This window comes from Cyanistes caeruleus, chromosome Z, assembly GCF_971803275.1.
Source record: "Cyanistes caeruleus chromosome Z, bCyaCae1.hap1.1, whole genome shotgun sequence".
Lineage (NCBI taxonomy): Eukaryota > Metazoa > Chordata > Aves > Passeriformes > Paridae > Cyanistes > Cyanistes caeruleus.
In genome coordinates this window covers 14861975-14931414 of record NC_141732.1, presented here as the reverse complement: position 1 = coordinate 14931414, position 69440 = coordinate 14861975, and the positions used below count along the sequence as shown (strand labels likewise).

Genomic DNA, 69440 nt, shown 5'->3' with positions numbered 1-69440 from the left:
GGTATCTGGGATAGGTACTTTGTACCAGGGCTGTGGGCACAGTTAAATATAAAACCTTGCAGATGACAAGAGACCTCATACTGAATGAAAACAGGTAAAAATTTGGTATATCTGATGAAAGGCTCAGTTTGGCTTTAGTGAGCTTTGAATCAAATTCACTTTGAGGTGGCATTTGGTTGAACTATTTTTAAAACCATATTCCTCCCTTTGGAATGAACCAAATAAGTATTTTTTGTTGAGTTTAATCAGTGGGAGTTGTTTGGGTTTTTCTTTTTGGTAATCGAAGGGCTTTGCTTTGAATTTTCTTCTCCCAGCTCTCTTCCAGGTGATTTATGCCTTATTATCTTAACAAGTTTGGTTCTAGGTGAGAAATACCTAAAACTCCTGAGAGATGAAACCAAAGAAAATGGCAACCCTCAGCACAGTGGGTATCAGTTACCCAGAACAAAGGCACAGTGCAGTGAGCTGAGAAACAGCATCACAGCAGTGCTTTGCTCTCCAGTGTTACGGTACATGGCGCAACAAGATCCCAGAGAGCGACCTGCATCTCTGAGCTCAGAGCACACTGTAGAAAATGCTGACGATTTAAGACAAAGGGATGGGTTCTTGTTTGACAATCTGACAACTGGTTTATTGAAGAGCACAGCCTCAAATAGGGACGAGAACCAAGGAATGGGCTAAGGGCACAGGGTTAAATGAGTGGTAAAAGTGACAGATCTGAAGGTCAAGGTCCAACAGGGACAAGGGAAAGTGGTGCAGGGAAGTGCCGAAAGACCAAGAGAACCAAGGCAATAACGGGTGGAACAATGCAGCAGAACAGAGCCAGTGGGGATTAAGGGAAGGAAGAACATTCTAGGAAGGGTACATTAATGGTAAACAGGGGCTGAACAAGGGTGACATCAATCCCCACACACTATCAGAACACCAGAACCCAAAAGGCACCAACATGTGGTTGCAAAGGGCCCATGGAAGGGAGGCCTTTTCTTACTGTATTCTAGAGGGGCATCTCTCCCCTTTTGTCTCTGCCCCTCCAGGGCTGAGGTAGGACCACCCTGGTGGCAGACCCCTGGGCCTCCACACTCCAGTAATCAGCTGGATACTTCTAGAGCACCTTTGGAAATTAGAGTGAGTAAAAACTGCTTGTGGGTTCCATGCCATTCCAAAGGCAAGGCCTTTAGGCCTCCTGGCAGAGCACAGCAGAAAAATGGCACAGGCAAAACCACATTTTGTTCCCAGCTGCTGAAAGCCCTGGAGATGCCAGGGTAGTCACACAGTGGCAGGTGGGCAAATCTCTCCTCTGGCTTCACTGCCGTGGGGTTTGGGTGTCAGGATTTGAGTGTCACTGTGTGTTTACTCCACCAAGTGCCTGCATATACACCTGGTTTCTGTATCTTTAGCAGTGAATGTTCCAGTGCAGTGGGCTTGCTCTTCTCTTTTATATCTTTATACTGTATAAATCCAGGACAACACTCTGTTCTTTCCATTCATACTCATTCTTGCCTTGGAAAATGTCACAGCAAGAAATGGAACAGGCAATGGAAAAAGGAAGAGGGGAAAGCAAGAAAGCAAGCAAGAAAGCAAGCAAGAAAGAAGCTGTATCCAGTTAGTAAATGTTTTTATATGGGGAAATGATTTATCAATTTGTCTCAAAGTTATTTTCCTGTTTGTCCAGTAGTATTTAATTTGACATTTCAAAACTCCAGGAGAGGTCAATAATTTCACTGAGCCTCATAGCTGAAAATTAAGAACATGAATTTGAGGCATGCCTTCTAAACTAGAAGACAATTTTCATGGCACAAGAAGTGACAGAATTTAACTGTGAGACCAAACAATGTGCAGAGGGCTCAGGGCTTGAACTTGCCAGCATGAGAGCTCCAGATAAACCAGCTGAGAACAAACTCCTTTGTGCAAGAAGCAGGTTAATAAATTCTTTATGTCCTTCTGGGACAATTTTCTGAAGTTCACAAGTCACTTTTACAGCAGAGGTGCTGCTTTGCTGACCCTGCAGGGAGGTGTTCTGAGTTACTCAGGTACTTGCACGGTACCCACCCTGCCAATGGGGCATCCCAGGAAAGGCCTCCTGCTCCTGCCTTCCAGTCTTCCACAAGCAGATTGAGTCTTGTTTCACTTTTCTGTGCTGCATGTTTTACTAGAAATTAGAAGTCAGAGAAGTGCACATCACCGTCAGAACAGAGAATGGGAAACTACCATGAATTCTTAATTCCTGTTGGATTTTGTTTTGCAGCTCAGGCTAAAAATGCAGTTTCAGACACCCCAAAGCCTTTTCCCTCTTTTCTCTGAGGGGAGTGGAGCTGAGTTGCCCCATGTCAGACTACAGAAGTTCAAAGCACAGTATTAGCTCCCTGAAATGTGGCCTTAAGAGCTTGGTTTCTTTTATGCTAAAACGAACTTAGTGACTATTTTTGAAACAAACAGTATGGATTTGCTTGGGTGTTGGTTCATTCCAAATAGTTGGAGACTATTCTTCAATGCAGCAGCTGCTGTTTGCACAAGAGGAGTCTTTCTTGATGGGCCATCAGCAGGACCCAAGGCTTTATGTTTTTCTGGGAGTTAATAAACCTCATTCTCATTCCTGTGACTTTGACTGGGAGGTTGTGTTTTGTGTTTCTAGTCAAAACTGTTGACTATAATTTACATTATGTCAGTAGAATTGATTAAGATCATGACAAGAATTTCCAGCAGTGTTTTGTCATAACTGAATTGTGGTGTGTTTTGTTATGCAGAGGCACAAAAAGCCTTTTTATTTTCCTCAGTTGTAGATGCATAATTATTTGTATAAATGTAAAATGGAAATACTTTTTGCTACATTAGATGTGATATTACTTTAAGTTTTCGTCAGAAACTTGGGGACTTAGTCAGATGTAACAAAACTTGGTTTCATTGGCTGAAATAATAATTTAGTACAGGATATGACTTATCTGCTGGAGCTTAGAAACATAAATAGGAGAAATCAGTAAAATATTTATTGGCACAAGTGTATTTTGAAGTGCAAAACAATACTGAAGCACAAAAAACCCTACTGCCATTGAACTACTTTATTCTGAAGGTAAACATATCTTACAGTAGATACAGTAAGTTAATCATAAAATAAGGGTAAAATACAACTGACAAAAATCTATAAAAGTAGCATTCAGCAGTAATTTAGAAATCTTTCAGTATTTTGCTTGTGAGAGTGTTCATCCCTCATACGTTACTGTCATTTGCATAGAGTGCACATGATTCAATTAATATTTCTGTTTTAATAATCAGAAATGGCAGAGCTGACCAACGGGAGTTAGGCTCATTTGTGTATCCATTCTGATTACTTTTGGAGTTGTTTGGTTGATGGTTTGTGGTTTTGGTTTTTTTTTAAAATATTCAGTGTCTTCACATGACATGCACAGTACTCGGTAGGATGCTCCAACACATTAAAAACTCCTAGAATACAACCCCTACAGACACAGTATTCGTTCTTACACCAAGAACCCTTCACAAACACCAGAGCATTTATCTTCCCAGTCACCATAAGCAGAGACCGCTGCTATTTGACAAGAAGTAACAGGAAACTATGTAACCTGGCAGTTTGGGGTGTTAAACGTGAAAAAATCCAACTTCTCATTTTCACTGGCACTGGATATTCTCACCTGTGGCTCCCAGTTCCCTTCACTCTACCCATGACCAGGGTGCAGCAGCGGCTGTCTGCACGAGGGGCACTGACACAGCCGCGTTGCCATCAAAGCTCACGGCCCACGGTGCCGGGCAGAGCAAGGTCGGGCCGCCGCTGGCATCGCCGTGTCCCTTGCGGCGGCCGGGCGGACGGGGCAGGGCAGGCGGAGGAGTTTCCGCGGCTGAAGCCTTTCCCCGCCGGGGAGCCGAGCCGTGCACCTCCCCGGTTGCCTGCCTGCAAGGAAGACTATGACAAAAGAAAAACTATTTCTTTAATTCCTAATAGTCTTCAGTTGTCAATTTTTTTTGGTACCATCTCCACCTGCCCCTGTCCGAGCTCTATCATGAACCATTAATTTTGTTCTGCAGTTTCGCTCTATGCAGTCATGCCTTCTAGCATTGTCGCAGCTTCTGTCTGTCGTTCTGATTGGGAACGGCTTTAAAGAACGACAATGGACTCTCAAGGGAGTCACAACAGGAGAATTCCTAGTTTATTGCTTCAGCTCTGTCTTATAGACAGATACGTGGAAAAGTACAGAAAGGAAACTCTTATTGGTTAACAAAGTACTACATTACCATCATTGGTCAGGGGCACTTTGCCCCCCCTGACTCTCTCCTGCAAGGAGAAATAACAGGCTGCAAAACAACACCTGCAAGGCTGTTTAGTATCTCTGAGAATTGTTTTAATTCCTTCTCATGAATTTCTCAGGCTAGCCTTCAGTCAGGCCTGAGAGCTATGTGGCCTGTAATAACTACAGGCACTCTGGTTCAGATTTAGCATCCATAATTCACCTTTTTCGCTTAGGAAAAAAAAATAAAAATGTACCGTGTTTGTAATTTCCTGTTGGGCCCTGCAGGAAAAGGAACAAACACAGCACAAGATGTTTCTTTTACTAGAAATTGGAATGGATGCTGATTTAGAATTAATTTAGAATTTTGGTTTATGTTTTGGTATTTAGGATTTGTTCTCCTTGCAAGGATTTGATGGTTGAGTCTAATATTTCTAATTCAGTGAATTAGTACACACACTATACAAAACTATATACAATATTGCTAGTCTGTTCGAATTGACAGTCTAACATGTCAATAGAGTAGTTTGAAAGAATACCAAAGTGATAAAAACAATGCACAATGCAATTTATGTGCAATTTATGCTGCATTGATCCCCTCTTCTTATCCCGCTTTTTTTTTTTTTTTTTTTTTTTTTTCAAATACAATTGAGGGATTTTTGAGGGATTTATAAAGTTTTTATGGTTGTTCTTGTTATTGTTCGTCGGGTTTGAACAGTAGTTCATGAATTTCAGGAAGGTTTAGGGAATTTGAAGTTACCATCTCTTCACGGCTGTTTGTCAGTTCTGTAAACACAAAATTTAAAAAGATACAAATGAGTTAGTTTTGGGTCCCGCAGGGACTGCAGGACTTTGGTTTGGCTCAGGCTGCTGGAGGGTTTGTTGAGGTATTTCTTTAGGTTGGTGCAGAAGGACCTGGCAGAGTGGCTTGCCGCTGTCTTTCTCTCCCCCCGCCACCTTTATGGGTGCGGGGGGGCCGCTGCTAGAGTTCAGATCGGGAGCGGAGCACGACAAGCGCTCTCTTTCCCTCCCACGCCCCCCCGCTGGAGCGCGGGGGGAGTGAACTGGGCGAGAGCTAGCGCCTCCCCCACACGCGCGGGGAGAGCGAGGTTCGCCGGGCCCCCCCGCGCTTTCTCGCCGGTGCTTCGGACGCGCGGGGGGGGCGATGCCTGCCACGGGCTTGGCCCCGGCCCCAGATCTGGGCTTGAGTTCGGGTTTTTCGGGGTTCTCGCGGCTGGCGGCGGCGGGCAGGCGCAGGGGGAAGGCGAGGTTGTTGGTTTCCTTCCCCCCGCCGCTCCTCTGCCGGGGGAAGCCGCGTGCCCCGCCGCGTTGATACATGGGGGGTCTGTTTGGGCGGGCCCCTCGGCGGCGGCGGCCCGCCGTGTCCCGGAGCTGCGCTCGGACTCCTCGGCGGCGGCGGCCCGCGCGCCGGTCGCGGGGGAGTTGGGCGCCGACTCTCTCCCCCTCCCCCGCCGCGCTGACGGGCCGCAGCGGGGATGTCTGCGTTTCTGTTCGTAGCACAGAAGGAAGAAGCTCGGACAGCGCGGAGGGGCTGGAGAAAGCAGGTTCTGCGGCGGCCGGCGGTGGCGCTTTTGGCGCCAGCGGAGGCTTTGCGGGTGGCACAGGCGGAGGCAGGCAGTCTCTGCTTGCCTGCAGCTTTCCCATTGGCAAAGCCCACGTGCCCAGCTCCGCGGATGGCGGCCGCTCAAACCTCTCTGGAGAGGGAGATCTCTGGGCTACAGATTGCTCCCGCTCGCCGCTAAAGCCCTCCGAGGGTCTGGGCAGAGCTAAAAGAGCACTATGCAGCTCATCTACGGTTTCACTGTCCTCAGACTGGCTCCGTTTCAGCGCTTTAAAAAGCACTCCCCAGGTGGCTGCTAGGCTACACACGCTGATATCTCCGTTTATGAATTTTGACCGTAAATGGTTCTCTATCGACAGCCAAAGTCTGAGATTAAAGGCATTGTCGATAGTTATATCAAAACCTTGCTCTTTCACCCACTGAAATAAAGCGCGCATGGCATCTTCAGAAACACTGAGTCCCATGCGGGGCAGGGCATCCTGCCATGCAAGGTAGGCAAGCTGTTCATCAGCTGAAGTGCAGTTCCCCATTATGAGGACTTTATCTTGGCGGCTCTGCGAATGCAATTATGCACATGCTAACGGCTCGGACCCGGGAATTTTGAGCTCTGCTTCGCCAAGACGACCGTTCCAAACCCACTCACCGGCAGGCTCCACTATCCCGTTGGTTTCCAGAACCAGCTTCCTCTAGGAAAGCCCGAGAGAATTCCACTTACCCCTCTAGGGGGAAGGGCTGGCTTTTTCCCGCTCGCTGCTTACCCTCAGGGGATTAGCAGATCACGTCGGTTGCCTTCTGACCTCGGGGGTCGGCTGCAGTTTATGTCGGGTTACCGGACCTCAGGGGTCGGTGTACATCACGTCGGGGTCACCAGATGTCGTTCCAATCGGGAACGGCGATAAAGAACGACAATGGACTCTCAAGGGAGTCACAACACGAGTTTCCCTAGTTTATTGCTTCAGCTCTGTCTTATAGACAGATACGTGGAAAAGTACAGAAAGGAAACTCTTATTGGTTAACAAAGTGCTACATCACCATCATTGGTCAGGGGCACTCTGCCCCCCGACTCTCTCCTGCAAGGAGAAACAAGAAGCTGCAAAACAACACCTGCAAGGCTGTTTAGTATCTCTGAGAATTGTTTTAATTCCTTCTCATGAATTTCCCAGGCTAGCTTTCAGTCAGGCCTGAGAGCTATGTGGCCTGTAATAACTACAGGCACTCTGGTTCAGATTTAGCATCCATAATCGAACACCTGTAACATCATCTAAGCCTGCTTCCATCCTGGTGCCACTCACCATCTCAGTGAAGAAGAGAAAGGAGAAGACAAGACAGTGATAATCACAACAGGACCATTTACTCCACAACCAGCTTAGAGTAGGATTGTAGAGTAGGAATGTAGGGTAGGATTGCAAATAAATAAAGTTTCTGAAACCTCAACACATTTGGAAGATTCCCCTCCGTTCGACCCGGTGAGAAAGCTCAACATTTCCTTCTGAGCTGTCAGTAGTCTCTTAAAGGTGCAAAGCTACATTTATGTCTTCTTTGGTGTTCTTTGAAAGTGGGGAAGGCTCTTCTTCAGTCATCCACTCCAGACCACACTGCCTTTGGAATATGGCCCACTGTGGCCCACGGACCAGGTTTTCTCCAGCTGTGGTACTTCCAGTTGAGACAGAAAGAGCAGTGGCATTTTCAGGCAGAACCAAAGGAGGAGTGGGGGCAGCCAAAACACTCTGTGTGTGGATTCAGGCCTTCAGCTGTGACTTGAGAGCATTTGGGTTCCTGCCACTTGGAGTTGTACCCCTGAGTGCAATCTCTGTGGCTGGAGGAGAGTCTTGCTCAAGTGAGAAAGCAGAAAGATCAGTGAGGGTGCTGTGAAAGGTCTCCCGTTTAACTTTTCTCTAAAAACTTCTTTTTCTCTTTCTCTGACTCTGCTGCACTTCTTCTGTATTTTTCGATTTCTTCCTGGATTTCTCAGTCTCCTTTGGGCTGAATTCTTTTGGGACCCTCCCTCATGGGGAGCCCTGCTTATCTCAGTTCTCTGGTTTTGAAGAAAACTCTCGAGCTCGTTAGAATCTTGTTTCTTGTGTCTATTAGAAGGCTATCACAAAACTTGGCAGGTCTCTCCAGACTAGCTGCACAAGCTTAATTCTTTACAATCTGGTACATTTCTTCCTTCTGATGCTGCAACAAGGCCTTGTGGCTCACTTTGTGTCTGAAAGCACAAAATGGCCCTGAACAACGCCATTCTTTTATCTTTATGCCTATTCTTAGCCAATTAACAATAGACACGTATATTATTTTTCTTACTGACCCAATGATCCGTCTGCTGTATGCTGCACTGCGGCATTTCCTAACCAATCACTATTACCCAAAACCCTCTAGAAGAAGAACATGAAGAAGAAAGAAGAAGGACAAGAGACAATACCCTAATCTTCCATCTTGTCTTCTGCTCTCTAAACTAACCTTTTCACCCAGTGACTTAAGAAAACTCTCTAATCTACATACACTTTTAGCTTTTTCTATCTAACTTTAACAGTTGTTTTCATGTATCACCATGAAAATGGATTAAATCTATCATTGAGAGTGTGATAATCTTACTAATTGTATTTTTAGCAATGTGGCTAGTTTACAGCATCTTAAAGGGAGAAATACAGAAGAAAACATCCTGGAACCAGAAAATAATAAAGGCACTGACATGAAATCCACACCCACCATCTTCTGGTTCTCCAGTTCGTGACAACATCCAGGACAACGTTTACATCAATTGAGGATCCAAAGAACGTCAAGTATAAACTCAGAAACAAAGGGCTGCATCAAGTGAAAACATTTGCACTTATAGTGAAGTGAAAATGCTTTCAAAGAGGGGAATGATAGTAAAAGGTTTCAAAATCATAGAAAATTTGGGGACTTAGAAAGAAAGTTAGGCTTGGCAAGCCCTGGGAAAAGTGTTAAAAGTAGGCTCTGGGAAATGTTAGGCCTTGTGCTTGCTAAAGATCATGTGAAACTTGCACCTGTGTAATCAATATATGATAAATGATACAATTGTTATATGTGATTAGATATAATTAGTGTTTAAAGAACATGAGAAAGAATGTTAGGGGGTTGAGAGGGGATCACGAGAAATCCATGCTTGGGTAAAAACAATGCATACAATAGAGCAATATAGGTTTAATAATTAATATGTAAGTTACCTAACAATAGAATATAAAAACATGTTCGACTCAAAACCAAGTCGGGTCAGATTTGGGGATGTGTACCCCTGACACCCAGAGCTCTGTGTGTTCCTGAACGCTAACAGAAACACTATGTATGTATTTTGGATTTTAGAAAAAGCGTAAAGATCTTATATTGATTACAAATAATTCCTGAACAGCCCTTTTTAAACGAGTCCTTAACAAAATCAATTCCATCAATTATCAAGTATTCTTCTAATAGTACTCAAGCAAAGTTGAGAGAAAACTCTTTGGTTCTGGCCAAAGGCTCAGAAGCAGGACAGATCAAAAATCCATTTCAACTAATAATTTGGAAGAAAGAGTATCCTTGTGTAGTCACAGGTTCAAAGCAGAAGTAACTTCCTAGCAAAGAACATGGAAATTTTCAACTGCAGAGACAAGCAGACAGCCCAAAGAGCAGAAGAGCGAGCATGCAGATGTGAAGTGTATCAAGACCACAGTTGACAGCTGGACAGATTTGATCCCACATGCAAGAGCAATGAACTTGGGGTTTCATGTGAAAGAGTGGGAAAATTGATATGGTAAAGCCTCATTTTTTAAAGTATGGTGTGAACTGTATCAAGATTCAGAATCTTGCACAAGAGATAAAGTCCTTGAATATGAAGGTGAATCAAGTATCACCCTTGAGCTGTATCATTTTGTTGATCACTTGCATTGCATCACAGCAATTCCACCTGCATTGCTTCTTTTAGTTAACTCAAAAGAAAGTGTACCTTATCTCAGTGAAAATAGATTTTTGTATATTATTTAATTTTTCTGTGTTGAAACAGAATGAAGACGAGATGATGAATGTTACTCCAAATCATGCTTTATACAAAGAGGCAACATCTTAGTGTAACCCTGTATCAATCTTAGTCATACCTGATTGTGAAGACCTTAACTCATGAAATTTCAGGTAGAGATTTATAACAACTCAGCTTTCAATTCAAGTAGCTTCAGCAGAAACTTTAAAGCAATTAGACAAATTAAGCTACTGGTTAAGTAAGCAACCTAGATCCATTTCTCTAGCTTTGAGTGGTTAGTTAACTGATATTCAAAGCAGGAGACATGACGCTCTGTAAAACAGAGCAGCAATTGATATTTTGTTATTAGTGCATAAAACATGAGTGAAGGAAAAATAACCCTTCTTGAAAAGGTTGAAAAGGTTTGGGTTGATTTTTTTTTTTTTTTTTTTAAAGAGAGGGGCATGTGTTGGAGTCTGAGATACAGAGTGTTCTAAGATCCAGAAAAACGCTGAATTTCATATAACTTGAAATTCATGAGCATGTTTTCATGGTGATACATGAAAACAACTGTTAAAGTTAGATAGAAAAAGCTAAAAGTGTATGTAGATTAGAGAGTTTTCTTAAGTCACTGGGTGAAAAGGTTAGTTTAGAGAGCAGAAGACAAGATGGAGGATTAGGGTATTGTCTCTTGTCCTTCTTCTTTCTTCTTCATGTTCTTCTTCTAGAGGGTTTTGGGTAATAGTGATTGGTTAGGAAATGCCGCAGTGCAGCATACAGCAGACGGGTCATTGGGTCAGTAAGAAAAATAATATACGTGTCTATTGTTAATTGGCTAAGAATAGGCATAAAGATAAAAGAATGGCGTTGTTCAGGGCCATTTTGTGCTTTCAGACACAAAGTGAGCCACAAGGCCTTGTTGCAGCATCAGAAGGAAGAAATGTACCAGATTGTAAAGAATTAAGCTTGTGCAGCTAGTCTGGAGAGACCTGCCAAGTTTTGTGATAGCCTTCTAATAGACACAAGAAACAAGATTCTAACGAGCTCGAGAGTTTTCTTCAAAACCAGAGAACTGAGATAAGCAGGGCTCCCCATGAGGGAGGATCCCAAAAGAATTCAGCCCAAAGGAGACTGAGAAATCCAGGAAGAAATCGGAAAATACAGAAGAAGTGCAGCAGAGTCAGAGAAAGAGAAAAAGAAGTTTTTAGAGAAAAGTTAAACGGGAGACCTTTCACAGCACCCTCACTGATCTTTCTGCTTTCTCACTTGAGCAAGACTCTCCTCCAGCCACAGAGATTGCACTCAGGGGTACAACTCCAAGTGGCAGGAACCCAAATGCTCTCAAGTCACAGCTGAAGGCCTGAATCCACACACAGAGTGTTTTGGCTGCCCCCACTCCTCCTTTGGTTCTGCCTGAAAATGCCACTGCTCTTTCTGTCTCAACTGGAAGTACCACAGCTGGAGAAAACCTGGTCCGTGGGCCACAGTGGGCCATATTCCAAAGGCAGTGTGGTCTGGAGTGGATGACTGAAGAAGAGCCTTCCCCACTTTCAAAGAACACCAAAGAAGACATAAATGTAGCTTTGCACCTTTAAGAGACTACTGACAGCTCAGAAGGAAATGTTGAGCTTTCTCACCGGGTCGAACGGAGGGGAATCTTCCAAATGTGTTGAGGTTTCAGAAACTTTATTTATTTGCAATCCTACCCTACATTCCTACTCTACAATCCTACTCTAAGCTGGTTGTGGAGTAAATGGTCCTGTTGTGATTATCACTGTCTTGTCTTCTCCTTTCTCTTCTTCACTGAAATGGTGAGTGGCACCAGGATGGAAGCAGGCTTAGATGATGTTACAGGTGTTCGATCACAATATGTCACAAGATCTCCTTAGGTACAGGGTTTCAACATTGTTGGCATGGAGACAATTGAGGAATTTAAAATTGTATATTGCAAAATATTCTCCAAGGAAGAAAGGGGCATTCAAAGCCCCTTTGAATGTTCCCAAATATTGTTCTCCCTCAGTCAATTTCATATCCTTCCCCAAAAGAAGGTTATGCCATTGCTGGCCACAACCTCTACCCTGTCAGCTGAATAAATAAACAGCATGACTAGACTTCAAAGTCCCCATAGGTCTGTGCAGGAGTCAACAGCTGTGTGTCTCTAGAAAGATTGGTTGTGACCGGTCATTTTAGAGCAAACTACAAAACTGGCAGGGAATAGGGACATTTTAACCCAATTTCTCTTTAAAACCTGTTGAAGTACCTTGCTTCCAACACTCCTCTATGTGTTTTACAAAACATTTGCAAAAGATCTGCGTATTCCTTGTCTCATTGATAAAGTGAAGCCATGATCTTCAAGCCGTCCTGGGAGCTGCTTCAGCCGACAGCTTACAGCAGCCCATATGCATTCCTCTGTAAGCCCCCAAAACAAGGTGATTGGGGGATGGGGTTGTCCAAACTTCTACGCCTTCCACCACTTAAGGCAAAGAGCTTCAATTAACAAGATGGGTCAGAAAACAAGCTTATTCTCATCATTAAGGGTTTCCGTTTTTACATTGCTTCTTAAAATGTGGACAGCTTCATAGTAGAGGTACTGGGCTTCCACCCTCTATGGATCAAATCATTTCAGTGGCCAAAGCCAAGTCTTGAAGGAAATAATTGACCAGAAGAAAGCCACTCCAAATATGATAGAAGCGACAATAAGAGGAGTTAACAATAACACAGCTTCTTTATTGTTGAAGTGCAGTACTAAATTCTATAATCTTAGACAAACTAAGCTTAGGTTCTAATCATAACTAATCATCTCCTCAGTGCTAACTTGAATAATCCTAAAACAACTAATCTTCTTTTTGAAATAAAAAAGCCGGAGTTCATAGATTCCCGTGCTCAAGCAGACAACTGCTGCCAGGACTCCACTTGCTGCTTGCAAAATTCAGATCCTCATCGCTGAATGTGGGACAGCTTCTTGTGGAGATACTGGCACCCGGTCTTCATCTCAGAGTATCTGGGGCTACCCTATGAAGGAGAAATCCAAAGAAAATTAGGGACTTGTAAACATTTCTGCAGAGTTTAGAATTTCATGTCCTTTGTTTTAAAATAGCCTTGAGGCAGACTCAGAAGTTTTCAAGCCTGGCAGGTCTGATTTTACTCATGACAAACAGTAAAAATACACTCAGTTGGACTCCAGAGATTTCTTTCTCTGTGAGCCACCACCGTTCTTCTACAATTGTAGCATTTGTAATACAGACCTAAAAACAAACTCCAGACATGTGTGAAACCGTAACAACAAAAAGCCCAAGCCACATCAGCCCCTAAGGAGGGGAAAAATCATTAATGTTTGAAGCCACTGATGGGAGTAAAACCTTCTTCATTCCCTTCTCCCTCAAATCAACGTGAGTGCAGTTTATCAAGCTCATGACACAAATCCAAGATGAAGTGGCAACGAGAATAATAGATAACACTTCTCAACACTGCCACATCAGTGCTTCTGCTCTTCTAGGCCTGGTTCTTTTTGGATGACAAAATCTCCTTCCACATGGGAACAAATCCTTCAAAGCACCCTGAGATTAGTATTTACAAGCAGTAAATTTTTAACAACTTGAATTTCAGTGCCAAGAGAGACAATCACTTGTGCCAATGATGCATCCCAGGCCAGATGCACTTGACCGGTGTGCTGCATGGTTTTGAAAAGAAAACTGCAGATGCCTTTCAACATTTTGGGAGGTCCCAGAGAAACAATAGTCTGGATTACTGGCCTTTGCCCAGTGACATCCCTGACATCCCCTAGCAAGAGCCCCACCACAGGCCTCCCTCAACTGCTCCCCTGCAGGGCCCAATTTGCCCTCAACCTTCCCATGGAGCATCCCCGGCTGTATCCAGTATGAGCCAGGGCCCTGCCGTGCCTGCTCCGAAGGCCGCAGCCGCTGCCCCAGAGGCCAAGGCTGCAGGAGGCCTGACTGCCCTTGCCAACATCACAGCGCTGAGAGAAGATGAGAGCAATTATTTCCAGTGCTTCATACCACACACACACACACACTTCCCCCTCCCCTCATGCACTTCAAATACCATGAGGGGATGCAGCACCACTGCTGCAGCTGACCCTGGGCAACTGCACTGCCGGAAGGAAGGGCCTTTCCAGGCCTAACGTGTCTTGGTGCTCATCTCAGCATTTCCTCCTCACCCTGTCCCACCCCTCTCCTCTTTCTTTCTAGCTCCCTAGCTCACATTTACTGTTAAATAATGTCTGTACTATTGACTCTGGAATATGGTCTTTCTTGCACCTTCATTCAGGCAGGGACTTCTCTTAATAATAAAATCTTTACACCACTGTTATCCACAGTTAAGCTGGGAAAAGCAGCACATTAATACCTTCATTGAAATGCAAAGGACACTACTGCTTCAGTCTCCCCAGTTCTCTTCACGTCTTTTTGGACTTTGTAGTCTTCTGTGCACAAGTGTTGGGATTCTGGAACCCCAATATTTGTCTCTGTCTTAAATCTTATAAATGCAGGGGGAAATGGAGCCAACATTTGGAGACAGCTAGGAGGTGGAGTGGGGCGTCAAAGCCAGCAGCCAGGAAGAAAAGTGCCCACCAGCTCCTGGCTGGATGTAACTGGGCTACTGGTCAATCCTCTGCTTCTTGCTCGTCACAGGACAGGTGAAGCCAGAAGGCCGAGGCTGTTTCTGCATCAATACAAAAGAATTCATTGATCTATGATCAGGATCAGGTTTTGCTCCAATTCTAAAAAAGCAGCATTCGTGAACTGGTAGTGGTTGAAAACACACCTTTCTTAACTAAAAAGAGCTGTCAAATACCGAAGACGTGCAGGTAAATGCCTGCTCTATTGCATTCCTAGTTTCTCATCTTAGGACTTACCAAGTCCCTCTCCAAGTCTACTGCTAAAAGGCTTGGCAAGGTATACGCTCCCTTCAGCACCTCCATCAAAGCCTCCCAAAAATGGGGAGGTTTTGTCTAGCTCCTAATTTCTGCTTGTACACACCAGCAGAAGACTCGGCTTTTGCTGTCACACACCCACATGGTTTACTGAAGAGGCACCTGGCTGTTTTATGGTTTTATGTGTTAAAGACAAGATTACTGCTTCACTACAACATCGCAGGAATACAGGGTGTGATGGTTGTGAATTCTCATCAGGATGAACAAAGACATCGGTCACTTGTCAAGAAATTCTTGTGCTTCTGGTGCAACTGCCTTCACTCCAACTTGCTTGTTAGCTTGTTGGCTAACAAGCCCTTAAATTTGAACAAGAAGGTTTCACAAGTGGTGACTAAGGAGTCCTTAGTTTTCCTCAGTGCCCTTCAATCATCTCTCAGCTCCTCCCTTCTCAAAGAAGGACCTTCTCAAAGGTGCTGGCTCACAAGACACAGCACACGGCCACAAGCTCCCCACTCCCACTGCAAACCTCAGGGCCAAGGATGGAGTGGAACAGGACAGCTGTGCTTTTCCCAGGCAGAATGCAGGGGGAGAGAAATTAAGGCAGAGAAGAGAGAGACAGAACAGAGAGTATTACATATCTGTACATCCTGCTTTGTTCCTGCCGTGTGTAGAGGGCAGTGTTGGAGTAAACAATGAGATGAAAGAAAGAGAGAGGGAAAAGAGAGTGAGAAGGCCCCATCTGCCCCACCCAGGCACAGCCTCTTCTGTGTGGTAGTTTGTTTTTTGACAGTTTTGACATGCATGCAGAGCCAGCCCTATGAGCCCTTCTCCAGGGAGTGAGTTGAGGGTGGGGACTGAGCTCGACTCCATCTGCAGAGCAGAAAGTTGGCTCAGGATGTTGGAAGATGATACAAAATTTAAAAGTTTTTGTATCTTTAGTCAGTCTTGTTAGCCTTTGCTCCAGGGTAATGGGATCTTAAGGTTCTTTTCAAAGGATTATTTCATCGTTCAAGGTGTGATGACATGAACATCTCAACCGACTGGGACTAGCACCTAAGATACACAAAAGATAATGACCATCAATGACCATTAACAACCATCAACTCTAAACATCAGCACTGATATGATTGGAGACACCCTGTCCAAAAAAGACTGATAAGAAATAAGAGTGAGGACCAAATTAGCTAAGAAACCCATAACCAATAAGAAAACAAACACTAAGAACTCCCTAACTTGGAACCAATGAACACTGAACCCTGAATTTCAGTGGATTTTGACTGAATAAATATCTGAAAATTCTAGTAAAGGGTCATGTGCCATGGAATTATTTTCTCTGCACACCCAGGCTATATGAGGATGAAATTATTTCTCTTGCACATCCTGGCCAGAATAAAGTAATGACTTGATTCTCTAATGCTAAAAATGTTGTTGAGGGGTTTGTTTCTTCCCACAGCTTCGATGACAAAGACAGTGCTGCTCCATCCCTGCAGGAGCCTCTCCTCCTGATCACAACCTTCCAGTCACAGCAGTTGGAATGTCTGAGGCAAAACATGCTCAGGCTTGCTCCTGCACATTCACATCACAGGTTTTACACCACCAGCAAGTGTGCTAAAATATAACACACAGTACAGAATGTTAAAAATGCACTAAATACCTGAGCACGTCTTGTTGGAGCGCCTGTCTCAGAAGGTCCAGGAGATGTTGTGTGGATGGTGCTGGCGGCATTCTGGGATGGAGCTGTTTTTCTGTATGGGGAGGCCAACATTTCAGGTTGCAAGGACTAAATATCAATTGTCATAGTTCTTTCTGTCGGGATTTTGAGAGGGATGCGACCACAGGGAGATGTCTTAAAACATGATTTATTATTCTTCTACAGTCTCATGAAGTTGTGAGAGTGTCTTCATCATATTCACCTGATGTTCTTGGTCAACAGTCACAAGACCACAAGTTACAAGGTTTTTTAAAGGTTAATTAGCCAATAAACTTCTGCCACAAAAGAATGTTTCTACTTCTACACCAATAATTCATTATTTTGTTTTGTAAGTCTTTGCTGCAGTGTGGACTTTCTTAACCAATCATGTAATGACACACAAAACTACTTGTTATGTCTTAAACTTATTACCTTTATAACTACTCCTGTATCTTAACTTTAAAACCATAAAACTTTCGACTACCTAGCTTAATGTCTTTTCTGTCTAAACTACAAGCCCACATTCTTACTTATGGTTTTGAATCTGGAAGCATTCTCCAAGGTCTTAAATCAAACCCTGTGCTAATGTCTATGTCTGAGCTTGCATTTCCAAGATTTTGAGAACTTTCTGTGCTTGGAATTCCCACACTTTCCTTACAGATAAAACAGATGTTCAGTGTCAGAACTCAAGGAAACAGCATGAGGATGAGTTGAGGGAGCTTTAGGCTGGATATCAGGAAAATGTTCTTGCCCCAGAGGGTGCTTGAGCACTGGAACAGGCTCCCCAGGCCAGTGGTCACTGCACCAAGAACTCAAGAAACTTTTGGACAACACTCTTTGGGCATATGGTGTGATTCTTGTGGTGTCCTGTGCAGGGCCAGGATTTGGATTCCATGTCCCTAATGGGCCCCTGCTACCTCAGCATATTCTAAGAATCTAGGCTTAATTGCCCTGGGCTTTTTCTGAAAAGGCTCTTCTCCTTCCCCTAAAGACTGAACTTACCTAGAAAGAATTAACTTCAAATTCTTTCTATCGATTTTACTGTAGCCAGGCCAATCGATCTGAAGGGTCTGAAATAGATGTTCCTTCAGACTGAAGGAATTATCCTTTGGATTCAGGTTGGCTACCTACAGGCAGACATTTTAAAAAACACAGGCTCATTATGGCTGCTATATGCAAACTACAGAAATACAATTGGTCCTGAACAGCTGTTTGTCAGCACCCAACTTGAACTAAACAACGTCCTTTGGTACAGAGATCAATTATCCCTCTATCATGAGAGTGTTAAGCCATATTAAAATTGCACCAAACAGAAACAACCAAGTAACTGTATTCATATCAACCAAGTGTTCCTTTGAAATCAACACTTAGTGCTACAGTGTGTAAGGAGAGGTGGTCAGGTCCACAGTCCCTCTTCATGAGTCAGAGCCAGGATTTGTTCCAGCAAAATCCTGCCATGAGGAGGCCGTGCACATGCCTCGCTGTATTCCTTTGAAAATAAATGAGGTTCATATCTTCCTCAAAGCAAAAGCTACTTAAAAAGGTAAAATGAGGTAGTAAAACCTCTAGACCACTGACACCAAAAGTGCTGGCTTAGATTTCATCACCTGACACTGGTTCAGAGTTGCATAGAAAAGCCCATGGGGAAAGTCTCTACCAATTTGACCTGAATAGCTCATCCACACAGCACCACCATCTGTCACAACTTAGACTTTTCTCCTTGAAAACGTGATAAACGTTGATAATTTGGGTCTCTGTTGATGGCTGTTTTTCCACAGCTTAAAAAAAAAAAAGTAAAAGTAACAAAGATGCCCAGAATTGAGAATTCACTTTTTAGAAGCAGAACTGAGGTTATGTTGGAAGCAAAGCAAGTGTGTGGGTATCAGATCTCAGCAAGCTCCGGCTGCTCATTTTACATTTACACAGAATAAACCCCCACTTGCTCTGATGTCCAGAAAAGCCTGAGCTAGGCATTTCAGGGTGTAGTGCTGCTCACACAGTACCTTGAGGCAGTTCACACTTCCTACAGGAAATTGCCTGCAAGGAAATCATTAAACATTGCAATGGAAACGAGAATATGTTTTCACCCTTGCCCTTCTAAGGAGCTGATCTTCTAAATTTTGTAATCAACTTGAAATCTAAATGGACTACTTCAGATGGGATGGCAGAACATGGCTCTCATGAAATTGTGAATTTGTGTCTTCAGGGTGATAAAACCCTGCCACTGCTCTGGGAAAACACAGCAACAAAATTCACAGGTTCGTGGAAGGAGTTCTTCAAAGTCAGTGTGGGATCAGCTGAAACTGTATCCATGTTGAATCCGACTCCCTTGACTAGGTTCCAAAACACTTTTTTCATAGCTAAAGAGGAACTGTTCCTTCTTGATATATTAATGCTTGCATAATTAAGCAACCAGCTATGTGGATGGGGAGTATTTAAAAAGGAAGGAAGGAGCTATTGCATCTTTCAATGGGTGTGCATCTTACGAATGGCTGTGATAAAATAAGTACCAGTGGAACTTAACTCAAAGGAGTATTGGAAAAGTCTCTAATTTAAACGGGTGAAGAGGTTAGGAAAATGATGAACAGCAGAACAGCATGATGGAAGAACTGCTGGCACAAGCTCCATGCTCTCACCTGCTGAAGGATCTTTCCAAGGGAATCCTTGTCCTTTTGCCTGACTCCATCCCTCTGCAGGCGAGCAAGTAACTCTGGCTCCTTATAAGTCCTCAGAGCAAGTAAATGGATCACCCTGTCCCTGTAGGGTCGGCCGTAAACAGCAGCGCAACCACTCCAGTCAATGTCTGCAAGTCTCACAGGCATCATCCTCCTCTTCTCAGGCACAGGACCTGAAGTGTTTTGCTGGGCTTCTCTGACCTCTGCTTTTTCTCCTAAAGGGATGGAAAAGCAGAAACAAATAGTTCAAATTGGAGGTTTGGAGAAGGCAAGGAAGTTGATTCAAAAGGATGTACCAAGACTGTTGAACCTCTATTTGTCTGGCATGTACAGATCTCTAAGAATCCAGATGGTAAAGCATTAGAAAGAAACGGTCCTTAGAAGCTGGTATAGGACTGATACTGGAGAGGAGGTTTTTATATACATTCCTTGTATGCATGGTACTTTTATATGATTTCCCCAGTTTGTAAGCTCAAGCACTGAGCTATGTCAAGAATGACATGGACAGAGGCATTAAGCCACCCTCGGCAAGCTTGCCAACACCAGAGGCATGGGATGCCATCCAGAAGGATTCTGGAAGCTCGGGAACTGGGGCCCTGGGACCTCATCACATGCAACAAGGCCAAGTGCAAAGTGCTGCATCTTTGGGGTTGGGACATGCCCTGACACCAAGACAGGCTTGGGGATGAGGGTAAAAGCATACAGATATCCAGTAAAAAAATGAAACGGAAACATATCTCAAAGTTATCAACTGGTTTAATACCCTTTGGTTTAATACTTGGACTGGGGGACTCCTTTTCTGCCTGGGTCCTGCGCTCTGCTCGTCTCTTTGGCTTCGCTAATGGCAACCATTTTATTGAAATATGAAGGATGGGATTTTTTCACCTTATCTAATTCTGTTTTCTCACCTTTGAACTTGGGAGTCTTCCCCTGCACCCTGGCAGGCACTGGGATTCCAGAAGGAGTCTGAATTTTATCTTTTTGCTCCTGAGGGGTGGAGGTGAAAATGGAGCTGACACTTGGAGACATGTTGAAAGTGGAACAGGATGTGGAAGGCAGGTCCAAGGAAGAAGGAGAGTGGCCACCAGCTGCTGGCTGGACATCACTGGGCTGCTGGTCAAGCCTCTGCTTCTTGCTCATCACGGGACTGATAAAGTCAGAAGCCAGAGGCCGTTTCTGCAGAGATGATCACAATTAGTTCTGCTCCCATTCTGAAAAAGCACCATTTCCAAGCTGGCAATTGTTGAAAACACACCTTTCTTACCTAAAATGGCCTGTCAAACAAGGAGGTGCTGCAGATAAACAAGTTCTCTATTTGATTCCTACTTTCTCACCTTACTAATCCGCAAGTCCCTCTCCCGGTCTGCAGACAAAAGGCTTTGGGAGAAAGACACTCCCTTCAGCACCTCTATCAAAGGCTCCCCCAAAATGGGGAGCTCAGGTTAGTTTTAGCTCCCTGTTTCTGCTTAGACACACCAGGAAAACACTCAGCTCTTGCTGTCACACACCCACACCATTCACTAAAGCAGCCCCAAGAAGTCGCCAGTGCGCTGCTGACCACAGCGTGTCCAATGCAGAAATGTTAACTACAGAGAGTAGCCCCAGTCTGGCTGCAGGTGTCATTCCTGCTGTTCTCCAGAGGAAGCCCTCCATCACAGCCTCTTCTCCACCGAGCTCACACTGCTCCCATCCAGGTACATCAGCAGCTCTGAGCAGGAGTGCCAGACATGGCTCTGTGCCAGCCTGCTGACAGAAATCCTGTGGGCACAGGGATGGCTCAGAAAAGGATGCTGGTGCCCGCAGCATTTCCTGCTCTGGCTGGAACAGAGCTAGGGAAAAGCAGAGCTGTGTCCTCCCTCCGGTATTTAAAGAGAATTCTTTAAGGTATATAAAGTACACCTTTTATGTAGTGTTTTCTGAGCTTCTTTCAAAAGATTTGCCTTGCCCTCTTGTATTGGTAAGAAAACAGGCCATCTCTTGATCTTAAGCCTGAAAAGTCAGAGGTATTCTCTGATGATTCAGAGTTCCCTCCTCACACATGGGATAGCCTGAATCAAAATGGGGGCCTAAATGCTGCCTAGGGCAGAAAAACAGGATACCTACAAATGCATCACTACTGTAATTTGTCCTTACTCTAGACTTCCCTAAGATTTCTATTCAAGCAGTAGCACTGGGATGTCCGTGCATTGCGGCACTCGGCCAACACCAGGTAACCGTAGACTTAAGGCCTGCTAGTCAAGGTGAGGAGAAATGGATCGTGGGAGTTATGATATTGATGTTGTAGTTCCATATTAAGCAATGTTTCTAATTCTTGTTTCTGATTGGTCATTATTGTTTTAGATAAAAGGTTATGTTCGGAGTTCCTGTTGATTCTTGTATTATATATATAGTTATGTTTCCCCCATTTTGGAGTTCCTTTTGAGTAGACCCCATACCACATGTGCCTTCAACCGTTGTTATTTTAGCCATTAAAATTCTTTTGTTTTCAGGCAACCCAGTTGACCCGTTCTTCTACTTACCACACTACTCCCGGCTGGCCCGGTCCTGAGGTCACAGAAACCGAACGGCAGCAGTGCATGTTTTAGGAACTAGAGCTGCCAGATTTTCAAGAACCCTGCCCAGACACAGCCAGGTACCAAAGACATGTATGTACACATACCGTCCTTAGCTTCTATGCCTTCTAACTTCCTATGCCCCATCAGAAACAAGACATGGGTGCAAGCTTGCTGCAGGCTTTAACGTTTTAACGCTTTAACGTTTAATGAAACACCAGTGGAACTAAAAGGAGAACTGGAAAAGTTCCTGAATAATAATAATAGGTGCCAAAGAAGATGAAGAGTCAATCCATAGGACAGGAAAGAAACCCTGGTGCTCAAAGTTGGGCCACCACCTCTATCATGTAGGATTTGCTGGGAGCACCCTTCCCAGGAAGGCATTTCCCACAGATCTCAGCAGAAGCCAAGTACCATTGAGAGGCCACCAACTCCATTCTAATGAAATACTGCATAGGACAGATGAGGTTACCAAATTGGTCTCCTCAGATATTTGTCCCAAGGTATTTTAAGGGCAACAACAAACTATTTCACCCAGTTGAGAGTTTCACCCTGTGAAGTTACTCCATGAAGCAGTTCAACAATGCAAGGAAAAGCGAGAGGATGAAATAAGGCGTAAGAAGCAACAGCATTACAGAGTTTATTATTGCTAGCTATTCTAGCAAAACAACACCCAAAATGCCCCAAAAGTTTAGAAGGTGTCTTTTCTTTCCTCACGCGGGCTTGCAGGTGGGGAGAAACTGGGTAAAGTTTCTAATTGAAACCCTAAAATAAGACAGCTAAGACTCAGCATTCCCAGCACCAACTCCATGATCTCACCTCCTGAAGGATCTTTTCAAGGGATCCTTTGTCCTTTCCCACAACTCCCTCTCTCTGTAAGTGGGCAAGTAGCTCTGGCTTTTTGTAACTCTTCAAAGCCAGCAAAGGAATCACTCTGTCTCTGATGGGTCGTTGAGAAACAGTACTGAAAAGTCTCCCAAAGAACTTTGCAGGGTTCGTGGGCATTGTTCTCTTCCTCTCAGGCACAAAATCTGGAGTGCTGTGTGGGGCTCTCCTGAGCTCTGGTATTTTAACTGGAGTAAAAGAAAAACAGAAAAAGAATTGTGAAATGAGGGCTTGGGAGAAGGCAAGGAAAGGATGTACCAAGGCTGTTGAACCTCTATTTGTTCAGCATGTACAGATGAATCAAGATGATTACAAGAATCCAGATAATAAAAGCATGAAAAAGAAACAGTCCTTAAAAGCTGGTAAAGGAAGGATACTGAAGGGCGGGTTCTTATGAAAAATTCTTTATGTGCATAGTGTTTTTGTATGATTTCCCCAGTTTGTAAGCTCAAGCACTGAGCTATGTCAAGAATGACATGGACAGAGGCATTAAGCGCACCCTCGGCAAGCTTGCCAACACCAGAGGCATGGGATGCCATCCAGAGCGACCAGGACAAGCTTGGGAACTGGGGTGGCCCTGGGACCTCATCACATGCAACAAGGCCAAGTGAAAAGTGCCACATCTTTGGGGCTGGGACATGCCCTGGCACCAGGGCAGGCTCGGGGATGAAGGTGGGGAGGATTTGGGGGTGCTGGTGGATGACACGCTGGGCATGAGCTGGCAGTGTGTGCTGGCAGCCCAGAAAGGCAACTGTGTCCTGGGCTGCAGCAGGCAAAGTGTGGCCAGCAGGTTGAGGGAGGGGATATGACACAGCAGGCACTGTTTTGAAACCAGGAACTCGTGCTTGGTAGCTGATGGAGACTTCATGAGTATTGGTAATTGGAAATCCCGGAGCTTTGTCTCTTCCATCAGACACACAGACACTGACCTTTCTTTACACGTTCCTTCAATCTTTCAATGTAGGTCAAATTTTTAATGCCTTTCTCCTCTTCCTGTTCCTTGGACCAGGCCTCTCTAATATTCGCCTGCAAACCTAACCACACAAACATCACAGTTAAATTATTTACAACCCTGTAAACTTGCCTGTTGTTGAGTGAAGGCACTACTAATGTTTTGAGAAGTTCAGTCCAACGTAGATACAGAAACTTCCCACAGCATTCAAGCAAAACACCTCCTAAAACCATAGCCCCGAATGACTTCTAAAAAAAATTACCTGAAACCATAGCCAAGCATTAGGTAAGAGTTCTTCACCCAGAGGGTGCTCAGGTACTAGGACAGGCTCCCCACAAGACTGTTCATGGCACCAAGTCCACCAGAGCTCAGGAAGCATTTGGACAAGGTCCACAGGCACATGGTGGGATACTTGGGGACAGAGCTGGACTTGAATATCCATGTGGATCCCTTCCAACTCAGCATATTCTCTGATTCTGTGACAAATCCCAGTCCCTAACTGATACTGCATGGAGCATGCTGCAAAGGCACCCAGCAACCAGACCTGTCTCACGTGAGTTTCTCGGTGCCAGCCCAAATCAAAAGCGGCCCCAAGTTCCACAACTGTCTCACTACTGCCAAATATTAATATTAGTAGCTAAATATTAAATATTCCCTTAGGATCTATGGAAACCACCACCAAGAATCACACAAACCATCATTCTCATGTGAAACAGAATGTCGCCAATGAGAAATTCTGAAGTTTAATTTTTGTCTCTCCAAAAAGCTGTGATGATGCTGCCGTAAAATGCTCTACCCTAAGCTAAGGCAGGGCAAGAGCCACCCTTTCAGTGGCAGGGATGTCCCTGCAGGCAGGTGACTGCAGCCAACGCCAGGTGAGAGCTCATTTTTCTCAGGACACCTGGCTCAGCTCACTGCTGCAGGCAGCACCACTGCGTGCCTGGAATGGCAATGTCCACCTTGTGTCTGCCTGGAGCCAGGCTCCTTGGGGAAACAGCACTCACAACAGATTAAGAACAAATGACACCACCTAAGCACGTTGTGATTTGTGGGAAATTACAAAACTCATGGGGAAGACGACATCATTACTTTCCTTTCACTTGCCTTGAAAAGAACCCAACACGGTCTTGTGGCAACAGACACTTAATAATGACCAAGACAAAAAATTAAATCAAGCAAAGTTTTGCATATTGGCCTGATGAAATTCTCTATGCAACTTCCTCAAAGTCATTTTCTTTCAATTCCCAGTCAAGGTGGATGGTTTAGCACAGTGCCTAGGTACTCCAAAACCAAAACATTAGCTACCGAGGCAGTGAATTTAAGTGCGTGCAGTGGTCCAAACCTTGACTTCAATGCTCAAAATTCCAACCAGTCAAGCAGTGTCGCCCTGAAAACTAAAGCCTTCTGATAATGTTTTCATAGTTCCAGTTACTTTCCCATGAAAGTTCTATAAACATAAGTTGTTTATCACATTCCTTCTAAGAAACGTCTTTTGATGGATGTTTCACATGGCCAGTGTGCTTGGGAAGGTAGTAACTTAATTATCCAATCCCTGGTCATTGTCGAGAATCTATAAATGCTAGAGTCAGAAAATAAAGGTTAGTTCTTTCCTGTTCTAACACTGAAAAGTGTTTGTGTCAATCATTTCTGTGTCCTTTAGCGACAAAGCAGTATGGGAAGAAGGGAGAACTGGCAGGCTTTCTCAGGGGAAAAATGGCTGAATGCAGTGACAAGAGATTGCAAGGCTGACCTGAGGACAAACCACCTACAGCTGAGATCTCTGAACACACCCCAGTCCCACAAATATGCTGCAGAAATGAATTACCAAGTTTCAAATCTTACAGACATTAAGCAAAATATGAAAAGCAACCATACCTCCAAGTGGGTTATACAATTTGACAACCTGTGCACTTCCACTGTGTGACGCCTCGCTGGCATTTGGCTAAAAGGAAAAAGAAATTTTTTGTGAAAACTTTAGCCTACACTCCATTACTGCTGATTAACCAGGCCCTTAATTTTAAACAGGAGCTGTATTTGAAAAGGTTTGCTCTCACATCACTACAAAGGGCTGCTTTGACACAATTCTCCCTCTGAAAGCAGCCAGCTACAACACTGCCCTGAGAGAGCGACCGTCACTTAGTCTCAAATGCAGACAAGCGTTCCAGTAGTAAGCCATCCTTTCCCAATTGCTGGAATTTACAGCCACAGGCTTCCCTTGAAATCAAGTGCCTGAGTGCAACTGAACTGGCCAGCACTCAGCTAGCAAACCTGGCAAGAGTGGTTCACAAAAAGATCGCAGAGTTGGGGCAGAACCTGACACTGGGATTTATTTGGTACTAATGAAGAGCATCCTGGAGTCAGCTCCAAGAACAACTTCAACTGCAAAATATGAATTTTGGTTGGTAACAGTCATCAAAACCTTTCCCTTTTCCTCAGCGCCCCATGCAATTATTTGTATGATGGGAAATGGAAACAGTTTATCCTAGGTTAGTCAGATGTAGCAATATTTGGTAACTCATCACTTGGTACAGAATGTGCTTGTGGTGGTTTTAGAGCATTAGCTAAAAAAATCACTAGAAAACTCACTCATTTCTTGCTGTGAGATATGGATTAGAAGAAGAGCAAAACAGGCTTAAAACTTAAAAGGAATAAAGAAAGTTTATTAACAAAACTACAAGAGTAAGAAACCAGAATAAAGCCTCCAGAAACCCTTTCGTTCTCCACTACTCAACCGTTCTCCTTGTTCACATGACAACATAAAGACAAAAAAAGAAACCAAAAACCTGGTGGTTAAAACAGTCCCAACTTTGCTATAGTCTTTTCATCAGTCTTTGTAGAGAAAAAGAAGTTCTCTTCTGCCTAATTATGGAGTTTTTCACAAGAAAACCATTTTCTCATGGCTTTCTATTTCTCTGATGCCAGCTGCCCAGAAACCCTGCCATCACTCCTTTCCTCCCATTTCACACCACTCTGAGGTGTGCTCTTGGGTCATGATTCAAGTGGTGTCATTTTAAGGATGAGTTCTTCAAAGGCAAAAGTGCTCTTCATCTGTCTCTGTGATCATCTCTGGAAACAGAAGTTTTCTCTTTGCCTCTTAAGGGCCGCAAATCTTCAACAGCTATCACTTCTCTTTCTCTGTTCCAGCATCTCATAGGATACACAAATACAAATCACACTTCACCATTTGCTCAGATCTACACTTTGAAATACTCCATTCCCCCCAAAATACTCTATCATGAATTAAAGGAGGTTTGTTTTCAGAACACTATTGACCATCTCCATAGTTTTAGCAAAAGAGTATTTCAGCTTATTAAAGCATCTCCTTATTTCTCTCCCCCCTATGAAGCTTAATTCTTTTCTTTACTGTCTTTGATAGTTTATGTTGTGTCGTTACATGTTGATCACTCTCTCTCTTCCCCTCTCTCTGGCAAAAAAAGGATTAATCTGCAAGCCTCATCTGGGTAGTGAAAGGGTTAAAGTCTTGCCCAGGCCTTGGGGATGGTCCCGGCATCTCTGCCAGAGCAGTGGCTGGAGCTGTCTGCGATGGAAGATTTTTCATGGCTGCTCTGGAGAGTGTGGCCACTATCTCATCATGCTGCAAGTCAGTGGCTCTCTCTCTCCCTACTCGGCAGTCTCTGGTGAAACCCAGCAGCAGCAGAAACTGCAGCCGAGCCAGGGACCGGCCTGGCCCAGCAGGCCCGCTGTACAAGGCCCAGCGAGCCCTCCGGGAAGGGGCTCTTGACACTTCACAGTCTCCATCCTCCCCGGGACCCACAGAGCTCCGGCCAGCCCTGCTTCCCACCCACCACAGCCTTGTCCGGCCTGGGGTTGGGGGGGCAGGCTGAACCGGAGCCTTGTTACCTCTTCAAAAGCCAGAAACCAAAGAGAGCAAGAAATTCCCGGGCTTAGGTCTTAAGGTGGTGTTCACAGGTTGATCTCACTTTTCAACGGTCAAAACTACTGTCAATTCTCAGAAATGGCCAGTTATTGGCCAGGAGAAAAACTCCCATCAGCCTCCAGCAGTTTTAACTTCCTTAGGCGTTTCTCTCGGTTTTTTAAATGCCAATCCATCACGGTGCTGCCTTCCACTGAAGACTAAAAATCACTAAAATATCTATCGGCATAATAATATTTTTTAACAAAAACAATCTACTGCCATCCAACTGCTTCATTCTGAAAGCAAAATTGACTGACAGTGAAGCTAAAAAGCTGTTCACCTGAAATTTGCCTGAACTTTTCATGAAATAGGAGTATCGCTTGCAAAGGTCTGTGAAAGCAATATTCAGGAGTCTTTTAGAAATCCTTCTATATTTTGCTTGTGAGGCTGTTCCTTCTTCATCCATGTTGCTGTCATTTGCACAAAGTGCTGCCTCAACACAATTCCATTAATATTTCTGTTTCAATCATCAGTACTGGCAGAGCTTAGGACAGGGATTGGGCATGAAGGGGAACAGGGAGTCACCTGAACTTCACATCCTCTTACATCAGCTTAACAAAGGAGTATGCTCTAAGATATTTAGCAGAACCCCCAAGACAAGGAACAAACTAAGAAAGCCAAAGCAGCAACTGTGCTGAATCAGCTCCGGTGGGGCAAAAGGGAATTCCAGCAGGGCAGACCATGGCCACCCACTCAAGAAACCTCTCACTAAGAAGAGAGAGACAGAACATGCAGACTAATTAGCATGAGGAGTGACAGGATCGTTATGTGCATTTTAGAGAAGCATGGAAACCAATCATGTAAGGTACCAAAACATAAGCTTGGATTACTTATGCAGCTTTTCATTGCTTGTTTAGCCCACATTTTTTTCCTGACTAATTATTTTAATTAACTTTGTAAGTAATTGTTCAATTATAAGCAGTATATTAATCATAAGCACTGTATCAGTCTTAAGCATTGCAATTTTCTGCTTTAGAGAGTAGTGCTAAGAGTCTTTTGGCAGTCTGTTGTCAGAGCTGGATTCTTACATCACCAAAAAATTTTTCCTAAACTAACCCTCATAACCTTCACTGAACAAAACCTGAGGCGTAAAAGGCTGGACACCTGGAATGTACACTTCATAGTCCTCCAAGAACATGTTGGAGTAAACAGAAGACAAACACTAATAAAGACATTTCAGCTTCAAAGCTCAAAACAACTTGTCTGGGAAAAAGATAGTAGACAGAATGAAAAATATGGACTAATTAAAATAAGAAAGGAGACATCAATGTCCAATACAAGATAGAAGACTAATTAATGAGGAGAACGATATAAAACCAATGAACAGCAATTTCTTTGTTTGCTAAAAATGTATCAGTAAGTGGAAAAGCTTTGAAAGTGGCATGCATGTGGCTGAAGTTCTTCACTATGCAACAGAGCCGGGAATAAAGTAATGCCTACTCCTAATACTAAAAAAATTACTGTTCAAGGGCTTCAGTTATTCCTTACATTTTCAATGGCGCTGGTAAAAACACGGAACAATGAGAAGTCCATGCATTTTGACCAAAAGCCATGCCCAGAGCACAAATTTCCTGAGTGTCACAGCATGGGGAACGTCCAACTTACACCGGTGCCTCTTCCGTGTCATCTCTGAGAGCCACTTCCATCAGACAACCTTTGACTTCCACTGGCACCTCCTCTGTGTCATCCCTGTGAGTCGCCTCCACCGGGGCAGCTGCCTCCAAGGGGTCCCTGGAGCACCAGAGGGGCCCCAGCCCTGCACGGCAGGACCCGCAGGGCCAGCAGCACCTGACACCAAAACCATGGCTAAGGCCCACACAGTGTCAACCCACAGAGCCCAACAGCCACCCCTCACCTGCTGGTCCTGGGACCTCTGGGTCACCCTGAGGGGCATTGCAGTGGTGCTGGGGGCCCTGCGGGACGCAGTGTGGATTGGAGCCCTGCGGAACACGGTGGATCGTGCCCAGGCTCGCAGCTCGGCCATCCGGCTCTGCCTTGGCTGCTCCCGCTCCCACACAGCCACTGCTTCCGTTGCAAAATCTAGAGAATGTAAAATTGTTGTTAGGAAAAGGTGTTCTTTGCTGTTTGCCCTTTGTGGCTTTCAAGGCTCATCAATGAGAAGGGAGATTATTTCCATGGAACAGAAAGTAGCCAGCAAGCTCTACGTGATGGCCAGGTGTCGGAAAGAAAAATTACTTCTTGACTGAGTTGCCTTTTTAAGGTGTAGGGCTTGACAGGCTTCAGTGACCTCTGACCTAGGGGAGGTTAGCAAGGCTTGGAAAGAAGGATGTACCACAGATGGTGGACAGAAAGAATACAGAATTTATGGGCACAAGGACATTTGGCAGAACCCCCAAGACAAGGAACAAACTAAGAAAGCCAAAGCAGCAACTGTGCTGAATCAGCTCTGGCGGGGCAAAAGGGAATTCCAGCAGGGCAGACCACGGCCACCCACTCAAGAAACCTCTCACTAAGAAGAGAGAGACAGAACATGCAGACTAATTAGCATGAGAAGTGACAGGATCATTATCTAACAGTAGAGAGAATACTCATTTTGAGGAGAACTAAGTAACTTGCAGTCAATGAACACTAATTCCTTTATCTGATAAAATGTATAAATACTAAAATGTTCTGATTCTTGTGGTGCTGGTTTGTCAATTTACCACTGCGCCCCCCTTTCTGAACAGAACTGTAAAGAATTACCTCCACTCAGTGCGTGGATTGGCCTCTTGAACAACTTGTGCTAGAACCAGCCAATCTGGGGCAACACTCCCTAGCACTCTGACACCTCCGCTCTCGCTGCAGCCGCGGAAGGGTCTGAGCGGGCCTGCTGTGTGCTGGTGACAACGGCCACGTGTCCTTGGAAACGGGGAGTTCCATGCTCCAGGCTGGGCGGGATGTCACTGAGGAGTGGGACGTGACACGCTTGGGGCAGAGGGAATTTTAAATGGGCAAATGTGGGGAATGCCCTGCCCTGTCCCATGACTGAGTCAGCTCATTTCCAAGTGCAGAAAGGGGCTCTCCAGCCATCCCAGTTGCTGCAGCTGTGCAACCCAGGGCTAAGAGTATTTCTGCACAAAAGTACTGTACTTGGCTGTCTCTGAGGTGAAGGAGCAGCTTAACACCTCTAACCAAGGCAGCAAGGGGCAGCCCTCCCAGCACTGGTCAGTCCTGCCGTGGGCCGGTCAGTCTGTGAGGCTCTGAGCATGTACACGGTCACTCAAATATCACCTCTTTGGCAAAACCCCGCAGACCTTTCCTCATTCCAGCCTCCTAAAAGGAAGCAAGCCAGCAGCATGCCCAGGCCCCCATGTGCTCTGCAGGAGGAGCTGACACTGGAAGCGCCAGCACAGATCCTGAACATAATTACAGGCTGATATTTGCGCTGACTGCAGGTGGCCATTGAAGTTACTGACACGTGTGGAAACATACTTTATACTCTGTTTATACTTTCATTTTCCCCATGATTTAAACCTGGCACCAAAATAACTTGTCCAGTCATTACAGGGAGAACGAATAAAAGCTTGTCATTGAAAATGTGTCGAATAGTACTTTCCAAAGCTCATTTCCCATTTCTCTCTTCCCATTTCTCATTTCTCTTTTCTTCAAGACTCTATCCATATCTGCCAGTGTCTGGTCTCCTGGCTTCCACACTCACAAGGTCAGCGTCCTTCTGGGAACGGAAAGGAAGAAAGCAAGTTGTCAAACACCAGAGCCCAGATCTAGAAAAGAACTGTGTCCTTTTTTTTGGGAGTGACTGGATGATGTTGATTGTGGATCCCCAGTTATGGACGATTGGAAAAGCCTTTGTATGAACCATCAAAGGAATCCAAGGAGGTGTGTTGAGTTTGGCGGGAGAAAAGCAGCACTCAGTATGAATGATCAGCAAGTCTCATTTATTGGTAACTCTAAAACCACTTATATAGCATCAATAATTAGGCTCATACGTAGTGCAAAAGCAAGCTCATTCTTGGATATTTCATTTAAGGTCAACTCCACCTAATTCCACATTCCTGTGATCGCTCATCTATGCTGAATTCACATTCTTCTGATCACAGCATCCTGTTCTCAGTTAACAGTTATCACTAAGGTCTTCCTAACTTTGCAACATCTCACACTGACTGTACTCTATTGTCTAATTCTTTCCCAGCTAACTGCTGCATGGGAACGTGACCTTTGCTAGCTAGCCATTCCTCTATAGAGGTGTTACACTGGACTCCCAAATACCCAACAGCCTTTTCATATCTTGAATTTGATGACACCCGCCCTGGGGTTACCAGAATTGACTGAACCCTTTGCACTGTTCATACATGCCATCACCTTGCACAGTAGCTCCATATTTGGAGCTCAAAGACTGGTGTCGTGGTTTTAAACCAATAACTAAGAAAATTATTTACTTCTTGCTGTGAGATATGGATTAGAACAAGAGCAAAACAGGCATACAACATAAAAGGGAAAAAAAAGAAAGTTTATTGACAAACCACAATAATAAGAACACCAGAATAAACTTCCAGAAAAACCTTTCCATCCCCTATCTACCCACTATTCCCTTGTTCACATGACAACAGAGACAAAAACTCTGGAACTTTGATGGTTAAAACAGTCCCAATTCTTGCTAGTCTTTTCTTTTCATGTTGATCTCTCTCTCTCTCTCTCTGGATAAAAAGATTAATCTGCAAGTCTCATCTGGGTAATGAAAGAGTTAAAATCTTGCCCAGGCTTTTGTAGATGGTTCGGAGATCTCTGCCGAACAGGAGCTGGAGCCGTCTGTGATGGAAAGTTCCTCATGGCTGCTCTGGAGCGTGTAGTCGCTGCTCCAACCCGCTGCAAGACCAGGGCCTCTCTCTTTCTTCACTGGGCAGTTTCTAGTGAATTAGTTACAGCAAAACCTGCAGCCGAGCCAGAGATCGGCTCGGCCCGGCCCAGGCCCGAGGAAAACCTTCCCCAGCCCCCCCATCTCCCGGCCTGGAGACGGGGCAGGCCCGGCCCCATCCCCGCCCGGCCGCATGGCCTGGGCAGGGACGGGAGGCCTGGAGCTCCGGACCCTCCACAGCCAGGAAACAAAGAGAACCCAGAGAGCTCTGCTTTTACATTTTAAGGTAGGGTTCACAAGTTGATCCCACTTTTCAATGGCCTAAACTGCTGTCAATTCCCAGCAATGACCGATAATTGGTCAGGAGAAAAGACTCCAAGCACTTCCCAGCAACTCCAACTCCCTTAAAGGTAAAGTAACTCCATGACAGAAGGATACTGAAACTTCAAAAGAAACGTGCTTCTCTTGTGTGTGGCAGCATGGCTCTTGCCCAGTTTTCTACTGGGGTGCTGGTAGAATTTAATGTCACTTACAAACACCTCAAGGTAAATGATGGATGTTGCATTTCAGTGTTTGGGCCAAAAGTTGGTTTAAAAATTAGCAACAGAAAAGGTTGTAATTTTTAGGAAAGAAAAATTCTTGAAACTGTGGTATATGGTTTTAAATCAAGATTTTTTTTTTTCTAAAAAGTACTTCTTCCCCATTTAAAACTAATTTGTAAAGAACATGTGTCAATGTACAGGGCTGATCACTTTAGGCATCATTGTTCCATATCTTTCCTTTTTCCTACAAGGTACTGTAATTTTTGAATCACAATAATTTTTACCACTTTGAAAATGCAACTTGTGTTTATCCTGCTAGTGAATACTTACCTGTTCCATGTTAAAGAACAGACAGTTCTGAAAGTGAAATATGCTTTATGTAAATGTATCTTTTTTCACTAGTCTCCTGGTATTACATGCAGCAGGGCCAACATTAATACAGTCTATACGGACTTCTTTTTGAGAAGCTCTTAGAAATTATTATTATTTTCAGTATATCTGCAAGAAATTAGTGTGTGTTTCAGCTGAAACTCCTCTGTGTGCTCTAGTACCAGCAAGATCTCCTTGCAGTGTAGAAAGACACAATTTTTGCTTTCTGATTTGCCCCCAGCTATGTCATTGTACTGGAGGGTTAGGTGTCTGGATAGGTATCCTTCCTTTGGTTCCTTCTGACCTATAGCGTTTTCCCCATTAACTAGTTGCAGGGAAACCTGACTGCTCATACTTACTGGGTGTTTGAGAAGACAAAGAGTTTGGCTGGGCGCAGGGGGGAAGGGGCCCAGGTAAAAAGGGAGGGGCAGGGGCAGCTGGGGGCTGGTTGGTTTCTTCAGCTGCACAGCAGGACACACTGGAGGGGCTGTTGTTGCTTGGGGAAAGGAATTTGCCATAACCCAGATGGAGATGCTGCTTCTTCTTCTTTTCCTGTGGGCCTCGCAGCCCCTGTCCTGCCGGGATGTGCAGCAGTGCCAGCCATCGACTCGGAGCTGCTGATACACCTCAGCCACCGGCCTGGCATCTCTGCTCATTCCTGCTCTTGCAGCTGGGTGTTCCCCAGAGCCCTGCTGGGGTACTGGCATCAACTGCCTGCAAGGGCTTTGTGAAGCAAAGTCTCTCTTCCATCCTTTCCCTTCTCAGCTGAGAGGGCTGTCACGAGGTCCCTGGTTCTGTTCGGTTGGTAATGCTGTAGTCAGCGTTGTTTGTTTGCCTTGTTGTACATACCGGTCAAGAGCTGTTCTTCCTATCCCCAGGTCTTTACCTGAGAGCCCCTTAATTTCAAAATTCAGAATTCTAATAATTCGGAGGGAGGGAGGTCTACATTTTTCATTCCAAGAGAGACTCCAGCCCTCCCTCACAAACACCCGTCTTAAAATTACAAATGGCTACACCTGCGCTGCCAATACATTACACCATAGAAGTCTCAGTTAAGGGTCAAAAAAGGCATTTATTAGATTATTAGAACAATGTTATGTACAAATATACAAATATGTAAGAATATACAAGTACCAACTTAAATTATGTTAAGAAAACATAATTTATTTCCAGCCTCTACAACAACTCACTATACATAAAAATCAATTAGCTGTTTAACAATTTTTTATGTATTACTATAAACCTACGGCCCATGTAGAAATACAAAAATATACTTTCCCTCTCTAAATGACAGTATACAAATAGTGATCATCACAGCTGACAGAACTATACAACTCTACCACTCCATACATGTGTAAATGGAACTAAATACACAGCTATACACAAATTCATATAAACGCGTATAACTGTAACAATATACAGATGTACATATAGATTTAGTATTACATACAATATATATAAACAGATATATAAAACATATCAAGATAACATAACAGATATATAAAAAATATCAAGTTAAATATCCACACAACTGCATCAATAGAAATGTACAGCTATACATCTGAATACATATATAAATAGAATTCCATAGAAATGTTAATATACAAATATAAATGTCAATATACAAATATAAAAATACACATATCTACCTATGCAAATACCAATATACCTATTTAAAGAGCCAAATAACTATAATTGTATCAATTGAAATATACACAACTGTATCTCCTATGTATAAGGGGACAGAATTTAACACAACTCTAACAACATATGTGTATACTTCTATACACATATGAAATTACAAACAGGTATGTGTATATATCCATACATATGTACAAAGAATACATCCATAACTAGAGCAACATATATATAAAAATATTCCTATACAAACAGGAATATACATATATACATATATAAATATCCACATAATTATCCCTCTTTATGTATAAGTCCATTCTTCTTTAAACAAAGGGAACTCAGCCTCCCCCCATCTACAAAGCCTCTCCCTCGGTCTCTTCCTCCCGTGCAGACCAGCTCTCCTGGACAGGGACAGCAGATGGGACATCTGGGAGGCAAAGGGAATACTGAGTCAGTATTAAGACCTTTCCCTTGGCAGCACCTGCCCTTCCAGCAGGGAAGGGAAAACCTCAGAGCCTCCCCAGCAGGGCTGAAAGAACAAGCAGGCCAAGCAGGCCAGCGTGTGGCGAGTGCAGGGGCGGCGGGACTGTCCTGCATCCCCCGGCAGGCCGGCACAGCTCCCGGGCCCTGCCGGCACAGCTGCCTTGCCCAAGGACAGCCCCTGTGCCGGCCGGGGCAGCAGCGCTGAGCAGCCCCAGCACGGGCAGGGGCCGCTCCTGCCCAGCCGGGCAGCGCCCACGGCCAAAGCCCACGCCACCCTCAGCCCTGCCCGGCCTCACTGGCCCTGTGGCCTTACCCAGGCTCTTGGGGTGGCAGCAGCAGTTCCCTGTTCACTGCTCTCGCTCCTGGCCTTCAGCTTCTCCCTGCTGGCTCCTGGCAGTGTCTGGCTGGCCTCAAGGTCTTCAGGACAGCTGTGGCAAAAGCAGAGGCTCTGGAATTGGTTCCGAGGCCTGGCAGAGCTGCAGTCCCGGACCCCTCTGTGCTCCCTGCTGGCTCCTCCATCCCCTCAGCCCCGCCGTCCTCTTGGCAAACCCCCAGCTCCCCCTTCAGTTTCTTCAGCCTCTCACAGGCCTCTCATCCCACTCAGTCCCTTCTGACCTGTTCTGTCCCCTCAGAGCTGGCACCCCCTCAGCCCGTGCCACTTCCTGTCACCTCAGTGCCACCATTGCCCTCTGCTCCCCCACAGCCCTCAGTGCCCCCAGCAGCTCAAGGTCACCGTCCCTTCAGCGTCACCGCCTCCTCAGCCCCCTCAGTCTCACCGTCCCTCAGCAGCTCCTCAGGGGACAGTGCCTGGGGCCACCGGCAGCTCCCACCGCTCCAGGGACAGCCGGGGCTGGAACTGCTGCTCCACCTGGCCCGGCCCCAGCTCGGACCCAGCACAGGAACAGGGGACAGAGGGGGCACAGGGGGAAAATCAAGAGGTGAAAAAGGCAGCCGAGGGGGGAAAGAGGTTAAAATGCAGCCTAAGGCTACACAAACATAAACCTAGCCCTCTGAACATCTATATTTCTCTTCAAATATAGCTATATGCATTTAAAAATAGAACTTCCTATATATGTATATTAATTTTACTCTAGACATATATAAATTTAAATCAGAAAATATATAAATGTAATTCCATATAAAAAATATAACTATATATATCTACACTTAACTATACAGACCTCTAAATAGAGATCTCATATATAGTTATAACCTATATTATATATAAATATATAAATAATTCAATCTATAGAAATAGAACATTAGAATCTATAAACATAACTATAAGAATTACTTAATAGAACTACAGAAATCTATACATGTAGAACAGAGGGATTCTACCTGCCTGATGGTCACAGGCCCTCCCTCTGTCTCTTCCTGCCGTGCAGGACAGCCCTCCGGGAGACATCCCTCAGATGGCATCTGGGAAGCAAAGGGAACACTGAGTCAATACTGGCTCCTGTGGCTGGGGCCCTGTTTGCCTTGGGCAGCAATTGTCCTGTCAGGGACTGGAGAAGATGGTCTGAAAGGCAGACTCTCCCTTGGGAATTTGAAGCCTGCTCTTTAAAGAACAGGGATCCTTCCAAGTTTCCAAAACTGTGTGAAGCGTTCAAGTATCTCAATAAAGTCTCGGCACCCACAGTGCAAATGGCACCCACGAGAGCCTGAAACAGAAGACGGTCCCCTCTCCCACAAAGAAGCCCTGACTTGTTTTTTTCCTCCGTGCTGACAGAAAGACCTCAGGCCACGCTGCAGTGGCTGAGGCTGAAGGGTGCTGTGAGCTGAATCATGAACCAGCTCCGTGATGTCAGATCTACAAACTGCCCTCTACAGTGAGCAGTACCTGCTCCAACTTGACCATCAGCTCTGACAGGACAAGCTGGTAGGGAAAGAGCTCCCTACAAGGCCTGCAGGCTGCACCGACTTGGCCAAGGATTGGATCCAAAGGGCTTCCTCTCTCCTCTTAGTCTCACTAATCTGGGGTCACTCAGGCTTTTCCTTGTGTTACCAGATTTGTCATTTTTCAGTTAATTGGCCTCTGATGTTCTCCTCTCTTTGTTTCTCTTGTATCTCAGGACAGATTCCAGCAAACTGGTACTACAGTCAGCGATTTCGACTTCTGCCCTCATTTTGCACTCTTTTTTTCCCCCCTGTTCCTTCAAGAAGTGCTCAGCCCAGCTTCCCCTGTCACCCTGCAGAAAATTGATCCATGGGCTTCAGCACAAAACTGGGACACCCAGCTTGGTGACGCAGCTCCCACAAGGTCAGGTTTATTCTTGGCTCTCTTGTCACAGCACAGGACTCAGTGTCAGAGCCTCTGGAAAAGTGTGGAGGGCAGGGCTCGGGGAACTTGTGCCAGTGCAGGACTTGAACTAAAGGCACCAGGAAGCACGGACCCTGCCGACAAGAACTCAGCTCTTCTGATCTCCCTTCCTGTCAGGGACAGGCTCAAAGCAGCCATGGGCCAATGGGGCTCAAACCAATGTGGGCTCTCTCCTTACCAGGCTCCTCAGGCTCTGGGCAACTGTCATCACAGTTCTTGGTGCCAGATGAATCTTCCTCTGCTGCAGCCTCGTTCATGGGTTCCCTTCCTGAGGACTCAGAGGCAACATGAATATTCCCCTTGAAAGAAAAGCAGAAAGAAAGAAACCCAAAGATCACTCAATATTTTCTTGGACTCACATCAGGGCTACAATAACCCTTCTCCACTCCCAAAGGACGTGGAGCAGAGGCTGGGTAGGAACACTCAGCACACAGTTCACATGATAAATCTTTTCAGTTCAGGATTCCGTGGCCAAGGCTAAACAGAAGCTTTTACAAAATGACCTCTGAGGCAAATAGTGAACACAGAAAACCAGAAGACACCAAATGAGGGGATGTGCCCTCATGCTCTGACCCTGGCTTACCCCACGAGCTGTAAGAAATTAGCCAGCAGAAAGCCAGGGGCTCTCCTTGTTGCCAACACAGCTGTCGGTAAGGGCAGAGCTCACTCCCAGCACTGCCCAGGGCTGTGTGCTGCAAAGTCACACACAAAGCACACATTTCTGGCTGGGAGTCTCACCACCCCACCCAAGCGCTCAGACAATCCATCACAAGCTGGTGCTTTTTGGAGCCACTGAACAGCGTTAAAAAGCTCTCGGTCCAGCCCCTTTTATTCCCATCCAGTGGGGTTACCTGAGCAGAAGGAGACTTCTCAGACAGGGATCTCCTGATCTCCCGAATCATTTTCTCCACAGCAAGGCCAAGATCCAGCGGTGGAGATTCCTCTTCCTTAAGTGCGCTCTCTGCTGAGGCCGTTGATGCTGCTGCACAGGCGGCACTGCCAGGTGGAGCACTGGAGGCTGAATTGCCTGGAGTGGCTGCAAGAATCCAAACACCTTGTGGTCAGGCTCCAGAATGTGGCTTTGGGATGCAGAGCTCTGCTGCTGCCTTGGATGCAACACATTCAAAGGAAAACGAGGCAGAGAATCTTTTCGCCTTCTAGAACCCCCTTCCTAGCAGGCTTAACAATTTCTGTCTCAGAATGACACAGCATTGTGGGAAAATACTTCCAACCGCCAATTTTCAGGATCTTTTGGAAAAGCAAGATTAGAATTCTTTTCCTACCTGGTGGGTTGTAGGCTGGGGGCTGCTGCTCCCTGTGGAGCTGCTGGAAGCTGCAGGGCTGGATCCTGACCACCTCCCGGTCGGCCGGAGGCAGCTGCTCCCCACAGAGCTCCTGGAAGTGGCTGGGGGGCCCCTCCCGGCCGAGAAACCGCGGCCGCTCCCCGTGGAGCCCGAGCAAGTCGCAGGGCGGGATTCGGAGCAGCTCCCGCTCGGCGGGCAGCGGCCGCTCCCCGTAGAGCTCCTGGAAACGGCTCGGCCCCTCGCAGCGGGCCGGCCCCGGCCGGTCCCTGTGCAGCAGGTGGAAGCCGCAGGGCGGGCGCCGGCTGAGCAGCGGCCGCTCCTTGGGGGGCTGCTGGAAGCGGCCGGGCCGGGGCCTGCGCAGCTCCCGCCAGTCCGGCAGCGTCCGCTCCCTGTGCAGCAGGAGGAAGCCACTGGGCAGGGGCCTGGGCGGCAGCGGCGGCCGCTCCTTGGGGAGCGCCTTGAAGCGGCTGCGTCTCTCCCGCCCGTCCGGCAGCGGCCGCGCCCTCGGCAGCTGCCGGGAGCACCTGCTCCTGTCCCCGCCCGCCGCCGGCCGCTGCCTGCTGGCCGCGCTCCGGCGCTCGATGCGGAGCAGGAGCTCGGGGCGGTCGCGGCGAAACCAGGGGTTTGTGTAGTGGAGCCACGCCCCGGCATCACCCGGCGCAGCCGCGCCGGCCCGGCCCGGCACCTTGCGGAAGCCGTAGCGGTAGAGCTGGCGCACGAAGCTGAGGAACCGCGTGGCTCTGAAGGTGTGCGGGGCTGGCCCCTGGTCGCCGCCCGGGCTGAGAAGCTCCCGCTCGAAGAGGGAGCGGTCAATGAGCAGCCCCTGGGCCTGGCTGTCCCAGCGCACGGAGAGGACGCGGGGGCTGTTCACCAGGCGCCACAGCTTGGCGGGGAAGGTTCTGGCATTGAGGCCGGCGGGGAGCGGCAGCTCCGCCATGGCGCCGATCGACGACTGTTTGCCACAACGGCCGCGGCGCAACGGCCTCAGCCGCACTGGCAGCGCGCGGCCTGAAGGGGAGCGCTGCGCTCGGCCCCGCGCGCGCCAGGCCCGGCCCCGGCACGGGCCGGACTCGGCGGGGACGAGCGCGGCAGAGCCGGGGCTGCGGGCACAGCGCGGCGGCTCCGGGGGCTGGCCGGACACGGCCCGGCAGGGGAAGGCCCTGGAGAGGGCTCTGGGAGCACTGGCAAGCTCTAGCCCCACAATGTATCGCGTGCCTGCGTCACTGTTGGTGACAGAGGGAAAGGATGTCTTCATTGCCTTCTGTCTTCGTTGAGGAACGCATGAAAAGGGGATGTTAGAAAACATTCTTTGGCAGCAGACTGGCTGGTTTTTTTCTGGCCATCTCTGCCTGTCTTTGGCAGAAGCAGCACATTTCTAGTTATTTGGAGTCAGCAGCAGCAGGAAGGGGCAGCAATTCTGTCAGCATTGACATCAAAGCTAAAGTGCTGCACCCTGAATGGGTGTTGCTTTATGCAAGGGATTCGTGGCGTGCAGTTGTTGCAATCTCACGCTGGTGTTTTCACAAATTAGGGTTGCATGTTCTTTCCTCAGGAATTACCTCTTCTTTCCTCTGATCTTAGGAGAGTTCAAATCCAAATGCCTCCTGCAGCCAACTCTTGTCAATGTAGACTGCCAAAGGAGATCTTGCAATGAAGAGACACCGCCTAGATCTCCTGTGGAGAGATGCAGGAGGAAGTTTTTTCCCTTTGTTTTGAAGTCTTGTTGGGGAGCTGCTTGTGCTTTGGGGAACACACACCACTAACGTGTATCCTGGCCTTGCAGGTTCATTCCTGTGCTTCCTGACACACCACAGAGACTTGGAGGCAGTTGTGCTGGGGCAGAAATTTCTGTCTGGGAACTTTTTGAAATGCTTCCATTATTCTTTTTTTTTTTCCCCTTCCTCCCCCCCCCGCCCCCCCCCCCCCTTTTTTTTTTTTTTTTCCTGCAGAAATATTGCCATAATCTTTTGCTTCTACAGCATCTTTTTCTTGTCTTTGGGAACTTCCCTCTGCTGCCCTCCCAATCAAGCCAGTTCCCTGTGTTCCTTCCCAAACTGAGGAGTAGCCCATGGCCTCTGCTCTCCAGCTACAACAGAAAGAAGTACAGAGCCTGCTGTTCTGGGAGAGGAGCTTCTCCTTCCTGCCTGCTTTCCCTTTGGGACAGGTTGGTGGGTGTTTATTTGATAAAAGGAGATTTAAACACTGAAGTAGCTGCGTTTCAAACTGCTCCATGCTTGAGCTCTTCTGTGGGTATTCTTGGGCAAAAGGCCTCTCTGTATGAGCTCCCAGTGGGCAGGTTAAGGAAGGAGGTTGATAATTCAGGGTTGTAACTGCTGAAAGCAGTTAGTTTCTAGAGGTGTCCAAAGCTGGGAGTGTCTACTTTTCTTACATGCCTGCAAAAAAGAAGTGGCAAAGGGGGAATTCAGTTTGCAGAGCTAGCGATTATGTGTGTTTTCCAAGAAATGGACTGGCAGAGAGGCAGGTCTTACGCTGTGAAAAACAAGGTTCATTTTCTTGGTAAAATCTAATAAAGGACAATAGGAAACAAAGATAATAAAGCAAAGATTAACAGCCAGGTGCTTGGTGTTCTGCCAAGAGCACACTTGCTATTTTGGGGATACCCTTTATATATCTTTTTTATTGTATCAGCCTGTTGCATTTTTATAAACAATTACATGTATTTAAACTTTAACTACTTTACATGTGCCAAGAACTGTTTAGCATGACTCCTCCTCAGGACCACCTTTTTAGAGCACATGCATTCCCTGGCTGTGATTTTAGTCTGTTCTTATTATCACCTCCAGTTTGGGTTTTGGTCCATACTTTCTTCAGACTGTAGGTGCTGATAGTTGCAGTATCAGTAGCAGGGGCCTTCATCATACATTCATTGGATGTTATCCCAGCCAAGCAGGCAATTCAACTACCACAAGCATAACCATATCAGCTATTTCACTACTGCACCTAAGTTTAGTTAATAGCAGAAAAAATCTGTAGCAAAATTACTTGAACATTATACGGATAATATCCATTTCAATATTTTGCAAAAAGCCAGTATTATAATAGATATTTATAACAGTGCAAAACTGACTGTCTCTGTTTTGGTGGTGAGGAGGGTCAGAGACACAGACACACTAGCTGAAGGAATAGTGTGATTACTATCATGCAGAAGTGCAAAAGAGAATCAGAAAAGGATAAGCTCAGCAATGTACTTCATTATTATTACAGAAGCTTGCTTCTAGTTATTAAGAAAGATACATCATCAGATACCCTAATACTTTATCCTTCATCCAGATCCACACATCAGCTGGATGAAGCTGGCCCAGCCAAGCCCTGCAGAGCTACAGCTGAGAACTGTGAAATTGTGTGGCGCCCCCACCTTTGCTGGCCACAAGGCTTCTGACTGAACTGTGAGAGTAGCCTGGCTTTGACAGTGCTGAACGAGCAATCTGACAGAGCTTCTGATGTGGGACATCTGATTCATTCTCCTCTTGGTTTTATCCCTGAGCCTGGCCAGGACTCAAGGAGGAACCAAGGCCAGGTGTGGCCTTGTCCAGTTTCTTAATGCTGAAAGGTGAAGATGTGTTTCACCAATGAATGGATGCATAGATCATGTTGATAGTACTACTTGGTTAAGGTGCTGATACATAGAATATTTGGTTGGAAGAGTCATCTAGAGAGCAGCTGTGGCTCAGGGCCTGTTGTTCAGGCCTTAGTTCTTCAGTATTTTGTGGTGCAAATCAATGCTGTGCAGAGCTGGAAACAAACAAGTCCCTCTTTAGCACATATCAGACAGCGAACAGGATTAGCTCTGCAAGGCTGGGCTAGGGCCAAGAGCACAAGTCCAGCACCCTGCATTTTCCCACAGGAAGCTGTCCAGACCAAGAAGGCCACTCCTGCCCAGGTGCTGAAGTGCCCAAAGCTGCCTCCCCGCTTGCAGCTCTGCAGAGCCCATGGAGCTTGGGGTCCTGGGCAGCCAGGGCAGCCCAGCTGCCTTGGAGCACAAGGAGTGTCCCAGAGAAGCTGCCGCCCTTTGCTTTGTAAATGTTTCTCAGAGTCTTGCCATTAATCCACAGTATCTCACATGTGTTCCTTTACTCTCGCAAATATAAGACAACTTTTTGAGAAAAGTGACTGACGTAGCTTCTGCTGCTGGTGGTGCTTTTGTCTGCACGTCAGGGCAGGTGATTTGAACCAAGGACGGAGTCCACAATTGACACCTCCATTTTGCCAAGTCGAGAAAACCATTCACAATTGGGCTACTGATGCTGAGCAGGTTTCCTAGTTTTTAGAAAGTTACAACCTTAAAAAGCCAACAGATTTTCCTCCATGAGTGTCGTTCCGATTGGGAACGGCTATAAAGAACGACACAAACTCTCAAAGAGAGTTGAAACTCTCAAGGAAACTCTCAAGGGAGTTTCAACACGAGAATTCTCTGGTTTATTACTTCAGGCCTGCTTTTTATAGACTGGTACGTGGAAGGTACAGAAAGGAAACTCTTATTGGTTAGCAAAGTGCTACATCACCATCACTGGTCAGGGGCACACTACCCCCCTGACCCTCTCCTGCAAGGGAAAACAAGAGGACAGATAAACAGCAGCTGGCAGTTGTTTTCTGTCTCTGAGGATTGTTTTGAAATTCTCCTTTGAATTTCCCAGGCTAGCTTCTCAGGCAGGACTGAGAGGCCATGGGCCTGCAGTTTCTGCAGCTCCCTGCAGCCTGTTCCAAAGCTAGCATCCATACATGAGGATACCAGCAGTAGCATGATGCCAATTCTCTGCACCTTCTTTCTCTATCTTTGGTGCTTTTAAGAGTTCCTCAGTGCCCAGCAGGAATGAAAGCACGTGTGATAATGTAAGTGATTTGAGAGCTGTGTTGTGCCTCGCCGTATCAGTGTCCATGACAAGCTGGACACCCCACCTGTGGGTCTGTTGAGTTAAATCCATCCCAATTCTGTGCAAACAGCAACCCCGAGATGGCGAAAAGAGCAAGGACAGTGTGTGGGTGTGCGTGCACACACCCGCAGGCTGACTGCTGTGTGAGCAGAAGGTTTTGGACAGTGGTACATCTTCAACTCTCCCAGGTTGAGGGAATATATCAAATCTATATGAAATGAAAATATTTATCAAAATATATAAAAATGCATCAAATAATACATATTTATTTATATGTAATTTATCATCTCTAATACAACACTTTACATAGCTTAATATACATACTATAATAAATAGCTTGTATAAAATATATACTTGATCCTTTCCTAAGCCATTGCCTGTAGGTGAAATAGACCATGTCCTAGTGTTAGTACATTTGTGCCTTCTGGTACTACTTATTACAGCATCAACTCCTGTGGGAGTTCCTTTGGGGAACTTCACACAAAGGGCTTCAATCATTTCAGCACTTGTGAGAACTTGCTGCTTCCCAGTTCTCCAGCATCCTTCTGGATTTTGGACCATTTCAGCACCTGTATCCATAGCCCTGCCTTTACGCCCAGCCTGCAGCAGTTACAGTCAATGTTGCCTCCCCCCCGCTCCAGCTTATTTGCAGAAGTGCTGCCAAAGGCAGTAGAGCTGGCTCAGGATGCCTGTTGGGATGATGTTCAGATGGACACTTGGAGTGCTTCCTAAAGAGCTGCTTGTGGGATGAGGATGGATTTTCCCTCCCTGGGTGGCTCCTACTTGGAGCTCCTACAATTAGTGAAGTCCCAGAGTGTATTGGTTTTGCAAGGCCTGGTTTTAGGTAGCAGAGCTAGATCATCATTCTCACAATGGCGGCTCCTGTGAGAAGCTGCTGGAAGCTTCCACTGTGTCCAAAAGAGCCAATGGCTGATGACTGTTGTGGTGCAGTTTTGTTCATTATATTTGATTCAATTACCCTCTGTATTGTTAAGTTGTACCCTCTCCTATGTAAATAGTTTAGTCCCAGTTGTGCCCTCCTACCCAGTTGTGCCAATCCACCCTGATACCTGCCCCTTTTTCCCAAATGTTCCCTGTTCCCAAATGTTCTGTTCCCCTCCCATTAGGTTATCAATCCTCCCTTGTGCCAACCCCCTGCCTGGACTGCCCCCTTTGGAATTCCCCTATTCCTCCAAGCCCCATTGGCCCATGTGACCTGCTCTCCTCCCCTTGCCTTCCCCATTGGTTTATACCTTTTGTAACCCCGCCTTGTGCTCCTCCCCTAAGTCGTCCCTATTTTTATTATTTGTTTATTGTTTGTACACACCCCCTTGCTCCTCCCCCATATATAAGTTGCTGTACCCCTATCTCTTTTGTCTTTAGTCCCTGGAACCTTCAATGGAATAAGCACCTTTTGGAAACCACACAGAAGACCTCTCCCTCATCCTTGCTCCTGCCCTCAACACTTGACAGCCATAGAGCTTAAGCCCTACAGCCGTATCCCGAACTGCACTGCTTTCTGGGAACAGCCCACGCTTGGCCCAGTGCTGGGAGCTGCCTGGGGAAAATATGTTACTGACATGCTGCTGACCAAAACTGGGACAATGAGAGAGACTGGGTATGCCTCTGTGACCACATATTTAAGAAGAAAATTGAAACAAAATCACAGGTTTTGCTTCCAGTCAGAGAAGAGGAGGAGGGGAAAACATGTAATGGAAGCAACATGGAGACACCAAGGTCAGTGGAAAAGGATGGGCAGGAGGTGCTCCAGGCACTGGAGCTGAGGTTCCCCTGCAGGCCATGGTGAAGACCATGGTGAAGCAGCTGTGCCTCTGCAGCCCATGGATCCATGGGGGATGCAGAGATCCGCAGTCAGCCCATGGGGGAGGTGCCCATGCCAGAGCAGGTGGATGCCTGGAGGAGGCTGTGATATGGTGGAAGACCCAGTGGAGAGCAAGGGCCTTTGCTTCCAGGCTGGAGCAGCTTGTCCTTGGAGGACTGCACCCTGTGGAAAAAGTGGTCCATGCCACAGCAGTTCTGGAAGGACTATCTGCCTGTGGGAGGGACTCATGTTTGCAGCAGGTGCTGTAGGACTGCTGCCTGTGAGAGTGGACCCACGCCAGAGAAGTTCATGGGGAACTGTCTCACAGGGGAAGGACTCCTCTCCCAGAGCAGCGGAAGAAGATCTCAGTAATGAACTGATCAAAGCCCCCATACCCTGTCTCCCTGCACTGTGGGTGGGAAGGAGGGAGGGGGTGGGGGGAGAAGGTGTTTTAAAGGCTTATTTTACTGTTTATTATTCTTCTCTGATTCTGTTAGTAATAAATTCATTTGCAACTTAAGTTGAACCGGTTTTGCCATTGAAGTGTTTCTCCTGGTCCTTATCTCACTTTGTTAATTTTTTTTCCCCTCTCCCTTCCTTTGCCCAGCTGTGGCAGGGGACGGTGAGTGAGTGACTCTGGTGGGTTCCTGGCATTGGGCCAGTGTCAAACCACAACACAGACTTTTCTCAGCAGGCCTGTGCAGTGAGTTCTGAGCCAATGTATGGCTCTGCTGCCATCCCAAATCTGCGCTTTCCTTGCCCAGCCCGAGTGGAAGTGGGGCATGTGCTGGGCATGGCTGGAGATTTTCATGGCCAAAATCTTCCAGCATCATTGTGTTTACCTCTGCCCATTGCTTTGGATAACACAAATCTACATTTCTTTCAATTTTTTGCATATTGTAACACTTGTACTACTAATGTATAAGTAGACAAAAATCAAGTTTAAAAATCATATTTATTTTGTATTGCTACACCTGTGCTGCCAACATATAAGCATACAAATAACAATTATATTTTAAGGAACTAATTTATTGTTACAATCATGCTATGTAAATATCAACTTAAATTAAAAAATTAATTTATTGCAATCCTCTACAGCCACTCACTATACACAAATAAGAACTGAGATTTAACAATTTATTACATAGTACTACACAGCTCACCTCAGAAATGAACCACCCCACGTGGGTGGGGGTTCTGGTGAAGAATATACATGTAATGGGCCAGATACTAAAGGAAAGCATTTCCTCAGCTGCTGGGAAACCCTCCCCCTGCCTTGAAGAGGGAGAGTCTGAAGGTGCAGCAGTGGAACCCACAGATGTTACAACCATGGTGTCCAGGTTCCAGCTGAACCACAAGGGCAGTCACAGCCAGCAGTCCTGCCCCTGTAGAATTGAGGAAGACTAAGATGAAATCAGATGAAATCAGAGGATAGGAAAGAAGGGCCATCACAACCTGCAGGGGAGCCAAAGGTTGAGATCATGACAGAGTCCTTGACGTATGAAAGTCTCTGTAATCTTCAAAAAGACATTTTACAACGGGGGCGTGAGGCATATACTATTGCCGCTGAAGATGAATAGATCACATGGATGCAGGTCGAGGTGTGGGGAAAGGAAGAGAGAGTTTATTTTTCCTCCCAGGATTTATAGCTTTCTGACCATGGTCAGGGACTGAATGGTCAGGATAACACTTTCCCACTGCACTGGCCATGAGAGATGTCCATCACAAGACGTGTAACAGAAGGAATGTACACATATCTATGTTTACAGTTACTGTCCTGGGAAAGTAGTTAGAAAACTATGTCAGCAAGCTCAGAAGCTGAGTTTTCAGGGTGACATCTCACCCTTCTTGGTTTAAACAAAAAGAAAAGGAAAAAGAAAAATGAACAAAGAAACTAGTAACATTATAAACAATCGAAAAGAAAAATAATAAGAAAATACAATACTCCATACAATCAGAAGGCTGTAATTTCAGGGTGATATCTCACCCTTTCGTTATTACAAAAAAAGCCAAAAAAATAGAAGTGAAAAACTTCAACACCTGCTCGTGGATGGGCTCTCAGTTTGGTCATGGAGGCAGAATCCATAGCCAAATTGAAAGGTGCCTGGGAAAACTTCTGAAATGCTATGACAGCAGCCTGTAATTCCATCAACTGGGCTGACCCAGCCTCATGACTCTCCAAAACCTGCCACTCAGATCCATCCTTCCAGGTAGCAATGGCCTTTCAAGGGATTGAACCATTCATCATTTCATTGGCCAATGATACCTGTGGAACGCAAATCTGGAGTGGCAATGAAAAGAAACAGCGACATCAATGGAAAGAGTAATGTAATAAACTTGACGAGCAGAAACTGCTCGCAGAACCTGTTGTAGTATGTTTATTCAGTTCTGTTAAAATTGTTAGTATTTCATTTGAAATAGAAATAGAGTTAGGTATGTTCCTGGTTCTCCCCCATTTAATGCTTTGGTTGGTTCCATTTGTCTGTTATGAAAACCCCTCCCAGTTTTCCTGAATGTTCCCCGTCAATCACCTTTACCCTGCCCCATCTCCCCATCCATCATCGTAAACTCCAACTCTCCTTCCAGCTCCTTCTACGTATATCATCACTTCCTTGACACGTTATTGGTTGTTATGTTATGTTCCCACCTTCTTTGTATCCCCATTGGTCCCTGACATTGTAACCCCCTCCCCTTACCCCTCCCTCCATGAGCTGCCATTGGACCCTGGACTGTGCCCGCCCCTGAGATAAAACCCAGTGCACAGAGGTGCTCAGGGCTCTCTTCGGTCCTGAATTCTCCCAGCCCAGACCCTCGTGCTCATCCCCTTTCCTGAATAAACCTGTTCCTGGGAAATACAGCCGAGTGAGTCTCCTCCTTCTTTTTGCCATCACCCACGACGCCTGATTTGGCAGAGCCTGGCAGGATTCAGTGCTCTGAAGGTTCTGCAGTAGGATTGCCTTTCCCCTGCAGTTCCCCACTCCTGGCGACTGCCCGTGCCAGAGTGGCACCACAGAACTATCCCGGAGCTCCGGTGCGGCCAAGAGCAGCGTCAGAACCTCCTCCAGCATCTACTGTGCCTGTGGGGTCAGTGTCAGAGGTGACTTTAAATCAGAGTCCCCCTTTAATAGACCAAACAAGGGAGACAGTTGTGTCGTGGTCAGTCCCATATAGGGACACAACCATGTAAAAGTCCATTAATACCTGGACACCATTCATGCAGTGTCTGCACTGAATGCAAAAAAAAAATAATTGCTCCTCCAGATGCGGCCTGTTTGTCCCAAAAATTATTTTGACCCTCAAATAATTTCAAGGAGGTTGTTTCCTGGAGTCACTTGCAGCCCCATATCATTGGCAAATGCCGGCAAATTTTCACATGCCTTGCGGCAAAATCTCCATTGGTATCTCTGTGTGGGCTCAGCATTAGTGATAGCTGGCACCAGAAAAGCAGATTTTGGTCTGTCATCGGGATGCAAAGGAATTGTAAAAAACAATCTTTCAGATCCACAGTGAGGAGTGGCCAATCAGCAGGAAGCATGGCAGGTGAAGGCATGCTAGCCTGCAACATCCCCATGCTTTCCATCATAGCAGTAACTTTCTGGAGGTCTTGTAACAGCCTGCATTTCCAAGACTTCTTCTTGATACAGAAAACAGGAATGTCCCAGGGACTGGTTGAAGCTCCAGATCTCCGTGATCCAACTGTTCCTTCATCAAGTCACGGAGGGTGACTAGTCTATCATGAGAAAGGACAAAAGAATCTGCTGAACAAAGAGTCTGTCTCAAGTTCTTCCTTGTGTTGAATGTGTCAGCATCGGGTCCAAGGGTCACTCCGGGGCCCATCAGCAAACCTGACAATCGTGATGTCCATGCCAGCGTCAAGAAGCCCGCGGAGCCTAATCTCTGACAGCATCTCACCAAGGATAGACAGGGTGCAGACCATTCAGGACAATCCCTGGCTGTCAGAACAGCAGGCCGTGAACCCAGGGAGGTCCAGGGAACCCGAAGGCACCATCTCCCCGCAGCTGGCTCTCAGCTCTGCGAACACAAGACTCAAAAGGCACAAGGTGAGCAAATCTGGGTCCCACAGGGATAGGAACAGGAGGGGTGAGTGTGGAACCCATGGCAGAAATGCACCCCAGGAAATCTGAATCAACGTCCCCTAGGTGAACAATGATGCCCTGAGCAGTGGTATTCAACCACGCCACCGGAAGAGCACTCATGCCCTCACCCACCGGACCAAAGCATTTGGAAGCACATGGAATGCCTGATATGCTCAGCTGCACAGTCATCTGACAAGAGAACAAAGTCCACAGGCCAGCTGAAGAGGCTCCAGCAGCCTGGGACCCTTTGTCTGTGGAGGCCACCAGCTTCACCCCTGCGGCAGCACCACCGGAGCCAGTGGTAAACAGTGCAGGACCTTGGTCTGCCACGGCCGCAGGAGGCCACGGTGGAGGGCCACCTCCAGCCGCAGGCTTGGGCAATGCCTGGGAACCTGAGGCGGGGTGGGTTGGAGCCAGCTTGACACGGCCCGCCTCCAGCGCTGGCGGGGACCGAGGCGCCGGTAGAGGCACAGCCCGCAGAGCCACAGCACTGTCCCGCTCTGCTGCCAGGGAACAACCTGGGCTTGCAGGAGGGGAAACCCGCAGCATAGGGCTAGCAGAAGATGGCCTGGCGTCCGCACCACTCGCAGCACCCGTCCCCATGCCCCACAAATCCGGCGCAGGGAGGGCAGCACTTGGAATCACCCCTAACAGCGGTTCTTCAGGGGTGAAAGGTCCAAGAAGCGGTGCCAACCGCTCCTCCACTGGAACAGCGTGCGCAGCCGTCAGCATGGAGCCTGGGCCCGTCCTGTCCCCCACCGTGGGGCAGGGCACAGTCCAGCCGCAGCAGGGACATGGGACTGACCCTGAGGTATCCCCCAGGGCCGACGTTGCCCCCCGTTCAGGCAGCCCCTCATTGGTCTGCGCCAGAAGAGCACACGAAGTAGGCGACCCCGCCCCGGGCCTACACCGTCGGGGCACTGGCCAAGGGAGCGCTACACCCCCTGGTTCCGCGGTGCCCCCGACAGCCCGCTGGCAAGGATCCAACCGCGCCTCAGGCTTACACCTCCGGGGCACTGGCCGAGGCAGGGTTATGCCCACCGGTCCCGCGGTGACCCCGTTCAACCTGCTGGGGCCCCCACAGTAATCCCGTGGGAGCCATTCTTGGGACCCAAGACACAGCCGCCCCCCGACTCCGTGTCACTGGGGGAGAGGGAGAGCCCCGCCCAACTCCCACAGCTGGAACCAGAGCCAGAGCCAGACCTCTCACCCAGGGCAGAGGAAGCAGCTCTTGATCTGGCAGATGAGGACGAGCGACTACCCAGAACGCAGATGCACCGTCGCCAGATTCCCAGCAGCCGGACCAGCCGGGGCTCATAATCGACCAGGAGAGCCTCGAGCAGGGAATCACCTAAAGCATCCCAAGCTGACTTCGAAAAATCTCCTCAACTACAGGGAAAACCCCCTCAATTCTCCCATACTCACACAATCGCTGAAAGCATCCGAAACATCAATCCCTCTCTGATCGAACACTGCACGCCATAGTTCCATAACCAGGCCCTCCGTAGGAGAGAGCCCAAAACCAGCCATAGCCACAGGCTAGACAGTACCCTGTAACCGTCGCCTGCAACACATATCGGAGGTCACCAGATGTTGCCGCTGAAGATGGATAGATCACACGGACACAGGTCAAGGTGTGGTGAAAGGGATAGTTTATTTTTTCTCCCAGGATTTATAGGTTTCTGACCATGGCTAGGGTTTGGATGGTCCGGATAACACTTTCCCACTGCACTGGCCATGAGAGATGTCCATCACAAGACGTGTAACAGAAGGAATGTACACATATCTATGTTTACAGTTACTGTCCTGGGAAAGTAGTTAGAAAACTATGTCAGCAAGCTCAGAAGCTGAGTTTTCAGGGCGACACATATACAACTTGGTTACTTCAGGTCTGGGACCTTATGGGTACAGGCATGCACCTGGATGGTGGTGAAGCAAGAAATTTGGGACCCTTGACCCAGGACTCAGGTGTGAGCCAGGGCCCCTTTCTCTGGGAGTGGCTTTTAATGAGTGTAAGAGAGAGGTTTGTCCACAGAGAGAGAATGGAACAGCACTATCATAGAAGGGGCTGGAAAACCATTGAGGAAGGGATCCAACAGCTGAGAGAAGTGGCGATGTTAGAGGTCCTTTTTGGGAGGGGTGGACAGCACAATAATGACCCTGACAAAGTCAGGTGCACTGGGCAGATGTTGTGGAATCTGGCAAATCTAGGACCATGTGAATACACCACTTTCATTGCAACGATTAATGCCGATAACAACCGTTAGACGGTTGTCACCACCAAGCTTAGAAATTATGAGAGTGTGGCCCATGGCCTGCTGCAGGCTCAAGTCTCTGTTGTGGTTAAGGAACTGAAAGAGGAGATGAGGGAAATGAGGGAAGACATGAGGAAGAGCAGTTCCCATATGGCACCAGTGTGAGTCACAAGCCCCAAAGTCTGAGCCCAACGTTCCCCAGCTAGAGAGAGAGGGTACACCCCACGAGCTGAGCTGTACTTCTTTCTACGTGACCATGGGGAAGACATGGGAAAATGGGATGGGAAACCCACTTCTGCCCTAGCAGCACGAGTACGTCAGCTCCAGGAGGGAAGCACTAACCAGAGGAGTTTCAGTAAAGTGAAGGTAGCCTCAACCTCCCATGATCAAACTGCCAGGTATTACAGAGGGGAGGATGATCTTTCAGACTGAAGGAATGTCTAGCATGTATGCCCAGGGAGGAGAGGATCACCAGTGCTAGAGGGGCCCTGCCTCTAGCCAGGAAGAGGCATGGGAAAACTGTGTCTTTTGGATGGTGTGGATCCGATGGCCTGGCACATCAGAGCCACAAAAATACAAAGCTTTAGTTGATACTGGTGCACAGTGTACCCTAAGGCCATCAAGGACGTGTGGGGGCAGAACCTGCTTCCATTGCTGGGGTGGCGGGGGTATTGCAGCAATTGACTCTGTTGGAAGCCGAGGTGAGCCTGACTGAGAAAGAGTGGCAGAAACATCCCATTGTGACTGGCCCAGAGGCCCCATGTATTCTGGGCATAGATTTCCTTCGGAATGGCTATTACAAAGACCCAAAAGGACTCAGGTGGGCTTTTGGAATAGCTGCTGTGGAGGCAGAGGACATTAAACAATTGAACACCTTGCCTGGACTATCAGAGAACCCATCTGCAGTAGGACTCCTGAAAGAACAGCAAGTACCAATTGCCACCTTGACAGTGCACTGCTGACAGTATAGGACAAATCGAGATGCTGTGATCCCCATCCACAAGATGATCCAAGAACTAGAGAGTCAAGAGGTGGTCAGCAAAACCCACTCGCCCTTCAATAGTCCCATTTGGCCTGTGTGCAAGTCTGACAGAGAATGGAGATTGACTGTGGACTATTGTGCACTGAATGAATGAAATTGAAAATACCCCTATGGTATGGTGAGCGTTGGTCCAAATATAAGTATGGTAAGGCCTGGCAGATTGACTACATCACACTGCCCCAAAGTGTGATGCCTGCCACACTGCCACCAAGGCAAGTGCTACGTGCTCACAATGGTAGAAGCCACCACTGGATGGCTGGAAACTTACCCTGTGCCTCATGCCACTGCCTGGAACACCATCCGGGGACTCGAAAAGCAGGTCCTTTGGAGGCATGGTACCCCTGCAAAGATTGAATCAGACAATAAGACTCATTTCAAGAACAGCCTTATAAACACCTGGGCTAGGGAACATGGCATTGAGTGGGTGTACCATATCCCTTATCATGCACCAGCTGCTGGGGAAGTTGAAGGGTGCAATGGCCTGCTTAAAACCATCTTGAAGGCACTGGGTGGGGGGACTTCCAAGAACTGGGAGATTAATTTAGCAAAAGCCACATGGTTAGTGAACACCCGAGGTTCCACTAACCGAGCAGACCCTGCCCAATCTGAGCCTTTAGAACAACAGACAGAGGTAAGGTTCCAGTGGTACATATGAGGGGTATGCTGGGAAAAACTGTTTGGGTTAATTCTGCCTCCAGCAAAGACAATCCCATCCATGGGGTCATCTTTGCTCAGGGACGGGGTTGCACTTGGTGGGTGATGCAAAAAGATGGAGAGACCCAGTGCATACCTCAAGGGGACCTGGTTTTAGGGTGAACTACCCATGACACTGTGCTTGTGTCTGTATCTGCATGTACATATGTATATGATTAAGGTAGTGGGTGTTTGTATATAATTTAAAGGTTTAAAATTTCATGTAAAATTTGGTACAGGAAAAAATTTGGGGTGGATAATGTTGGGGGTTAGGTGTCCTTCCTTTTGTTCTGCCTGACCTATGGAATTTTTGCCCATCAGTGGTGGGGAAACCTGATTGCTGGTACTTCGTGGGTGCTTGAGAAACACAGAGTTCAGCTGTGCCCAAGGGGGAAGAGGGACAGGGAAAAAGGAGGATGGGGGCAGCTGGGGGCTGGTTTCTTCAGCTGCAGAACAGAACTCTCACTGGGTGCTGTTGTGTCTGGGAGAAGGGAATTTGCTATCACCCAGATGGAGCTGCTGCTTTCTCTTCTTCCTTCTCTGTTGGTGGCCTCACACCCCCTGTCCTGCTGGGATGTGCAGCAGTGCCAGGCACCACTGCAGAGCTGCTGATACACCTCAGCCACCAGCCCGGCATCTCTGCTCGTTCCTGCTCTTGCAGCTGGGTGTTCCTCAGAGCCCTGCAGGAGCACCGGGACTGACTGCCCAAGGGGGTTTGTGAAGCAAAGCCTTTCCTGTCTCAGCTGAGAAGGCTGTCATGGGGTCCCTGGTTCTGTTTTGTTGTTAATGCTGTAGTTATTGTCATTTGTTTGCCTTGTAATACATACTAGTAAATAATTGTTATTCCTACCCCCAGATCTCTGCCTGAGAGCCTCTTGATTTAAAAATTATTGTCATTTGGAGGGAGGGGGTCTATATTTTCATTCCAAGGGAGGCTCCTGCCCTCCCTAGCAGACACCTATCTTCCAAATCAAGACACTGAGGTAGCTAACAGGTCTTTGGTGTAGGTGCAGGGGTGCAGCTGTAGCAGGGGTACAGCTGTAGCAGCTCCAGTTTTGTCTAATCCTGGCTCAGGCTGGTACCTTTAGCTCCTGTAAAACATGGCCTAGACACCTGAATTCCTGGGAAGACAGGCCTGGCACAGTCATAGAATGGGGCAAGCTTGGAAGGGACCACAGTGGGTCATCTGGTCCTGCTTCCTGCTCCAGCAGGGTCATTCCAAGGCCCATTGCACAGGATTGTTTCCAGGTCCTGGAATATCTCCAGTGATGGAGACTCCACAGCCTCTCTGGGCAGTCTCTTCAGTGCTCAGTCACTGCACAGGGAAATTCTTCCTCATATTCAGGTGGAGCTTCCCAGACATCAGTTCTTGCCTGTTCATCTTGTCCCACTGCTGGGCCCCACAAGTGTCCATCCCCCTTCCCGCAGACACTGACAGACATGGATCAGGTCCCCTCGCAGCCATCTCTTATCAAAGCTGTGCAGCCCCAGCCCCCTCAGCCTTTCCTCATAGGAGAGATGCTCCAATCCCTTCATCATCTTCACAGGTAGCTTTTTCTCCAAAAGTCAAAGGGAAGGGGGTTTGACATGTGGTTGGCAAATGAACAAATGGTCACAGGGGTGGTGCCACAGGCCAGGGGTCCAGCTTGGACCATGGGATGTACTTGGAGAAACCTCTTGGGACTGTTGGGGTCCTTCTGACACAGGGGGAATTTCAGTGATGGGCTTGCCAAGTTGGTGAGGGCCTTAATTTAAAGCTGCTGTGGGAGGGAAACTTCAAGCCTCTCAGTTTAAAGCCAGGTCTAGTAAGAGATGCCCAGAACATGGGGAGGAATTGCAGATCAGCAGGAGGGCACCTGAATGGCAGCACAAAGGAATTCCAGCCACTCCAGCCACTTCTTTGCCTTTATCAGAGTCCAACTTACCTGCCTCTGTGCAAAGGCATGGGGAATGAACACAGGCAGCTGGACTCACTGGCACACCTGCAGGACTGCCAGCTCCTTGGCATCATGGCAAGGTGCTGGGGTGGCTTCTGGGACTGGAGTGGTGGAATGGAAGGATACAGAATCTTCAGCAAGTGGAGGAGATGAGGAGGGGTCACTCTCTATGTCAGTGACCAGTTGGAGTGAATGGAGCTCTGCCCAGGGATGGATGAGAAGCTGTCCAAGAGATGGTGAATCAGGATTAAGGGAGGACAGGGACAGGTGACTTTATTGTGAAATTTGCTACAGGCCACCCCACCAGGATGACTGAGTGGATGAGTTGCTCTATAGACAGATAGGAGCAACCTTGTGATCACAAGCCCTGGTTCTCTTGGGGCATCTCACCCACTTGTCACACCTACCAAAATCACAACTAGCTCCTCCAAAGTCACTGCCTTAAGTGTCTGTGTTACCTTATAGAGCTCTTCTCAGGCTACTCTCCACTCCCACTTTATCTGATCTACCTGACTGCTTGGCAGCAACAGAGGGAGCATTGCTTTCCCATGGGATTGCCCTGCAGGGAGGCAGCCAGGTGAAATGACCTCCATTCAGGTTTATGTGACAGAGTAAAATTAATATACATAAGAAACAATACAGAAGTTGGGGACATAATGGTAATAACTATATATTGAGTTCACAGCCTCTTTCACTGGTGGCATAGTCCTATCCTCTTAGTTCAAACAAATGGGGAAAGTGTCATTCAGCTGCTACATCTGTGTTCCTCCTTTCTTAGTTCAGTAGCTTTCAAACTGTGCATCAGGAATTTCTAGGGATTTATGAACAACCTGTAAAAGTTAACTCCAGTCCAATGAGAATAGCAAGCCAGCCTATGAGAAAATTTACATTCAAGTTTTAATTCTGCAGTTTCTGGTATTACGTAACTAGAAATGGTAACACCCTGCATATTTGTGCATTTTTACTGTTCCAATAGTGCTTAAATTCCATTTCCTTGGACAGGAGAGGTCTGTATGTTCACTGACAGGCTCTGAGGAATGGCATCAAAATGACATCAAAACAGACAGCAGTGTCTTCAGTTTCTATCTCGTGTACCACATAACTTTTGCAAAAGGCCAAAATCTTCTGCCCCTCTCTAGCCACTACTCTTACACTTCAAGCTTTCATTAATCTGTAAACTGTGACAGTGCTACACCTTCAGTACACAGACCATAAGAAACAAAAATTCTAAGGGAGCTGAGAGATTAAATGCAGCAGATCTAATCTTTGCCTGGTTTATCTGATAAGATTTGATAAGATGATAGATTATTACACTCATAATCTACAGACAATGTAAGAACAGTTGCTTTCAGCAGTGGTTGAGGAGGTGAGAGATGTATTTGGTACTTGCCAGTAAAATGTGATCAAAGGACAACTACTGGTCTCTTACCATTAAGGTTCCTCTGAGTATTTTTAGCAGCACAGCTCTTCCTGGAGTGTATTTTCTAGGAAGCCCAACTCCCGGTTTGACATGGAAGTGCAATGATCAGATCTGTGGATGCTTGGCTTCTACTGGACACTGCTGTTGTCAACGGGGACTTGCCACATTGCAGAAATATCTGGCACCTGACCTATTAAAAGCTATCAGGAGACAAGAGGAGTTGCAGATGAGAAAAGCTGGACATCTGGCCCAGTAACAGGGATCAAGGCATGGCAGGGACCTCCTGTTTCAGAATTTGAAAATATCTGTACAATCCCTGTCAGCATGCTTGTATGTTACAGGAGATCCTTATGGCTCCATGGGAAGTCTCCATTGGCTTTCTCAGATTCAAGCAGGATGTTTGTCACAGCACCACAAAGGCCCTGTCTGTGCCAGAGAGGGTTCATTAGCAGAGGAACTGGTCCTGAGCTGGCAGCTCACCTGCATGGTGCTGGGCTGGGGCACAGAAAAGTTTTCACACAAAAGTTTCAGGTTGGGTGCTGCTATAGGGTCAACACACAAGTGAAAGGTACCACTCGTGTGAGCACCATTTCTCCCACCACTGCTATGGGCCAGGTGGGACTGTGACAGCCCCTGACATTTCCATAACATTTTCCAAGAGCCTGCCTTTGTCTCCTTCTTTCATCCCTTTGTAGAGAAATGACTCTATGGCTCTGACCACATGACTTCATCCAGCTGTTTTTATGTTAGGAAAGAACTGGCTTTTCCCAGTGACACTGAGAAGAAGTGTAGATAAGCCAAAAGGAGTAATTTAATATTGTAATTGTACAGGAATAGTTGTGTCCTTGTCTCATGGTGCAGGAAGTAGAAGGCAGATGCTCCTCTCTTATATCAGCTGTCCAGGAACTTAAAATTTGCAGCTTTGAAACATATAGGAAGCTTTTTTACAGGAGCACCTCTCTGTGGAGAGGAGTTGAAAGCAGACAGAAAATCGGCTTTTTCTTTTAAAGCACAAGCACAGCAGACAGTGCTCTGCACCCCAAAGAGTACATTACTTATTTTTCTACTCTCCTCAGTGTGCAAAGAGATGATTTTTCCTGAACAGTGTAATTCAGCCAAGTAATTAGGGGACTAATGAAGATATGATACACGTTTGGAATTAAGTGTTTGTGGAAGGAATCTTCATCATGAAAACCTAAGAAAAGAAACAAGCCAAATCTACAGTTTTACATCACCTTCTAGTTGTCTTTAAGCAATGGCTCAGTTCTACAAAGAACATGTAAACCTGGCCTCCACTGCAAGTCTTTATATGGCTGCAAAGTAGTTATTTTTCAGGTTTAATAAAGTGGTTTTTTTTAAGGCGTTATAAAATCCAAATCTGATTCTTGCTTTTCTCTTCAGACTTTTTTTTTTCTGTCTGTAATGCCACTTGCTTGAAAAACAAACAAGGTATTTTTCCCCCTAAAAAGGGAAAAAATGAAAAAAACAGTGTCTCCTCTGAAATCTGAACCATCCTAATGGCTAGAAAACAGCCTTAGCAGAAACTCTGGATTCAAATCCTGCAGAGCAAGCTTCAACTCTGCAGAAGTAAGAATTTTTAAATCCATATTTTGAGCTCTCAGGTTCCCAGTGTTACAGACAAAAGGAGGGAAGGAGGTCAGTCTCTTCCTTCTCTTCTAAATTCTTCAGCTTGTTTTTCACATTAATTGCAGTATTTGAGCTTTACTACACTCCTGACCATTTTTAGCCTCTGTGGTTATTTCACTGCCCAGTGAAAACAGCCTTTTTCTCAGCAGACAGTGTGACAGAGTGACTGTCAGCGTGAGTGTGAACAGCTCAGGGAGCAAAGGAAGATGTGAAGAGTAGCAGTAGTCTCTGTGTGTGATTGCTGTTTTGTTGGGGCTCTCTGAGTTGCAGAGCCAGAATAAGAGCTCTAAGATCTTGCATTCTGTTACTGGTGAAGTGAAGCCAAGGTTAAATGATAACACTTGGAATTATGACACAGTGACCTGCATGGGTAGCTTCCAGCCCTGCATGCTTTTCCAGGGGAAGCTGGAGCCAGGAGGTACCTCCAGAGAGGGTGGTGCTCACCTGTACCACTTCATCATCTGTGCCCCGAGCTGGGAGCTGGGACACCAGCAGGTGGAGTCCCCACACCACTTTCCCAGCACTCTCAGGCTTTGGACTCAGTGTGAGTCCACCTGCAGGGACCTGGGACATGAGCCTTGAACAACACGGGTTGCAGAAGAGCAAGATGTCAAGTAGAACTTGCTTGATTCATCTCATCTTCTGCTGGCCACTGGGGAGGACAGGACAACCACTTTTCCCTCTTCAGTAGAAGATGGTGTCAGGGAAGGAGGTCTTTTCCTGGGGTGAGCATTATCATCATAGAATCATAGGATGGTTTGAATTGCAAGGGACCTTAAAAAACAGCTAGTCCCAGCCCCGCTGCCTGATACTACTCACTAGACCAGGTTGCTCCAAGAATTATCAATGAGGAAATGCTCAAAGAGTTACTACTTGTGCTTCAGTATATATATCCCAAGATCTCATTGCCAGCTCATAGGTTTTGTAGCTCAGAGCTTCAGCATAGCTGGAAGATGGAAAGTAAACTTTATTTATAGAACTGAACTACCTTGCAGTTTTCCTTTTCCCACTCTGGTCCTCACTTTAAAGTTTGGAGGCTGGCTCAGAGACAGTGCCCACAGTGATGCTTGAATAAAGACAAGGCTCAATAGTGTGAGCTGTACAATATGGTTCTGCATGTTTGTGTTCTCTTAATGCTTGTGACAGGATAGCTGGAAGGCCCAGGATTTTGGATGAATAAATGCATTCAAATTTAGATCTTTGTGCTGGTAGATTTCAGGTCTTCACATCCTGAATCCTCAGGATTTGGATCTAGCAGCTGAAATGCATCCATCATCCTTAAGACCTTTACAAGGTTCACTCACGCAATTCAATGCAGCATTTGTGCAACAGTATTATGTAACTAGACAGGAAAACAAAGCTATATAGGGAGAAACTTCAGATTCTCGTGCATCAGCATTTAAATCTGTTCTCAATTTAATTACACTAAATCTTGTCTTGAGCCTTAAGAGAGCACTGATGCCACAGTCTGTCTAAGGATGGTTTGAGATCTCACAGCATGAGCTGCCTGTTCTCTAACAAATATTTGCAGTAATTCTTATATATTTTGCATTAATCTTGTTAAGGCCTTTCATAGATGGTTGTCACATTCTCATATGGGAAGTGCAAAAGGTTCTCCTAATGGTAAAAACAGCAAATCTGTGACCTCTGTAAAAGAAGGCAGTTCTGAAGTATCCCCAGAGCCAGACTTTGCTATCCCAATTTGGGATGGCAAAATAATGATGCGAGACTCTGAGCCTTCAGCAGAAGGCATATAGCAAAGGTTTATTAGAAACACACTCCTTTTACACAGCACTTTGGTACAATTAATATGATTGGTCATTTAGAACAACATCCCTTGACCATTATTTGCAAGTAAATAACAAGTTAGAAAAACACCACCTACTAATGGTTTTTCACCTTCCAAGGATTGCTTGGACTCCTCATGATTTCCCGTGCCAGAGGGAGGAAGTTGTGTACTTGACTTTCACACAGGCTAGTGCCTGAAGCCTGAAAATCTCTTATTTGACCACTGTTGGTCAAATAAGGGATTTTTTTATTGTGGAAATTGAGAAATTTTTTTATTGGGAAACTGTTGTTCCCACACCTTGCTCCATGTCCTCCAATTAATTTATTGTGCAAGACCCATTTTTCTGAGACGTTGGAGAAGAGCCATGATTTCTTCCATTCACCCAGCTGTAACGTTGGGTGGTGATGGTAAGGTGACTCTACCTTCCCCAAAGGGCCTCCAGGTGGGAAGGTGTCTGGGCAGGCCGCAATCACACACTCACACACACCATCACTCACAAACACACCACAGCAGAGAGCCAGGAAGGATCTTTGTGTTGAGTTCCAGGGGGGCAGGTTCACTGCAGCCACACACCGACGGGGGTCCAGGAACAATGACATGGAACAATGGAGGGTCCAGGGATATATATGGGTTTGAGGGGGTGGATCCAAGGGTCAGGGTCCAATAGGAACAGGGTAAAGTGGTGCATGGGCAGGGTCAGGGAGAACCAATGGGATTACAGGGGTGGAGGATTGCAGGAAACTGGGGCCAACGGGGGAACAGGGAAAGGAGAACTTTCTAGGGGAAGGACATAGAAGGTAAAAAAGGGGAGGGACAGCCTGCAGGCCAACTGGGTATAACTGTGGTACAGTGACCTGGTGATACAAAGAACTATCAGAAAAGATTTTTTCCTTGTGTTCTTATATGGGGGAAAATCTTCTCTCTATGCTTTGACTTCATACATTAGAGGCCTTCTTCCACACCATTACTGCCCTTGGCTCTGGAGCCTCCACACTCAGAGGGTATTTCACTGAAGGCTGCTTCAGGTGATGGTGCAGAAAAGGACAAAACAATATCATTTTGGTCTGGAACCACCATTTGATGATCAGAACTTGCTGAAGCTAGAAGGTTAAAAATAGGCAGAAACTCTGCACTGAACACCCAGTGCACATTCAGTCACCTCAGTGAGGGGAACATGAGTAACTCAGTTCTTAGGGAGAGGGAATAGGAAATTAAAGGGAGAATGAAATTACAGATTAAAAGTGAGACTATTGGCATAAGAGAATTCATTTGACCAGCCTAACTGCCCTGTTAGGCTGTGAGGTGTTCAGGGCAGCAAGAGAAGCAGTTAGGGCAAAATCTAACTTTTGTGAAGGTGGATGTTTGCTTAAAGTGAATGTGTATACAAAAAAAAATATATGTGAATATGTCTGTTTAAAATTGAAGGCGTGTATTATAAATTGCATACTTTTAAATACGAAACATGAGTCAATGGCTCAATTACAACATGTCCATAATGCGTTGCCCATGTGTTTCACAGGGTCTAGTGAGGAGGAGAAACAGATAGACACACACATTACCCTTAGCATACACAAGCCCTCAGTGAATAAATTGGTGTCTTTGTTAAATGGCTTCACACTGTGGGGAGGAGAGTGAAAAAACACACATTTGGAAGTGTGTGAGCAGTAGGAGGGAAGTATGTGCCTCCAAAAAGGTAAAAGTTTGTCTCTCCAGTACATGCTAGACTAGGATACAAGAGATCTGGCTTTGCTTCGTGGCTGTGATCTAAACATTACTATGTCAGTGTCACCATACAGGGGTACCTAAGTTCTGTACCTTTAACAGAACGGGATTTCCACACATCCTACATCCACCTTGCCTGTTGTTGTATGTTTGAAGCACAGTAACAAACACACAAAGTCCTTTTGAGCTGGGTTAGATCGGAGCTCCTGTGTGCTAAAAAGGCCTCAGGGGTCCTTTGCACTGGAAGCTAAGTTTGGCTCATCTGTCTTCAACCTCTCAGGACTATTCTGTGATACCTCCACCTCAAGGGATTGCACAGAGGCCTTGTATGTTAGCTTACTCAGAGACTAGTCCCTTGATTTCAGTTTTCTCTGTCAGTTCCTATTTCAGTAACCATCCTTTTTTCTTCCTTTCTAGGCTTGCAAAACCTGTGCAGGTTTGGCAGCAATGGCCCCAGTGGTATCCTGCAGTCCAGAGAGAGGGAGGCATTGAAGTGAAGGATTGAGGCCATGAGCAGTGCAGGAGTGCCCTCCTTCTGCAGCAGTTATGTTGAACCGAGCATGGCAGCTCTGTGGGAAGTGGTGCCATTGGTCCAGCCCTTTCATCCATCTCCTCACCCTGACTCTGGTGACTTTTGCTGTGGTGGCACCTTTGATATGGCACCGGCTCCTCCACTCTTACTTCTACCTGCGGCGCTGGCACCTGAACCCCATGAGCCAGGAGTTCCTGGAGCAGAACCAGCAGGAGGGCCAGGATGCCCTCCATTATTTTGAGAAGATGCAGATGCCAAATGCCTCTGAGGTGTCTGGCAGTGAAGCCTTCCAGCCCTTGCTGCTGGTCACCATTACCACCGTGCAGAGGCGGAATGATTTCCACTACGTCTTGCAAGTGGCCTCCCACTTCCACCGCCTCCTCCAGAAATGTGGGGTGCGTTGCCAGAGCCACCGCATGCTCCTCTGTAATGTGGAGTCAGACCCCAGCATCCATCAGGATGTCAGGCTGCTGAGCAGCCTCTTTCCTATGGTCAGTCCTGACAGAACTGGAGAGAATCCTGACCCCAGCCTCAACCAGTTTGAGAAGGAGAAGCAGGACTACCTCTTCCGCCTTGAATAGTCACTCTTGGTGTACAACCCAGAGTACATCCTCCTCATGGAAGGTGATGCTGTGCCAGAGAAGGAGATATTTTCTGTCTTGCAGCACCTTTCCTCGGCCTGATTCTCCAAGCCCTACCTCAGAGACGCTCTCTACTTCAAGCCGTACCATCCTGAGAGGCTCCAGCACTACTTCAACCCTGAGCCCATGAGGATTCTGGAGTGGCTGGGCCTGGGCATGTTTCTGGGGCCGGTGCTGACCTTTGCATACTGCTGGGCCGCAGAGCGAGCGGGCCCCAGCTGGTGCCTGGTGGTGTTCTTCGGCCTGTACAGCATGGCCCTGTCAGAGCTGGTGGGGCGGCACTATGGGCTGGAGCTGCGCCGTCTGCACCCCGCACTCTACAACGTGGTGCCAGCCAGTGAGTGCTGCACGCCCGCCATGCTCTTCCTGCTGCCTCTGCCCGCCGGGCCTCAGAATACCTGCAGGGGCTGCGCTGCCGCCAGGGCTTCGCCAAGGACACTGCCCTCTACTCGCTGCTGCGGGGCAAGGGCGAGAACGCCTTTGTGGTGGAGCCCAACCTGGTGCGGCACGTGGGGATGTACTCCAGCCTCCGACTGAACAGCAACCCAAAACTGCTGTGAGCTGCTCCTGCCTTGCCACACAAAAAACACCCAGGACACTTGCCATGGGCTGAGGAACAGTGTGCAGACTTGCATTCTGTGCTGCTTGCACTGGGCATCTTGTGTCTCCATGTGGACAGAGAATAACTCTTTCTAAAATGACAAGTTTTCTTAAAAAATCAGCCTATGTACATTCAGACCCTGTTTAGTATGAACTTTGAACTAATCACCATGCACCACCTGGGAGAGGAGTGGAGGATTCCAGCCCAATCTTCTTAGCCATTTCCAAAGAAAAGCTCTCACATCAACATGCACAGCTTTCCTGCTTACTCTCCTGAACAGTGGTTACAGTGCCTTAGGGCAGCAGAAATGTTGGACAAAGTGAATGTTTCAAATTCAAGCTAATGAGGAGGGGAAGGCCTCATTTCCTTGTCCTTACTAAGGTCTGATCTATGACCTGTCTCTTCCAAAACTGTGGTTTTGAGCAGACCCTTCAAAAGCAGAAGTGGTTTGCAGGGAAAGTTACTGCAAACAGTTCCTCCACAAATTCTGCCTAGATTCTTCAAATTTATGAAGTCCTTTTGGTTGCTGTCTCACTGTCTAGACCTCCACCATTCCCACTTCTTTTGCTTCCACCAGAGGCTCTTAAAAACAAAACCTCTGCTGCTTGTTAAAGGTCACCTCTGAGAGCAGGGATAGGCAAACAGAATCGCAGCCACTGGTGTCACACAGATGGGTCAGAAATACACATTTTCATGACACACATTGTACACAATGATTGCTATGTTGGTGGGGATCATCACTCATTGTACTGGCTCCATTAAAAAAGGTCTTATCAGCCACTGAGTGAATTTACACATTCAACATGAATTTACCTTGACTTTCCCTCAGCACAGAGACAAAGGAAGATTAGGTCAGGTGCTCTTGTTGTGTAGAACCCTTCTTCATTCTGGGGCTGTAATTCACAGCTCAGCTGCAGTGGTTCATTCACTTCTCCTGGATGAAAGCAAAATACCTGTGAGAAACAAAGGCGGCTGGCTGTTCACAAGAGCAAGCAACAATAGCACAGCACATCAAAGGGCCACTCTGACAGTGATTGTGTGTCCTGGTTGTTAGGTATCTGGGATAGGTACTTTATACCAGGGCTGTGGGCACAGTTAAATATAAAACCTTGCAGATGACAAGAGACCTCATACTGAATGAAAACAGGTAAAAATTTGGTATATCTGATGAAAGGCCCAGTTTGGCTTTAGTGAGCTTTGAATCAAATTCACTTTGAGGTGGCATTTGGTTGAACTATTTTTAAAACCATATTCCTCCCTTTGGAATGAACCAAATAAGTATTTTTTGTTGAGTTTAATCAGTGGGAGTTGTTTGGGTTTTCCTTTTTGGTAATCGAAGGGCTTTGCTTTGAATTTTCTTCTCCCAGCTCTCTTCCAGGTGATTTATGCCTTATTATCTTAACAAGTTTGGTTCTAGGTGAGAAATACCTAAAACTCCTGAGAGATGAAACCAAAGAAAATGGTAACCCTCAGCACAGTGGGTATCAGTTACCCAGAACAAAGGCACAGTGCAGTGAGCTGAGAAACAGCATCACAGCAGTGCTTTGCTCTCCAGTGTTACGGTACATGGCGCAACAAGATCCCAGAGAGTGACCTGCATCTCTGAGCTCAGAGCACACTGTAGAAAATGCTGACGATTTAAGACAAAGGGATGAGTTCTCATTTAGCAATCTGACAACTGGTTTATTGAAGAGCACAGCCTCAAATAGGGACGAGAACCAAGGAATGGGCTAAGGGCACAGGGTTAAATGAGGGGCAAAAGGGACAGATCTGAAGGTCAAGGTCCAACAGGGACAAGGGAAAGGGGTGCAGGGAAGTGCCGAAAGACCAAGAGAACCAAGGCGATAACGGGTGGAACAATGCAGCAAAACAGAGCCAGTGGGGATTAAGGGAAGGAAGAACATTCTAGGAAGGGTACATACATTAATGGTAAATGGGCTGAACAAGGGTGACATCAATCCCCACACACTATCAGAACACCAGAACCCAAAAGGCACCAGCATGTGGTTGCAAAGGACCCATGGAAGGGAGGCCTTTTCTTACTGTATTCTAGAGGGGCATCTCTCCCCTTTTGTCTCTGCCCCTCCAGGGCTGAGGTAGGACCACCCTGGTGGCAGACCCCTGGGCCTCCACACTCCAGTAATCAGCTGGATACTTCTAGAGCACCTTTGGAAATTAGAGTGAGTAAAAACTGCTTGTGGGTTCCATGCCATTCCAAAGGCAAGGCCTTTAGGCCTCCTGGCAGAGCACAGCAGAAAAATGGCACAGGCAAAACCACATTTTGTTCCCAGCTGCTGAAAGCCCTGGAGATGCCAGGGTAGTCACACAGTGGCAGGTGGGCAAATCTCTCCTCTGGCTTCACTGCCGTGGGGTTTGGGTGTCAGGATTTGAGTGTCACTGTGTATTTACTCCACCGAGTGCCTGCATATACACCTGGTTTCTGTATCTTTAGCTGTGAATGTTCCAGTGCAGTGGGCTTGCTCTTCTCTTTTATATCTTTATACTGTATAAATCCAGGACAACACTCTGTTCTTTCCATTCATACTCATTCTTGCCTTGGAAAATGTCACAGCAAGAAATGGAACAGGCAATGGAAAAAGGAAGAGGGGAAAGCAAGAAAGCAAGCAAGAAAGCAAGCAAGAAAGAAGCTGTATCCAGTTAGTAAATGTTTTTATATGGGGAAATGATTTATCAGTTTGTCTCAGAGTTATTTTCCTGTTTGTCCAGTAGTATTTAATTTGACATTTCAAAACTCCAGGAGAGGTCAATAATTTCACTGAGCCTCATAGCTGAAAATTAAGAACATGAATTTGAGGCATGCCTTCTAAACTAGAAGACAATTTTCGTGGCACAAGAAGTGACAGAATTTAACTGTGAGACCAAACAATGTGCAGAGGGCTCAGGGCTTGAACTTGCCAGCATGAGAGTTCCAGATAAACCAGCTGAGAACAAACTCCTTTGTGCAAGAAGCAGGTTAATAAATTCTTTATGTCCTTCTGGGACAATTTTCTGAAGTTCACAAGTCACTTTTACAGCAGAGGTGCTGCTTTGCTGACCCTGCAGGGAGGTGTTCTGAGTTACTCAGGTACTTGCACGGTACCCACCCTGCCAATGGGGCATCCCAGGAAAGGCCTCCTGCTCCTGCCTTCCAGTCTTCCACAAGCAGATTGAGTCTTGTTTCACTTTTCTGTGCTGCATGTTTTACTAGAAATTAGAAGTCAAAGAAATGCACATCACCGTCAGAACAGAGAATGGGAAACTACCATGAATTCTTAATTCCTGTTGGATTTTGTTTTGCAGCTCAGGCTAAAAACACAGTTTCAGACACCCCAAAGCCTTTTCCCTCTTTTCTCTGAGGGGAGTGGAGCTGAGTTGCCCCATGTCAGACTACAGAAGTTCAAAGCACAGTATTAGCTCCCTGAAATGTGGCCTTAAGAGCTTGGTTTCTTTTATGCTAAAACGAACTTAGTGACTATTTTTGAAACAAACAGTATGGATTTGCTTGGGTGTTGGTTCATTCCAAATAGTTGGAGACTATTCTTCAATGCAGCAGCTGCTGTTTGCACAAGAGGAGTCTTTCTTGATGGGCCATCAGCAGGACCCAAGGCTTTATGTTTTTCTGGGAGTTAATAAACCTCATTCTCATTCCTGTGACTTTGACTGGGAGGTTGTGTTTTGTGTTTCTAGTCAAAACTGTTGACTATAATTTACATTATGTCAGTAGAATTGATTAAGATCATGACAAGAATTTCCAGCAGTGTTTTGTCATAACTGAATTGTGGTGTGTTTGTTATGCAGAGGCACAAAAAGCCTTTTTATTTTCCTCAGTTGTAGATGCATAGTTATTTGTATAAATGTAAAATGGAAATACTTTTTGCTACATTAGATGTGATATTACTTTAAGTTTTCGTCAGAAACTTGGGGACTTAGTCAGATGTAACAAAACTTGGTTTCATTGGCTGAAATAATAATTTAGTACAGGATATGACTTATCTGCTGGAGCTTAGAAACATAAATAGGAGAAATCAGTAAAATATTTATTGGCACAAGTGTATTTTGAAGTGCAAAACAATACTGAAGCACAAAAAACCCTACTGCCATTGAACTACTTTATTCTGAAGGTAAACATATCTTACAGTAGATACAGTAAGTTAATCATAAAATAAGGGTAAAATACAACTGACAAAAATCTATAAAAGTAGCATTCAGCAGTAATTTAGAAATCTTTCAGTATTTTGCTTGTGAGAGTGTTCATCCCTCATACATTACTGTCATTTGCATAGAGTGCACATGATTCAATTAATATTTCTGTTTTAATAATCAGAAATGGCAGAGCTGACCTACGGGAGTTAGGCTCATTTGTGTATCCATTCTGATTACTTTTGGAGTTGTTTGGTTGATGGTTTGTGGTTTTGGTTTTTTTTTAAAATATTCAGTGTCTTCACATGACATGCACAGTACTCGGTAGGATGCTCCAACACATTAAAAACTCCTAGAATACAACCCCTACAGACACAGTATTCGTTCTTACACCAAGAACCCTTCACAAACACCAGAGCATTTATCTTCCCAGTCACCATAAGCAGAGACCGCTGCTATTTGACAAGAAGTAACAGGAAACTATGTAACCTGGCAGTTTGGGGTGTTAAACGTGAAAAAATCCAACTTCTCATTTTCACTGGCACTGGATATTCTCACCTGTGGCTCCCAGTTCCCTTCACTCTACCCATGACCAGGGTGCAGCAGCGGCTGTCTGCACGAGGGGCACTGACACAGCCGCGTTGCCATCAAAGCTCACGGCCCACGGTGCCGGGCAGAGCAAGGTCGGGCCGCCGCTGGCATCGCCGTGTCCCTTGCGGCGGCCGGGCGGACGGGGCAGGGCAGGTGGAGGAGTTTCCGCGGCTGAAGCCTTTCCCCGCCGGGGAGCCGAGCCGTGCACCTCCCCGGTTGCCTGCCTGCAAGGAAGACTATGACAAAAGAAAAACTATTTCTTTAATTCCTAATAGTCTTCAGTTGTCAATTTTTTTTGGTACCATCTCCACCTGCCCCTGTCCGAGCTCTATCATGAACCATTAATTTTGTTCTGCAGTTTCGCTCTATGCAGTCATGCCTTCTAGCATTGTCGCAGCTTCTGTCTGTCGTTCTGATTGGGAACGGCTTTAAAGAACGACAATGGACTCTCAAGGGAGTCACAACACGAGAATTCCTAGTTTATTGCTTCAGCTCTGTCTTATAGACAGATACGTGGAAAAGTACAGAAAGGAAACTCTTATTGGTTAACAAAGTACTACATTACCATCATTGGTCAGGGGCACTTTGTCCCCCTGACTCTCTCCTGCAAGGAGAAATAACAGGCTGCAAAACAACACCTGCAAGGCTGTTTAGTATCTCTGAGAATTGTTTTAATTCCTTCTCATGAATTTCTCAGGCTAGCCTTCAGTCAGGCCTGAGAGCTATGTGGCCTGTAATAACTACAGGCACTCTGGTTCAGATTTAGCATCCATAATTCACCTTTTTTGCTTAGGAA

General features: G+C 46.4%; 4 protein-coding genes and 1 pseudogene across 6 annotated transcripts; 1 reads left to right on the top strand and 4 right to left on the bottom strand.

The window, feature by feature from the left end:
* Positions 1–12475: 12475 nt before the first annotated feature.
* On the bottom strand, positions 12476–21496 carry LOC147648145 (RNA polymerase II elongation factor ELL2-like). Of its 3 annotated transcripts, none has more exons than XR_015280799.1 (6): positions 19934–21496; positions 18987–19240; positions 17353–17477; positions 16315–16405; positions 14135–14449; positions 12476–12781 (listed from the first exon to the last, which is right to left on the bottom strand). XR_015280799.1 is itself a non-coding variant. In XM_086868777.1 (6 exons), the coding sequence occupies exons 1-5, from the start codon at positions 20163–20165 to the stop codon at positions 14384–14386; spliced, it is 768 nt and encodes a 255-aa protein (XP_086724903.1). In that variant the 5' UTR covers positions 20166–21496; the 3' UTR covers positions 12708–12781; positions 14359–14383. The 3 variants fall into 3 exon arrangements, 2 of the variants coding, with proteins under 2 accessions (XP_086724902.1, XP_086724903.1); XM_086868777.1 differs by having other exon boundaries at positions 12708–12781; positions 14359–14449; XM_086868776.1 differs by lacking the exon at positions 14135–14449 and having other exon boundaries at positions 12618–12781.
* Positions 21497–22186: 690 nt separating this feature from the next.
* Positions 22187–30174, bottom strand: LOC111945017 (uncharacterized). The gene is made up of 5 exons (XM_086868860.1): positions 30055–30174; positions 29207–29391; positions 25290–25356; positions 23392–23496; positions 22187–22650 (listed from the first exon to the last, which is right to left on the bottom strand). Exons 2-5 carry the CDS (start codon positions 29333–29335, stop codon positions 22364–22366), a joined length of 588 nt encoding a protein of 195 aa, XP_086724986.1. The 5' UTR covers positions 29336–29391; positions 30055–30174; the 3' UTR covers positions 22187–22363.
* Positions 30175–34127: 3953 nt separating this feature from the next.
* On the bottom strand, positions 34128–40218 carry LOC147648144 (uncharacterized). The gene is made up of 6 exons (XM_086868721.1): positions 38803–40218; positions 38371–38555; positions 37698–37818; positions 35973–36618; positions 35510–35624; positions 34128–35140 (listed from the first exon to the last, which is right to left on the bottom strand). The coding sequence occupies exons 1-4, from the start codon at positions 40127–40129 to the stop codon at positions 36608–36610; spliced, it is 1644 nt and encodes a 547-aa protein (XP_086724847.1). The 5' UTR covers positions 40130–40218; the 3' UTR covers positions 34128–35140; positions 35510–35624; positions 35973–36607.
* Positions 40219–47145: 6927 nt separating this feature from the next.
* Positions 47146–53265, bottom strand: LOC147648143 (uncharacterized). Its single transcript, XM_086869780.1, has 5 exons — positions 53200–53265; positions 51865–51985; positions 51185–51198; positions 48594–50495; positions 47146–47901 (listed from the first exon to the last, which is right to left on the bottom strand). Exons 1-4 carry the CDS (start codon positions 53263–53265, stop codon positions 49494–49496), a joined length of 1203 nt encoding a protein of 400 aa, XP_086725906.1. The 3' UTR covers positions 47146–47901; positions 48594–49493.
* Positions 53266–62589: 9324 nt separating this feature from the next.
* On the top strand, positions 62590–63960 carry LOC147648142 (GPI-N-acetylgalactosamine transferase PGAP4-like; annotated as a pseudogene).
* Positions 63961–69440: the final 5480 nt, after the last annotated feature.

Coding starts and splice junctions, on each gene's coding strand:
- LOC147648143 (XM_086869780.1), bottom strand. CDS start 53,265: ATGCCTCCAAAGGACCTGCTTTTCGAGTCCCCGGATGGTGTTCCAGGC. Junction 51,986..53,199: donor GCAGTGGCATGAGGCACAGG/GTAAGTTTCCAG, acceptor CTCCTCTTTCAG/TTCCTTAACCACAACAGAGA.
- LOC111945017 (XM_086868860.1), bottom strand. CDS start 29,335: ATGGCCGAGCTGCGAGCCTGGGCACGATCCACCGTGTTCCGCAGGGCT. Junction 25,357..29,206: donor AGAGGTCCCAGGACCAGCAG/GTGAGGGGTGGC, acceptor TTTTCCTTTTAG/CCAAATGCCAGCGAGGCGTC. Junction 22,651..23,391: donor GAAGGAACGTGTAAAGAAAG/GTCAGTGTCTGT, acceptor CTTTTACTCCAG/TTAAAATACCAGAGCTCAGG.
- LOC147648145 (XM_086868776.1), bottom strand. CDS start 20,165: ATGAGCAAGAAGCAGAGGCTTGACCAGCAGCCCAGTGATGTCCAGCCA. Junction 19,241..19,933: donor GAAGACTCCCAAGTTCAAAG/GTGAGAAAACAG, acceptor CCATCCCTTTAG/GAGAAAAAGCAGAGGTCAGA. Junction 17,478..18,986: donor TTGGAAAGATCCTTCAGCAG/GTGAGAGCATGG, acceptor GTCTGCCTGTAG/GTAGCCAACCTGAATCCAAA.
- LOC147648144 (XM_086868721.1), bottom strand. CDS start 40,129: ATGTTTTCTAACATCCCCTTTTCATGCGTTCCTCAACGAAGACAGAAG. Junction 38,556..38,802: donor CCCAGCCTACAACCCACCAG/GTAGGAAAAGAA, acceptor GGATTCTTGCAG/CCACTCCAGGCAATTCAGCC. Junction 37,819..38,370: donor AGAAGTCTCCTTCTGCTCAG/GTAACCCCACTG, acceptor TTTTCTTTCAAG/GGGAATATTCATGTTGCCTC.